The sequence below is a fragment of the Ichthyophthirius multifiliis genome, assembly GCF_000220395.1.
Source record: "Ichthyophthirius multifiliis unplaced genomic scaffold scaff_1120509251250, whole genome shotgun sequence".
NCBI classification, from domain to species: domain Eukaryota; phylum Ciliophora; class Oligohymenophorea; order Hymenostomatida; genus Ichthyophthirius; species Ichthyophthirius multifiliis.
Genome location: NW_004086057.1, coordinates 81,194 through 153,282, shown reverse-complemented (window position 1 = coordinate 153,282; position 72,089 = coordinate 81,194). Strand labels below are relative to the sequence as shown.

At 15.2% G+C, this 72,089-nt stretch overlaps 5 protein-coding genes across 5 annotated transcripts, besides 76 other annotated features; 2 read left to right on the top strand and 3 right to left on the bottom strand. All coding sequences in view use genetic code 6, as the record gives it.

Annotated features, from left to right (window-relative positions):
• Window positions 1–262: 262 nt before the first annotated feature.
• Window positions 263–296: a microsatellite.
• Window positions 265–295: a microsatellite.
• Window positions 297–2,829: 2,533 nt separating the features above from the next.
• Window positions 2,830–2,888: a microsatellite.
• Window positions 2,889–3,970: 1,082 nt separating this feature from the next.
• Window positions 3,971–4,013: a microsatellite.
• A 271-nt stretch (window positions 4,014–4,284) lies between these two features.
• Window positions 4,285–4,316: a microsatellite.
• A 683-nt stretch (window positions 4,317–4,999) lies between these two features.
• Window positions 5,000–5,045: a microsatellite.
• A 3,352-nt stretch (window positions 5,046–8,397) lies between these two features.
• Window positions 8,398–8,438: a microsatellite.
• A 2,314-nt stretch (window positions 8,439–10,752) lies between these two features.
• Window positions 10,753–10,789: a microsatellite.
• Window positions 10,790–11,226: 437 nt separating this feature from the next.
• Window positions 11,227–11,285: a microsatellite.
• Window positions 11,286–11,669: 384 nt separating this feature from the next.
• Window positions 11,670–11,702: a microsatellite.
• Window positions 11,703–13,623: 1,921 nt separating this feature from the next.
• Window positions 13,624–13,653: a microsatellite.
• Window positions 13,654–14,026: 373 nt separating this feature from the next.
• Window positions 14,027–14,092: a microsatellite.
• Window positions 14,093–16,151: 2,059 nt separating this feature from the next.
• Window positions 16,152–16,203: a microsatellite.
• Window positions 16,204–16,322: 119 nt separating this feature from the next.
• IMG5_169140 (hypothetical protein) lies at window positions 16,323–16,940 on the bottom strand (the record flags this gene model as incomplete). Its single annotated transcript, XM_004029966.1, has 3 exons — window positions 16,323–16,467; window positions 16,519–16,596; window positions 16,744–16,940. Coding segments are annotated over 3 exons (420 nt in total), but the record flags the coding sequence as incomplete, so codon positions are not given.
• A 3,098-nt stretch (window positions 16,941–20,038) lies between these two features.
• Window positions 20,039–20,187: a microsatellite.
• Window positions 20,068–20,131: a microsatellite.
• Window positions 20,188–21,490: 1,303 nt separating the features above from the next.
• Window positions 21,491–21,530: a microsatellite.
• Window positions 21,531–23,681: 2,151 nt separating this feature from the next.
• Window positions 23,682–23,732: a microsatellite.
• Window positions 23,733–23,791: 59 nt separating this feature from the next.
• Window positions 23,792–23,879: a microsatellite.
• A 1,247-nt stretch (window positions 23,880–25,126) lies between these two features.
• Window positions 25,127–25,169: a microsatellite.
• Window positions 25,170–25,298: 129 nt separating this feature from the next.
• Window positions 25,299–25,332: a microsatellite.
• A 105-nt stretch (window positions 25,333–25,437) lies between these two features.
• Window positions 25,438–25,482: a microsatellite.
• Window positions 25,483–26,159: 677 nt separating this feature from the next.
• Window positions 26,160–26,212: a microsatellite.
• A 677-nt stretch (window positions 26,213–26,889) lies between these two features.
• IMG5_169130 (hypothetical protein) lies at window positions 26,890–27,324 on the top strand (the record flags this gene model as incomplete). Its single annotated transcript, XM_004029965.1, has 2 exons — window positions 26,890–27,062; window positions 27,111–27,324. 2 exons carry the CDS (start codon window positions 26,890–26,892, stop codon window positions 27,322–27,324), a joined length of 387 nt encoding a protein of 128 aa, XP_004030013.1.
• A 739-nt stretch (window positions 27,325–28,063) lies between these two features.
• Window positions 28,064–28,113: a microsatellite.
• Window positions 28,070–28,123: a microsatellite.
• A 142-nt stretch (window positions 28,124–28,265) lies between these two features.
• Window positions 28,266–28,302: a microsatellite.
• Window positions 28,303–31,260: 2,958 nt separating this feature from the next.
• Window positions 31,261–31,326: a microsatellite.
• A 136-nt stretch (window positions 31,327–31,462) lies between these two features.
• Window positions 31,463–31,519: a microsatellite.
• Window positions 31,509–31,558: a microsatellite.
• Window positions 31,513–31,559: a microsatellite.
• Window positions 31,560–32,224: 665 nt separating this feature from the next.
• Window positions 32,225–32,274: a microsatellite.
• Window positions 32,275–32,311: 37 nt separating this feature from the next.
• Window positions 32,312–32,386: a microsatellite.
• Window positions 32,387–32,401: 15 nt separating this feature from the next.
• Window positions 32,402–32,439: a microsatellite.
• Window positions 32,440–32,767: 328 nt separating this feature from the next.
• Window positions 32,768–32,806: a microsatellite.
• An 868-nt stretch (window positions 32,807–33,674) lies between these two features.
• Window positions 33,675–33,808: a microsatellite.
• Window positions 33,809–34,169: 361 nt separating this feature from the next.
• Window positions 34,170–34,271: a microsatellite.
• Window positions 34,272–38,060: 3,789 nt separating this feature from the next.
• Window positions 38,061–41,400, bottom strand: IMG5_169120 (permease family protein, putative; the record flags this gene model as incomplete). The annotated part of the gene is made up of 2 exons (XM_004029964.1): window positions 38,061–40,943; window positions 41,365–41,400. 2 exons carry the CDS (start codon window positions 41,398–41,400, stop codon window positions 38,061–38,063), a joined length of 2,919 nt encoding a protein of 972 aa, XP_004030012.1.
• Window positions 41,401–42,002: 602 nt separating this feature from the next.
• Window positions 42,003–42,097: a microsatellite.
• Window positions 42,016–42,070: a microsatellite.
• Window positions 42,083–42,175: a microsatellite.
• Window positions 42,176–42,342: 167 nt separating this feature from the next.
• Window positions 42,343–42,386: a microsatellite.
• A 1,035-nt stretch (window positions 42,387–43,421) lies between these two features.
• Window positions 43,422–43,467: a microsatellite.
• Window positions 43,468–43,590: 123 nt separating this feature from the next.
• Window positions 43,591–43,661: a microsatellite.
• A 197-nt stretch (window positions 43,662–43,858) lies between these two features.
• Window positions 43,859–43,896: a microsatellite.
• A 934-nt stretch (window positions 43,897–44,830) lies between these two features.
• Window positions 44,831–44,871: a microsatellite.
• An 881-nt stretch (window positions 44,872–45,752) lies between these two features.
• Window positions 45,753–45,799: a microsatellite.
• A 34-nt stretch (window positions 45,800–45,833) lies between these two features.
• Window positions 45,834–45,903: a microsatellite.
• A 146-nt stretch (window positions 45,904–46,049) lies between these two features.
• Window positions 46,050–46,085: a microsatellite.
• A 1,265-nt stretch (window positions 46,086–47,350) lies between these two features.
• Window positions 47,351–47,380: a microsatellite.
• Window positions 47,381–49,214: 1,834 nt separating this feature from the next.
• Window positions 49,215–49,244: a microsatellite.
• A 498-nt stretch (window positions 49,245–49,742) lies between these two features.
• Window positions 49,743–49,773: a microsatellite.
• Window positions 49,774–51,195: 1,422 nt separating this feature from the next.
• Window positions 51,196–51,262: a microsatellite.
• Window positions 51,263–52,085: 823 nt separating this feature from the next.
• Window positions 52,086–52,126: a microsatellite.
• Window positions 52,127–52,143: 17 nt separating this feature from the next.
• Window positions 52,144–52,179: a microsatellite.
• A 630-nt stretch (window positions 52,180–52,809) lies between these two features.
• Window positions 52,810–53,334, top strand: IMG5_169110 (hypothetical protein; the record flags this gene model as incomplete). Its single annotated transcript, XM_004029963.1, has 1 exon — window positions 52,810–53,334. One exon carries the CDS (start codon window positions 52,810–52,812, stop codon window positions 53,332–53,334), a length of 525 nt encoding a protein of 174 aa, XP_004030011.1.
• Window positions 53,335–53,346: 12 nt separating this feature from the next.
• Window positions 53,347–53,404: a microsatellite.
• Window positions 53,405–53,488: 84 nt separating this feature from the next.
• Window positions 53,489–53,542: a microsatellite.
• Window positions 53,495–53,535: a microsatellite.
• Window positions 53,496–53,542: a microsatellite.
• A 3,929-nt stretch (window positions 53,543–57,471) lies between these two features.
• Window positions 57,472–57,538: a microsatellite.
• A 1,432-nt stretch (window positions 57,539–58,970) lies between these two features.
• Window positions 58,971–59,012: a microsatellite.
• Window positions 59,013–59,725: 713 nt separating this feature from the next.
• Window positions 59,726–59,773: a microsatellite.
• Window positions 59,774–63,122: 3,349 nt separating this feature from the next.
• Window positions 63,123–63,171: a microsatellite.
• Window positions 63,126–63,167: a microsatellite.
• A 38-nt stretch (window positions 63,172–63,209) lies between the features above and the next one.
• Window positions 63,210–63,242: a microsatellite.
• A 755-nt stretch (window positions 63,243–63,997) lies between these two features.
• Window positions 63,998–64,025: a microsatellite.
• Window positions 64,026–64,557: 532 nt separating this feature from the next.
• Window positions 64,558–64,596: a microsatellite.
• A 1,383-nt stretch (window positions 64,597–65,979) lies between these two features.
• Window positions 65,980–66,048: a microsatellite.
• A 94-nt stretch (window positions 66,049–66,142) lies between these two features.
• Window positions 66,143–66,209: a microsatellite.
• A 411-nt stretch (window positions 66,210–66,620) lies between these two features.
• Window positions 66,621–66,651: a microsatellite.
• A 358-nt stretch (window positions 66,652–67,009) lies between these two features.
• Window positions 67,010–67,040: a microsatellite.
• A 539-nt stretch (window positions 67,041–67,579) lies between these two features.
• Window positions 67,580–67,625: a microsatellite.
• Window positions 67,626–67,720: 95 nt separating this feature from the next.
• Window positions 67,721–67,765: a microsatellite.
• A 1,152-nt stretch (window positions 67,766–68,917) lies between these two features.
• Window positions 68,918–68,971: a microsatellite.
• Window positions 68,972–69,308: 337 nt separating this feature from the next.
• Window positions 69,309–69,357: a microsatellite.
• Window positions 69,358–69,825: 468 nt separating this feature from the next.
• On the bottom strand, window positions 69,826–70,942 carry IMG5_169100 (hypothetical protein; the record flags this gene model as incomplete). Its single annotated transcript, XM_004029962.1, has 4 exons — window positions 70,567–70,942; window positions 70,338–70,422; window positions 70,198–70,262; window positions 69,826–70,121 (listed from the first exon to the last, which is right to left on the bottom strand). Exons 1-4 carry the CDS (start codon window positions 70,901–70,903, stop codon window positions 69,826–69,828), a joined length of 783 nt encoding a protein of 260 aa, XP_004030010.1. The 5' UTR covers window positions 70,904–70,942.
• Window positions 70,288–70,330: a microsatellite.
• Window positions 70,424–70,484: a microsatellite.
• An 87-nt stretch (window positions 70,943–71,029) lies between the features above and the next one.
• Window positions 71,030–71,075: a microsatellite.
• A 661-nt stretch (window positions 71,076–71,736) lies between these two features.
• Window positions 71,737–71,782: a microsatellite.
• Between the last annotated feature and the right edge of the window lie 307 nt (window positions 71,783–72,089).

Here is a 72,089-nt window from a genome sequence, read left to right as displayed (position 1 = left end):
CTATTTATAATCTATTCACTAGAGGCATGAAGATTGGCTAATTAAAGAACAAAATTAAGGGATTAAAATACTTTAAATAGATGGAAATTTTGATTTTGAATAAAACCAAGAAGTATAGAAAGAAATTATTTAAAAAATTAAAAATTTTTTGATATGATTAGTTTATAACAGGTATATTTAGAAAAATAAATTTTCAAAATATAAAAATATAATTTTTTATTAGAATTCATTTTTATATATATTATTTGTTTTTTTTTTTAAATATATTTTATTTATTTTATTTATATTTATTTATAAGTCTATATTTAAATCTATTAAATATTTGTATTTTTAAAATTTTTTTAATTCAAAACCTTAAATTTTATGTTGAATAATTTACATTTATTATTTTGTCTTTTGCTTAATCAAATTTAATTTTATTTTTTGATTTAAATAAAAAAAATTAAAATAAAAAATCAAAAAAAAATTATTATTTAAAAAAATTTAAAATGAAATAAGTTAAAGTATTTAAATATAATTTCTAAAAAAATAAGTATTATTCTCCAAAAGTTTGTCGAATAAAATAAAATGATTCATAAATTTAAAATTAAACTGAATAAACAGAGCAAACAAAAACTATAAAAAACAATTAAAATTAATAATAAATTAATTACTTAGATGAATTTAATCTATTATATAATAAGTATGATTCAAACGGAATAATAAAATTACTCATAAAATGTGTGAGAAAAAAAATAAAAAAATATATATATAACATAATTAAAAAAAAGTTAAATAAAAGCATCCTTTTGAAATAAAAAAACACATACATTTTTTAATAAAATACTCCATACTTTGAAAAATAGTGCAAACCAAGCTCAATATCATTATATTTAAATTGAAATAATAGAATTTATTTTAAGTACAATTATTATACCTTAAAATAGATTTATAAATTAAAAAATAATTTTTTCATATGAGAATTTTCCTCATATAATAATTTAATTTTACATCTAATTTGGATTTATTTTTAAAAAAATGAAATTATATGAAATGGCTTTAAAAAAATATGAAAAAGCTCTTACACTAATAACAAGTTTCAATTTAACATAATATAAACCAATAGCATTTTTTAATTTGAGTACTTTATATATAGATATGAAATAGTAATATTTTTTTTCATTAAAATACTTTTTATTATATTATAACAAGATATTAGATTTCTTTTCAAAACAGCTTATATTGTATTAATTATTGTTTAAATTAAAGTAGGCAAAATTAAGATAAAAATCATGAAATATTTAAGATAATGGCTTTAAGTTACCATAATATGGGCTTTTTATAAGAATACTTATAAAACTTCTAATTATCTTTAACTTATTTTCAAAATTCATATTTAGTTCTTGAATAAATAAATTAATTTTACCCTTATCTTTATTTTAAGTTAAAAAATAAATATAACCAAAAGCAGAAATAATATTTTTTAAATATATAATAAAATGATATAAACAAAAACTAATGTAATTTTTTTTACTTCTTATTTGCTTTCGTTTTTAATAAAAAATTAAAATAGAACGTTAATCATATTAAACGAAAAAGGAAGAAAAAGTTAAAAAAATTAAATTTTAAAGAAAATAAGATTCATCCCAGAAAACAGTTTCTTGTGAATACTATGATGAATTTGACTTTTTAGAAACTTAATCAAATATAAAAACTGTTAATTATAAAAGTCCATTAAGAAATCGTTCACTTAAATCTTAAAATGGCACAAATAATAATATTTTAAATAATATATTAACAAAAGATGATATAGGTGCATTATGTATAAATTTAAATTGGAAAAGTGAAGAAAGCGAAGAAAGCAAAAAAAGCACACATGAATTCCAAGAAATTTAAAATGATATTATAGAATAAAAATAATATTTAAATAATGATAACTAAACTCAAAGAATGAAGTTATTACTAAAAATGAATAACTATGTTTGCAAGTAAGACTTAGATCTATAAAAAATATAGATAAAAACAATCATAAATGAAGTAAATTAAAAAAAGAAGAATTAAAAGAATTAGAAAAAAAAGTATAAAGCACCGAAAACTAACGAATTTTAGAAGAAATAAATCTGGTTAGAAAAAACTAAATTTAGTAAATTAAAACTAAAGAATATTTTGTAGAAGAAAATTAACAATTAAAAAATGAATTATGTTTTTTAAAATAAGAAAAAAATAAAATTTAATATAAAAAAGGATTAAAAGGTTTTAAAAAAATAATAATTTCTATATAATAAAAATACTTAAAATTTAGTATATATAAACTTTAATAAATAAATAATATTAATAAACTTAAATACATCAATCATAAATTAAATATAGTTTTTCTATAAAAATTTTTAAGATAAAATCTTAAAAAAAAAAAAAAGAATTTTGTAAAATATGCTAATTTACTAATCTTGTATTACTAAAAATTAAAGAACAAAATATTAATATGCTTAAAAATAAGAATTTTATAAAAATATTATAATAAATAGGAGTAGAGATTATTCAAAAACACTTTAGAAGATATCTTTCTAAAAAAATATATAATTTACGTAAATAATATTATAATTCCAATAAAAAGTTAGTGAGAAAATAATATGTTAAAGTAATTATAAATTAGGAATATTACTAAAGAAAAATATATTTTATTGGGGTAAACTAAGAACTAATTAAAATTTCTTATTAAAATAAAAATAAAATGATTGAAAAAATTGTAAAAAAAAGGAAATTTTACATAAATTAAATATTGTATCTTAAATTAATAATTTTCACTATATTTTATGAATAAAGTGATTAATTTAATGTAAAATTTAAAAATAAATATATAATATTTAATAAATAATAAAATATATTATAATTTATAAATTATTAAATATCTCTTTTTGTTAATTTTATTATAAAGTTAATTAGATAAGTAAAATATATAAATACATTGGCATAAATATTAATTTAATCTTTTATAATTCTTTTTATTAATTAATTAATAATCATTAGAACATTTTATATATTTAAGTTCTCAGAATACTAATTTACCAAAAACATAGAAAGAATATATAATTAATAAAATATAAATATGCTATTATTGCATTTTAAAAATACAAAGATTTTTTAAAAATAAATCAATTTTGAATAAAATAAATGATAAATATAAAAAGTTCATTTTACAAAAATAAATATTTAAGTAAGTTTATTTTTGAAATTGATTTATTTATAATATATAATATTAAAAAGGGATTACAAAGATGAATATTTATAATTTGTACTTATTTTTTAACAAAATTAATATTTTATAAAATGTTAAAATTTAAATAGAAAAGTATATTTTTTTTATATTCATGAATTTTTAAAATTTTAAGTATTTTTATAAAGACTTATAAATACCATTTAGCTTTCTAAATTTAATTAAGATTCATTAAAATTTTAAATTATTTTAATTATTTGATATAGATTATAATTTAAATGAAATTATTATTAATAATTTAACATTATAGTAAATATAAAGTGAATAAAAATAGTCTAAAAAATTTTGTTATTTAAGAAAAATAGTATAAATTTAAAAAATAATAAGGGGTTATAATGCTAGATAAATTACAAGTAAATATTATATTATATATAAATTTAATTATTTAAATATTTAAATAGAAATTTATAATATTAATAAAAGTAAAGATTACAACAATATAGTTATAATAAAAAAAACTATATTTATAATAATAAATTAATTTAATGTGTAAAACTAAATTTTAATTAAAAAGTAATTTAAATTAAAATTTATTATTTCAAAAAAGAGTTTAGTTTTGACTAAAAAATAATTTTACAATTAAATTATAATTAAGTAATATTTTATATCAAGCAATTTATAAATTAAATTAATATTGTAAAATATTCATCTTAAATTAAAATTTAAATTTGTAACTTTAATAAATTTGTATTATAAAATTTAAAAGTAATTTAATCGTAAATAATATAATTTTAGATAAATAAATAATTTAATAAATAATTAGTAAAAAATTATTTATAGCGATAATCATTATAAAATTCTATAGAAAGTAATAAAATTAATGACAAAAATTCATAATAATTTAAAAATTTTAAATAAAATAATATTTATTTTTATTCAGTTTTAATTTTATAATAGTTTTTTAGAAAACACATTTTCTTAAAAAAGTAAATTTTATAAAAAATATTCAATATATATATATATTTTTTTTTCATAAGATTTAATTTAAGAATATTGAGAAAAAAATAAAAACATAAAAATAAAATATTTTCTGAATTTGAAATAATGAATTTAAAAATGAATTACTTTTGCTCATTTTTTTCTTAAATTTAAAATTCTTATTAATTTAATTTATTACATATATATTTAAATGAATAATATATAAATTTAATAATATAAAAAAATTGTAAACTCAATAAATTAGTAGAAATAAAAAAAATAACCTATAATGATATATGCACTAATTTTCAATCTTTTAATTAGAAAAGTTTAAATTAAAAGAAACAGTTTTTAATAAATTCATTATAATAAAATTTTATGTTAGATTATAGAAATAAACTCTGCTTGATTTCACACAAAAATTAACAAAAAATCAATAATTCTAATGTTTTATAAATAAAATCTATTATTAATAATTCCCTAAATAAATTATTATATTAAAAATCATATTAAATTAATAAAATTACTATTACATTAAGTATTTTGCTGAATAATACAATTAATGATATATACTTTTGTGTTTAAAGTTAGAATATTATGTTTGAAGATAATTTCGAGTGTATTAATAATTAGTATTTGAATTTAAGCATTACTTAATCTTAATATATGTAAGATTTTTCTCAATATAGAGATATTATTTAGAAAATATTAAGAAATTGTTAAATTAAAAAAATATAATAACAAAAATATACACTACAGTTAAATCAAAAATTTTATTCGCAACTAAAATTAGATAAATTTGCTATTATTATAAAATCAATTAATTAATTAAAAAAATATAAATAGTTAAAATAATTATAATTGCTTAAAAAAAGTAATCTAATCAAAAAGCTTAACCATATTAATTAAAAGCATATTTATATTGGAAATGCATTTTTTGATTAAAATAAACGTAATTTCTTATATAAATTAAATTATTTATATTATATTAAAAAAATAAAATTAGATACTATAAATATAAAAGGAATCAAATTTATAAGGCATTTTAATTAATAAGAGTGTATCTAATTTTAAATTAATATCGATTAAAATATTTAATATTTAAAAGATAAATAAATTTATTTGAAATTATTAGATAAAGAATGGAAATTATTTGTTTAAAATGAAAATAATAAATAATGAAAATAAAATTTTAATTTATTAATATATTTTTATACATTTTTTTCAATTTATTTACATAAATAAATTTTAAAAATTTTCATTTTTTAGATTAATATATTAAGTTTTTAGTATTTTATAATGCTTATGACTTGTGCAAAATAGTACATTATTTAGATTTATATAACTAATATTATTTTAATTTTATAGTAGGTTAATCATTTTTCGTTGCTTCCAATTCTTCTTTAACAGATAAACATTTTATTAATAAAGTTTCGTTTAAAATTTGATTATAATAATAGTTTATATTTTAATTTTAGAACATTTCAAAATAAAGAATCATGTTATAACATAGATTTTAATCATTTTCAATTTTTTATTTTTTATTTTCAGTAAAATATTATTTATTCTAATTTATACTTATTTACTTATAAGTAAATAGTTTTATAGAAACGATTATTAAAAATAAATAAAAATAGATTTAATATTATGTATGTATGTTAAAATATTATTATAAACCTAATTTAAAGGGAGAAGAAGATTTTAAGCATAAGTATCTTTTTTAAGAAGAAAATAATAAAGTTGTTTAATAAAATTATTAAATTAAGATACTGTATTTGCAAGTTTTTATGATATAAAATTATAATTCTCTTAATTTTATTATTCAATATTTTTTCTCTCAATATTTAATTAATTAAAACCTTTAATTAAAATTCTATTTATTTTGATTAAAAAATAATATTCAACATTGAGTTTTTTTAATTAACTAAATTTTAATTTTCCTTTTTACTAATTTTTTCTTAAAATTTTAGAATTTAATGATCTAAGTTTTCTATTATTTAAATAAATTTTATTTTAAATTAATCTAAGCTTTTGTTAAAATCTATTTCTTTTGGTAAAAACTTAAATTTTATACTTTTTTCCAGAATCGAAATAATATTTTTCCTTATTTTAAAGAATACCATTTTAAAATAAATAGTTTTCATCTAAATTTTCTTCCTAACTATTTTCTTCCGAAAGTTCATCAGAATTAAATTAACTTTCTTTAGTTTTTATAATAATACTATCTTAATCATTATTAAATATTTTAATGTAAGGTGCGGTTAGGAAATTAATATATTTATTAATATTCTTTTTTTTAATATTAGATTAAATTTGAAATTTAAAATTTTATTATTTATTTTTCTCAAAAGAATTATTTTTATTTTAATTAAAAAAAATATTATAAAAAAATTAACAAAATTTCTCATTTTCTTTTTTTTTTATCATCTTACAGATTACCAAATGTTTTTATGCTAAAATACAAGCAGTTTTATCCCAAAAGTTCCTTGTGAAAATATCACATACATCATTTTCTAATAAAAACTTAACTATTTTAACATAAGAACGTTGACAAGAAATGTGTAAAATATTCATTTTTTTTTAAAATCCGCATTTTTTCTCTATATCAATAATATTTTTTTAGTCAAGGCAATATTTTACAGCTTCTAAATTACCCATTTAAACTCCTATGTGAAGAAAGCTATTTTTTTCATAATTGAGTGCTTTTAAATTTGCTTATTTTTGTATTAAAAGATTAGCAATTTTTATACTTTATTGAGGATTTTTATCAAAAACAGTAAATAAAATATGCAAGCAGCTATTTTATTATATATCTGTCATATTTATCAAATCAGAGTAATTTTCTTAATCTAAAAAACATTTAACTATCTCAAATTAGAGTTTTCTTATCGCTAATAGAAAACATTCTTTTTATATATCGGAAAATAAGAAATATAAATTTTTATTATCAACGATTTTCTATAATATAATTTAAGCACAACTGAAATTCTCTTGCTTTAAAGCAAAATATAAAGAACTTTGGTTTGTTTTTTTATCAATAAAACAATCATTTTTTAAAGAAAAATTTGCATTTAATAGCATTTATAAAACATTTTAATCCCCATTTTTTATTGAATCCCATATTTATTTTTAAACATATTCAATTTTTTCAAAATAGCTATCCTTATTATATAATTGCGAAAATAAATTTACAAACACTTCAAATGATATCCCTTCCTTATATTTACAACAGTTCTATTTAATAAAAGCAAATAAATTAGTTATTATTTATTTTCCTTATCTAATATTCATTGGTGGGTTTGTATATCTAAACCATTCTAAATTTAATTCATCTAAATTTTAAAATTCTATAATTTGATTAGGTATATGGGTAAGTCTATTAATAGAAATGTCTAGATGTGTTATTTTACTGCCAGATTTACAAAAACTTTCAGGCATGTACTATATATAATTTCGTTAAAAAATCATATTTGTTAAATTCTATGGAATAACTTAAGGCAATATGTGTAAAAAGTTATTTTAAATCGAAAAAATTTCAAGATTTTTTAAAGAAAGTGCAAATTAAGATGGAGGAATTTCTCGAATGAAATTAGAGTCTAATTTTAATATTTTTAGTTAGCTCATTTTTAAAATTTAGTAAGGAATTTCAGTTAAATTATTCATTGAAAAATCACATATTTATATTTTTTCAAATTATATAAATTAAGATATATAATTTATAATTTTTATGCTTTGTTTATAAGCTACAATTTATATTTCATCTTGAAATATAAATTGATTTAACGTTTTTTTTTTTTTAAAAAAAAAAACTGTATTTATAGAATTTTAAAATACTATATTTTTTAATTAAAAGATTTGACTTTTTAATATTTTATTCTATAGTTTTAAAGTTTGACTTAAATCTTATTTTTTATTATGGGCAGACTTAGATATATCTTAGTTTTTCAATACTTTTATTTGAGAATCATTTTTTTGTATATCTTGAGAATTCAAAGATTCTCTTAATTAGTCATAATAGTTTTTATTCATAATATTTAACTAATATTTTTTTTTAAAAAAATTTATTTAAATAATAATTTTTTTTATAAACAAACTTTAAATATACATATATATATACTTTTTATTTTTTTTATTCTTATATTTAAAAAATCAAATGCATTTATAAAAATATTTAAATAAAACTAAAAAATTATATTTATTAATTATTAGAATAAAATTAAAATAATTTATATAATTTTAATATTTTAAATTTAATTATATTAATTTTTTAAAAATTAAATTACATTCAAATATTTTTAGATGTCTTTTTTTAGTAAACCTAGCATTTAATCAAACGATAAAAAACTTTAGAACAATTTTATGTTAACAAAATGTTTATTTCCTTAGTTAGAAAAACCTATAAGTGAAATAGAAATGAAGAATATAAAATAAATTTAAAGTAAATACATAAAAATATCTAATTATATCAAAAATATATAAAGAAAGATTACCAAAGGTAATTTTGAATTAATTTTAATAGGATGAAGGCAGTAGTAATCTATTTATAACTTCTCTACTTATGGATTAAAAGAAAAAAGAAAATCAAAAAACTTAAAAAGAAATAGATATAAGTAAAACGAGTTAAACAAAACAGCCATAAAAATAGCTTTAATAAATAATTAATGATGTTAATTAAATTATATATAGTATAAATAAAAAAAAATACATAATATTTTTTTTTAAAATAATGTATCAATTAATAATATAGGTATAAAAAGCAATAGATAAATTAAACAATTTAAAATAAACAAAAGATAATTATGAAAGGTTAAAAAGCAATGGAAACGAAAGTTCAATTGATGATAAACAAGATACATAAAATGTAAATTTTTTGAATCAATTTAAAATTATGAAATCAAAATATGCAGACAGTTCTTATAATGTCAATTAATCAAATGGTTTTTCTATTTATTTGTTTATTTATTTATAATAAATTTATAAAAGTTATTAATGGAAGTAAAAATTAGCAAACTATTAGAGAAAACCAAATAAGCTAAATGTAGTAAAATTTAAATGATGGGCTTAACAGATATAATAAAATATTAGAATAAATTAATAATAGAGAAAAAAAATTACATGAATAAAAATAACTTTTACAAAATTTATTATACGAAGAGAAAACAATCGAAACTTTAAATGGTTAAGGTTCAGGAAATGCAGGATAACTTTAAAAGAAATTGATACCTATGAATTATTGATATAAGAAAATTATATGGAAAAAAATTAACTTAATTATATGAAAAATATTAGAAAAACAGATTTGGAAATATTATAAACTCCATATTACAATGATAAAGAAATTTTATAACGTATAAATTAATGTTTAGTAAAAGAGGGATAGCTTTTAGTTGAAGATGCAAAACAGATTGATTTTATAAGAGTATTTTACTTTGCCTTTATTTTTTTTATACATTAATTTTTATATAGAATTCAATATAAGATTATTAATAATAGAAAAAAAAAATTAATCAGAGCTCGTTATTTTTATAAAAGGACTAAAATATAATTAAATAAAACGAGGAAAATATTGTAAAGTAATATTAGAAAGAATAAGAGTTATTGGTTTAATAAGAAAAAATTAAATTATAAAAATAAATTGAAAAGGAATAATATTTATTAAAAATAAATTAATAAGAGTAAAAAGAGATTTAATAATACAAATAAAAAAAGAAAAATTATAAAATATTTATTAAGGAATAGCATCAAAAAAATAATAATTTTAAAATCCAATAGATATATTATATTATTTTATTGAAACAAAGTATGGTTATTAAAATTTGAATTTACTAATATAAAAATTTTATATAAAAAAATTAATTTATTTATAGATATACAAATATTTTTCTAAAAGAAAAAAAGAAAAAACTATTTAACTAATAAAAGACATTAGAGAAATAATTTAAGATTTATAAAGCTTAGTAAAAGAATAGAAAAATAATTCATGTAATGTTTAAGAAAACGATTAATTACAAGTATAAATGGAATAACTAGGCATTGATATTCTTAAGTAATAAATTGAAGATGAAAATTTTTAATTGTTTAAGTCTAAATAAAATGTAAATATTAAAAATAAATTTAAAATAAGAATTTATTTCATCATTTATAAATATATTCATTCAATAAAGTTTTAGAGATAAAAGTAATTGTATATTGGATGTTAAAAATGTTTAAGTTGGTTAAATGATAATTACAACCATAAATTAGTTAAAAGTCTATAAATTAATAATAATGTATTTTTTTTCTTTATTATTACTTTTATATATATTATAAAATTAATAGAATTAGTAAAAAGAATCATCTAAAAGCTTATTAGAAATACTTTAATATATTTAATAATATTAAAAAAAATTAGTTGAAGAAATAAATTAATTTGGACTTTCTAAGGAAGATATTGAAAAATCAATAATAAACAAAAATTTAGAAAAAAATTATAGGAATTAAATAGAATGGAAAGAAATAATATCTTCAGATAAAGAATAATGCTTTACGGATTCATTATGAAAATGCAACATTATATATTAATAATTATTGCATTGTAAAATTTATAATAAAACATTTATTATTATAATACATTTATTAAATAATTTGTAACTTTTTTTTGTTATTAATTAATTTTTAAAAATAATATTTTAAATTAAATTTAAATTTTTAATATTAATTATTTTCTAAAATATAAATACAAATAAAACATAATTTTTACTAATTTTTTTATATTAATTTTATAAATAATAAATTGATTTTCATAAATTTTAGAAAATAATCTTTAAATCCTATTATTAAATATAATTATTTATATCAATAAAATTTAAAATTTATTATTTTTTAATTTCTTTTTCTTCGTTTATGTTTATAAGATTAATTTTTGCTTATTATTAATAAATATTTTTATTTTAAGAATTTAGGTATTAAATTGTATCCTTATTAAAACTTAAATTTTTATTTGTAGTTTAATTTCTACTAACATTTTTTACACTATAATAGTCAAGATCATTTGCTGATTTTAATTTTGCTAAAAATATTAAAATAATAATAATTTATTTTAAAAAAATAAAATAATATTTTTTATTAAAATAATTATTTACATAATTATGGGTCTGTTTTTTATTTCATTTAATGTAATAAAGGATTAGGAGATAGCATTCTTATATAATTTTCTTAATTTCTGATTTTTTTATCAGCTTGAAAATAGTTACCAAATGACTATTTAAATAAATAAAAATTATTTTTATTTAAAAAGATAATATAAAAGTAAACTTAATTATCATTAAATTGACTTCCTCTTTCTTAATTTACAGGCGATAAAAATCTTTATGTATAATTTTTTTATCCTAAAAAAGGTTTAAAATTAGATACCCTATTAATTATATTTTATTATTAATAATTTTATTATTATAATTATTCTTATAATCTTTATTAATTATTAATAGAAGCAAATTCTTACTTTTATGGAGTATTAAAGTTAATAGAGTTTTTTTAATTTAGAGTTTTTTTATTTTCTTCTTATTTTTATATAGAATAAAATTTGTTTTCTTAAATTTTAACTGTTAGTGTATTTTATTATTAATTTTCAATATTTTTTGGTGTTTTTAGATTGTTTTCGATATATCTTTTAGAAAATAAATTTTAGTCTAATAAATTTTTGAATTTTGTTTGTTTATGTTAAAAATATTGATATATTTAATTTATTTATTAATCGTTAAATTATATTTCTTTTAATAGATAAGCAATATCATCTTTATCATATGTATTGTTATTGCTAATTGTTTATACTTAAAATATATATATTTTTTAAATAAATATTAATTTTTATATTTATTTTTACAATAATCGTTTAGTAAATTGACTTAAATATTTTCAAAATTATATTTATTTTAAGCAGATTTAATTAGAATCGAAATATCAATTGGATTTAATTAATCGAGATGCTTGCTTTGATGCAATTTTTCAATAATATATGCAGAATAATTAAGAATTGTAGAATAAATAATATCGTATTATAAATAAACAATAAACTCAATTTTATCAGATTAAGAATCATATTTATTTATTTCTTAAATTGACATATTTTTTAATAAAAATTAATCTTATACTTCTAAAATAAAATGATTTAAAGAAAATTCAGATTTTAATTTCTTTCCATTTATTTCTATTTAATAATAAAACGTATAAATTTAAAATTTTGCTATATTTTCAACATTGTTTAATTTTATAAATATATCTAAAGTTCCGTCAAATATTTTTTTTACTATCAATTAAAGATTAAATTATTTAAAATTAAATAATGGTGTTTCTTTGTTAATTATTTGATTAAATTTTACTAATTTCCATGATATATTTGGATGATTTTATTCTTTTTTATAAAAATAAAATAAAATAAAATATAAACAATTTTTTTTACAGCTGCAAATCTTCTAAGAAATTTATTTTTTCCGTAATTATATTAATTCAATATGATCTTTTTTATTTTTAAATATTAATAATATTTATATAAGTGAATAATAATCATGTTTATCAGCTATTTTTTACTTTAAAAATCGTTCTAAAATTTCATCAATAATTTTATCGTTTAATTTAGAAAAATTATATTGCTTTTCAATAAATTTTTCAATATTATTTGCAATAAAATGCATACAAAAATTAAGAAGACTATAATATATATCTATATTTTTTTTCTTTTCCTTTAATTTTTAATATGCATATAAAATAAAGTCTATACAATTAGAAATTGTTATAAACATAAAAATCAAGCGATTTACAACATTTTACAAATATATTTCACATTTTAATTTTTCGCTAAATTCTAAATGATTAATGACATTGTTTTAAGATAATTATGATACTATAGTTTGATCAAAATTTCCATTTTTTATAAAATTTTCAAAAAGTATAATTTATATAGGATCTGTATTAAAATTTAAAATAATTTCCTTTTTTTATTTTTTATTTTAATTATTTTAAGGTTTTTTTTCGTACAAAAAGTTTAAAATACTTTTTCTGGATTGTTTTCGCATATTTAAGTGTATAATTAAATGTTAGAAAATAACTTCTAATTAAAAATATATTTTTTATCATTTAAGATAATAAAGAATGTCATTTATTTATAAAAATTATTGATTTTTAAAAGTTAATAATTTAAAATCGAAATCAAATATATTATTTAATATGTCAAAAAAAAAATAAAAAAATATAGTATTTAATGTTTAAATTAATAAAATAATAAAAATATTATATAGAGAGAATTCATATGAATTTTTTTTAATTATTAAATAGAAAATAAAATTTAATACATTAAAAATTATATATAAAAATTTTATAGTTTCTTAAATATTTATACTTTTGATATATTTTTTTAGCCAATTTTTTTTAAAAAAAATATTTTATATATAAATAAATTCACATTAAAAATATTAATATTAAAAAATATATATTTAAATAATATATATATTACATATTTAATTTAATTAAATATAAAATTTTTATTTTATTTATTTTAATTTAACATATAAGATAAAAAAAATTATATTATATTATTATTTTAAAAATATTTAATGATTAAGATAATTTTTTTATTAGATTATATATATATATATTTATAAGTATAAAAAAAATATCTAAATTAATTAAATATAATAAATTGCTTTATTATATAAAATAAAAAAATATAAATAAATATTAATTAAATAAAAAAAAGAAGTATTATGTATTATTAGAAAAGAATAAAAAAAAAATTAATTAAATTATTAAAACAAAAAAAATTTGAACTATATACCGTACAAAAGAAATTTGTAAATATAAATTTTTATAATTTTTTTTTTTTATATATATATATATATATATATATATATATATTATATATATAATTTAATATATATATATATATATTAAAAAATAATTAATTATTTATTAATTTTCGATTTTTCAATTTATTTATTAAATAAAATGGTTTTTTTTTGTTGTCTTGGAGAAAGAAATTCAACAATTGAAGTTAATTAATAATATCATCGATCTAATAAAATAATAGCACTAGTAATAGGTGATTCTTAGGTAGGAAAAGATTGCTTAATTAGTGCTTTATGTACTAAAGGACATAGTGAAATTCCTTCTACCGATTAAAAAGAAAGATAAATAAAATTTGAAAATAAAATTATAGTATTTTAGCGATTACACAAAAGCAATCCTGATTTTTTTAAGCTAAATTTTGAAATTTATTTAAATACGGCTGATTTAGTATTGTTATGTGTAGACGTTTCAAACTTCTAAACAATTTAAAGTTTTTCTGATAATTATTTTGAAAACATTTTACAATATATTAAAAGCAAGCCTTCAAAACAGCTTCGCTGCATTTTAGTTTTATGTAAATGTGATAAGTAGTTTAGAAATAAAAATGAAGAAGATGATCTAGTATAAAAATGCAAATAATTAAATATAGAATGCATCCAAGTATCTGCAATAAAAAATATTTAAATAGATCTTCTGTTTAGCCTTCTAATTGATTATAAAAAAATAAATATAAACTAATAAACAGTATGTAACTAAATACAATCTTTATAAAATTCAAAATATATGGATGCTGTGAGTTCTTTAAGGGACGACTCAAAAATGCTAACAAATACATTAAATTTTACTGGAAAAGCAGCTGCAGGTATATCAAATTAATATTTTAAGTAAAATAATTTATCCTAAAATATAAATGAGTTAGAAGAAAGCAAAAGCAGTTTACAAGTTCTTAATAATAATAATAATAGCTTATTATATTAAAAAAAAGATATTTAATAATACATTCGTATTATTCCTCATGAAAAAATGTTTTTAAAATCCCGGTAATTAATTGATAAAGGAAATTTTGGGACAGTTTTTAAAATTTAATATGAAAATGAAATGTGTGCATTGAAAATTTGTAAAATTGAAATGAATGATGAAAGTGCAATGAGTAGATTTTAAATAATTTTTGCAGAAGCAGAAAATATGTAAAAATTTATGCTCAATAAAAGTATGAGAATTATGCCTCTTAAAGGTATATCTTTCCTTGTTGATATAGAAAAAAAAATATTTTAATTGGATATTGGATGCCCTTGTGTAAATATAGTTTGAAACATTTGATTAAGACTTAATTTAGTTCTATTACTGTAGCCTAAAAAATTAAATATTGTCTTCAAATTATTGAATGTCTTGAAATTTTCGAAAGAGAACAAATATAACATATGGATCTTAAACCTTAAAATATACTTTTAGACTAAAATGATGATATTATAGTTGCTGATCTATCTATGTCTAAAGTTTTTGAATAAAAATAAACTTAAGCTTTTAATATGCTTGGGGCTACTGCTAAATATGCGCATCCAGCGGCTATTATTAATTAAAGCTTATCACCGAGATTTGATATTTATAGTTTTGGAGTTATTGTACTTGAATTATATACTGGAAAAGCACCTTGGGAAAATCTTAAAAGAGAAGATTTAAAAGGGATATATGAATAAATTCTGAAAGATCCAATAAAAATGAATCCTATTAGATATCATTAGGAAAATTATCCATAGGAGACTAAAAATATTGAAGGAAAGTTTAGTGATATTTATGAAATTATCTATATGTGTTGTGTATAAATTTTTATCTAGGATTAAAAAAATAATATTTAATTGAAATTTATTAAAGAAAAACTTTAAAGTCTTAAAGAATAGCTAAGCATTGAATGAAATATATAATAATTTTATTAATTAAAAATAGAATAGAAAAAAAAAATCATATATTTAAAAATAATTATATTTTGTTTTTAATTTTAAAATTTAATTAATTTTCTATTTTTTTGTCCTATTTTAAGTTATTCGTATATTTTTATTATTATTATAAAAAATTTTATATTAATAAAGTACTAAATAATAAAAAAATAATTGATTACATACATTATTTAAAAATAATATAGTAACACTGGCATAATAATAATATAATATATTTTTAAAGTATTAATTATTTTTTTAATAGTTAATAATAATTTTAAAATATACATTTTAATATACTTTTTACTTGAATTTACTAAATAGTTTTATTAAATATTTTAAAATTCTCATATATATTTTTTTTTTCATTTTTAAAAAAATTATTTGAAAAATCCAACCGCTCCACTTGCTGCATTATTTACTTAGGCTGCATTTGAACTCTAAATAGTTTACTTTAATACACCTTGTGATTATAATAATTCATCACAGTCAACCATATTGAATCTTGCAATTATAGTATTTGGTTCAATATTGACAACAATACTAATTTAAAGATATTATTAAAAAACAATATATAGATATTAAAAATAATACCCTTGATTTATTATTTCATCAATAATTAAAATTAAACTTTCAAAATTTTCTAAAATTAATTCCTTGTTTACTTATTTTCTAAAAATAATAAAAAAAAATTATAAATTCAAATTTTTATATCTAAATAATAAATATTTTATTTAAAAATGTTAATATTTTATTATTTTTTGACATTAAATATTATATTTTATAAATTATATAAAAATATTTTTTTATAAAAAATACTTTGAAAAAGTATTCAAACATTCTAATATACATTACAATACTTAAGATAATAAAACTTCATTTTCTTCGAATTCTGCTAACGCATATAAATATACATCGTTTAATGTTTTAAATGCGATATTAAATCTACTATAAGAAAATATTTCAGCTATTTTTAAAAATATAAATATTTTTTTTTTTAGTATATTAACTATCATATGATTTCATTGATTTAGTATTTATAAGTTTAGTGCTTTTTTAAAAAATGTTTTTTCAAGTTATTCATAATAATTGTTAAAATTATTCTCTTTGTTATTTTACTAATCATTATTTTCAAGGTTTATATTTTAATAATATTTTGAATAAATTCTTGAACCATCGTTTCTAAGAACCAAAATTGCAAATACTTTTGATACAGATGATGATAACTATATTTTATTTAATTTATAAATTTTAGTTTAAATATATTTTACCGATAAATCTTATTATAATTTAGACATTTTATTAATTATTATTTTTTATTTTTGTTCTATAATTTTAAACTGAATATTTATACAAATAATAAAAACTTAAAATATATCTCTATTATTAAATACGTGTTTAAAAATTTTATAAGATATATTATAAATTAATTTAGAAAATAAAATAATTTCAATTAAACATTTATTTTTTTATACATATAACAATAATATTAGAAATAGGTAAAATTAAAAATAATTTTTTTCGTTCGTAATAAATATAAATAATGAACCCATAAATTTATATCCAAAATATTTTGTTAAAAATACATATTATAACAAATATATTTATAAGAAAAATGTAAATAATATTTTCAAATTAAATATTTTTTTAAGCTTAAAATAAATAGATATATGATTAAAAAAATATTATTATAAAAATTCATATAATTATAATAATAATAATTATATAAAATTTTTTTTGTTTTATTTTTTCAATACTTGGAAAAATTATTTTGCCATATTAATTTTTAATTAAATTTAGAATTTTTTTAATTATAATTAATAATAGTAATCAGATTATTAATAAATTATAATTGATTTAAAAATCTTCATAACATTAAGTTTTTATTTTTATCCAAAAGAATTATAATTTAGATTTTAAAAAATTATTATATATAATTTCATTATTTAACATAATACTATGTAATTATTTTATTTATAGTAGACGAATTTTATTGCATAAAATAAGATAAAAATATATTTATGAATAAGAAATAAAGAAAAATTTAAAAACTTAAAATTATTTACTTATTGACTAACCAATATTATTTTTACTTTTAAATTATTCTTAATGGTATATTATTATAAGTTTATTTTAAGAACATGCATATTAAAATATTAGTTTTATTTGCCTATAATTAAAAGTATTTATTATATATTTTAATCAAAATATAAATTAAATTATTTATGATAAGAAATTACTAATATTTAACATTAATATAAAACAATATTTTAATAAGTATTTTTATTTTTTATATCACAATTTTATTTTAATTTTTAATTAATTTATTTATTCTTATTGAAGATAATTAAAATTTTGCTAATTTTTAATATTTTTAGGAAAATAAAAATAATATAAATTAAAAAATAAATAAATATTTCAATTTTGTCAACAAATATTAAAATTATTTTTAAATAATTATTATATATATATATATAATATTTTTTTCCTCCTTAATATTTTAATTTTATTTTTTTCCCTTCTTTTTAAATAACTCTTAAACAATACTAACTAAAAATTAATTATTATGTCACTTATTTTAAAAAGGCCAAGATAATTAGATTATCAAAGATTAGCTACAAGAATAAATAATTTAGAAGAATTTATAAATTTTGAAATAGATAATGCATGTAATATAAGTAATAATTAAAATTAACAAAATGAAACCTAATAAAATTAAGCAGAAACGCAAAAAAAATAAGAAATACCAATTATAGCAATTACTAAAATTGAAGTAAACTCTTAATAAGGATATGATTAAAATTAAAAAAAAAAAATAATACCCAATCAAATTATATAAGAATTAAATAAGATTAATATTGCCAAATTTAAAATAAGTATGAGTGTACTGATGGCGATTTAATATTTATTAATGATTTTAATCAATAATATTAATAAAATTTAAAATAATAAGAATTCGAATAATTAATAGTAGAGTTTGAAATAAATTCCGGAAAAGATTAGATTTTGCTTTGGATTGACATGAAGTTGCTAATAAGTAAAGAAATGAAAGATCGTTTTTCTTATTAAAATATAGAATATATTTATAATTACTGGAAATCTGAACGAGAATAAATAAAAAAACCCTTAATAAGGTATATAAATTTATAATATAATTTATTTAATAATTTTTAGAGTTAATTGGAAACCTAATTTTAATGATAAAGATCCTCATGTTGCTTTTAGACCTAGAGTTGCAGAGAAAATGAAATTGAGAAAATAATAAAAATAAAATAATGAAGAGTAATTTATTAGATTTATATAATTAAAAGAAGAAATGCAAAAATACAAAGCTTTAGTATAATTTATGAATCTTAGGGAATAGTTTAAATATAATATTTTTAAATAAAGTTGCTTTGAATTTTTTATAGAATCGAATAAAATTGAAAAAAACATTTGTTTATCTTTTAATAATTTTTTTTTTGATAATATAAAAGAATTTGAAAAATAAAATAAAGTTTTAGATGAAGAATCAAACCAACTAATTATGTAAATAGACTAATTACAGAATGAATTCAATATCTATGTCTAAAACAAAGAGCAAAAAGTAAAAAAAAGCAATAGGCCAGATAGTAATAAAAAAATATATAAAAAATATTTATTTTAAATTTTTTAATTTAAAGAACTTAATATAAGAAGCTTTAGAAGAACATTTCATTAAAAAATTTAATAAAATTATTAATTATAAAATGATTAATAATACAGTAATATTAGTAAAATTTATAATTAAAAAGACTAGTCAGAAATTTTAAAAACTAATGAATCTCCTACAAAAGATAAACTAAAGAAACTACATTAAAAATAAAAGATAAAAGAAAAGAAAATAGAAGAAAAAATGCAATATAAAAATACCTCAATAGAAATCGGATAAAATGAAAGCATTATATTAAAGTTATAACCTAGCATAATATAGAAAATTAAACCAATAAAAAAATAAAAATATAGTAAGATAAATAACGTGAAGATATTAACGAATTTAAAGAAATTAGTTAAAGACAAACATTAAAATAAGAATAATTATAGATTGCAGAAAAAGAAAGACAAGAATAACTTAAATATTAATAGAAACAAAATCAATAATAAATAAAATAATAATAAGTTTAGTAATAAACGTAATAGTAATAATTATAATAATAGTAAATCAAATAATAATAAACATAATAATAATTATAACAATAATTACAATAACAATAGTAATTATTTTAATAATAACAATAATAATAAACTTATAGCACAGATAATTCAGAATTAACTTCCTTTATAGTAAACTTATTTATAGATGTTAATCAAACTTAAATTAAGATGGAGAATGTTTTTAATTTAGATACAAATTTTCTTACAAGTAATACTTCCTATAATAAAATAGTTTCTAATCAAAAAAATGAACTAGCATAATAATTATTAAAAAAACAATAATTCAGTTAAGAATAATTTTCAAATTTTAAAAATTAAACTGTAAAAAATAATAATTAAATACAACCTCCTTAAATAAATAATAATATTGAATTTAGTAATTAATTAAATTTAAATCAACTTGTTAAATAAAAAATGCCTCTTAATAATATAATTGCATTTAAGGTTAGAATAAGAAAAGGAAGATCTTAATTAGATTTTATTGATAGACTTTTTGATGATAATGAAATAAACAGATATGAAGATAAAGTTAATTAGGAAGCAAATTATAATATAAATAAAATTATAGATAAAAAAATATAAATAGAGAAAGTTCAAAAAGAAATGGATGATAATAGAATTAAAAAATAAAAAATTTATTCATATAACTAATTAGATAAAAATGTTTATTAGAAAAATTATTTCTAATCAAAAAATGAAAAGTATAAAAAATATGCTAAAAGTTTTGATGATTATGAAGACTTAAGTAATACTGTTGTTATATGTAATTCTAGTAATAATTTTTAAAATTAATCAGATGATTATTCATAAAACAATATTTTAGAATAAGAAATAAAATCCTTGAAAAGAAATATTGGAACTGCATTTAAAGATTATGTGAAAAAAAAAAATCATGTTTAGTGATATTTCTTTTTTTAAATTAATTTATATAATGAATATAAAATATATTTAATAAAATTTGTTAAAAAATTATTATGAACTAGAAATAATACAATTTTATTAAATAATAATCCAATATACTAAGTATCAAATAGATTACGCTAAATTTTTTTAAGAAATCTATATTTTATAATTTTTAAATAAAATATTACTTTGTTTATACTTTTTTTTTTAATCTATTTTGTATTTTAATTATATATCTATTATATTGAGTATTTTAATTCTATTTAGAGTCATGTTTATTAATTAATTTTTTATTTTAGGGGCGATTTCTTTATTTTTATAAATAAAATTAAGCAGATAAAGTCTAATTTTTATAATTTATTTTTATTTCAGTTTGAATATTTATTTAGCAATAAAGATTAAAAATATATAATAAAATTAATTTGAAGTTATAAAAAATATTTAAGATACAAATAATTGAATTTTATTTAATTTTTTAGATTTATATTAAATAATTAATAATTATTTTTTATAATTATAAATTCATTTTTAATATTTGGTATATTTAATTTTAAATTAATTTTTTATCAAGAAAAATATTTTTTATTACAAATTAAAAAAAATGTATAATTAATATATAAGAACAAGAAAAGATCATGTTTTAAATTAAGAACCCTAAAAATTAAAAAGGACATTTTGTGAAATTTGTAAAAGATATTTTAAATATTTAAAACTCCCACATAATTGCAAAAGATGCTTTAGAACTATATGCGAAGATTGTGGGCCATAAAACATTATTGTATTTGTTATTATATAAAAATATAAATTTTATTTTATTTTAAGATATAAGGATATTTTTATGAACCTGATAAACCGCATAGAGTTTGCAATATATGTATGAATGAAAGATAGTCGTTATCATTAATAATTGTTAAAGTATGCTTTTACTTTTTTTAATTAAATAAATTAATTTGTTTTTATAAAAGTTTAACTTATAATGGTGTTAACAAAGTGAAATTTCTAAAAATTGGATGAGGCTTTTATTTTAATAGTATTTAAATTTAATTCATATATTTTTATTTAAATATAAAACTAAACTAAAGAAATATAAAGGAACTTGAAACAGAATACAGATAGTTAAAAATAGATATAGAACTAAATTAGTTTTTTTAAGTTAATCGATAGAAGTTTAATAACTTTTAAAAGATTTATAAGAAAACCATGGAAACATTGTTAGATATAATTATTCCTTTTATGATATGGTTGGATCTTTGTAATAAAATTTTGATTAATAATAAGTTAGTAAACAAATTTATAATATCTTAGTTAGATTTATATACAGAAATTAAGATATTGGCTATTAAAAGGAGTATATAAAGATTGTTTTATTTTTACTTTGCTTTTGTAATGAATACGAAGCTTTTAATATATTCCAGTATATTCAAAAAAAAATAATTCCAACTCCTTTACATCCTAATCAATTAAAAATATCATCTAAAAGTCTTTAAGATGAAATATAATTCCTCTTAACTGATTTTTAAAAATAAGTTTCTAATGAATAGCATATTCTTAAAGTAAAGTAATTTTTAGAGTTTAATTTTTTTAATTATTATATGAACTTATTTGTCAATTAATTAAATTTTGTAGTATGTTAATATATATTAAATGAATTAATATAAGAAAATGACGTAAAATATAAATATAAATTTTATTTTTTTAATAAAAAATAAAATTAAAGTTCAAAGTTATAGAAAAATATATTCTAACAATATGTTTACTCAATATAAATAATATGACAAAATACGGAATTAATGATTAATTAAATGAAGTTATTTTAAGAGAAACATATTCCTATGACTTATTAAAAAAATTCAATGAAAAGAATTTTAAAAACTATTAATATTCAGTAAATTATTTATCAAAGTAAATTATTTTTTTATGATTTAAAATGAAAATATATTTTCATATCATAAAGTTCAAATGCATCGTAAATAGTTTAAGAAACAAATGAAAATTAATTTTAAACTGCACTATAATTAAGCTTAGAAGAAGAAAATAATAGACTATTGTAAGAAATACAAGTAATGCAAAGTGAAATTTAAAAATTTTAAAATGAGCATGAAATGAATACTCTATAAATTCAAATTCTTAAATCAGATTTAGAAAAAGCGAACTAATTTTAGAAATAAAATGAAGAATTAATGTCAAAGTTATAATTCTCTGAAAATTAAATAGGCTAATTTTAATTTGTAATACAATAAAAAGAAATAGAGTTTAACTAAAAAAAGTAAGAATTAGAAAAATTATAAATCTAAATTTAAGAAAATTCAAGACTCTATTATTAAAATGAATAAAAATTGAAAAACCAAGCAAATCTTAGTATTTAAAATCTTAAAAAAGAAATTCAAGAATATAAATAAAAATACGACTCTTTGTTAAATGCTTCACAAATATAATAAAAAAAACAATAAATTCCTCAAAATAATAGACAATAAATAGCTGAATTTACTTCCACAATTACTGCAAATTAATAAGAAATAAAAGAAGCAATTACACTAGAAAATTCAAAAGGAAATGTTTAGGTTAATGAATTTGAGTCTTTTTATTCTTAATCATAGAAATACTTAAATATAGGGAACAATTAGAGTACTGTAGAATAGCTAAGATAAAAAATAAACTAATTGGAAAATGAAATAAAAGATTTAAAAAATTAAAATAATTAAAATATTTAATAATAAAAAAATTAAAGTAATATAGAAAAAGCAAAATAAATAATCTCATAATAAAATAAATAAATTTTATAGTTAGAAAAAAATGATAATGAATTAAGATTATAATTAAAATAAAAAGAAGAAATTATAAAAAAATAAGAAGATAAATTTAAAGAAGATAAGAATAAAAAATAATAACTTAATGACTAAGAGTTTTAATAATAATTAGATATAATAAATGATAAGGAAAAAAAATTTAAAAAAGAGAAAATGATATTTAAGAATAAATAAAAAACTTTAATATTAAGATTAATGAATATTAAAATTAAAAAATATAATATATGGAAATCGAAGAAAAATTTAAAAAGGAAAAAGAATTTTTTGAAAATAAAATACAAAACTAAGATTCGTAATTAAAAAGCTTAAATATAAAAATAGAAGAATCAAAATAAAATAAGCAAAAAGCTTAAGCTGAATTAGAAATAGAAAAAATAAAAACTATAAAACTAGAAATTTTAATTTCCGAAAAAGAAGATTTAATTGCTCAAAATTAATAATAAATAATAGTTTTGACATAAGAAAATAATTCAAAAGAAGTGGAGATTCAAAATTTGAAAAAAAAAATATACGAAAATGAATAATAAAACATTTTAGTTTTAAAATAATACTTATAAGATTTTGAAAATAAATAACTTAATAATTAAAATATAGAATAATAATAATAATTTATTGAAACAAAGTAACAAATCTAAGATTTAAATCGTTTAAAGGAGGAAATTTTAGCCAAAGAAAATTATATTAAAAACAGAGAAGAAATTTTATTTAAAAAAGAATAATAATTGTAATAATAAGAATCTTTTTTGGCCTTAAAAGAAAAGGAAAATAATCAAAAGATGATTGAGTTTGAAACTAATTCAAAAAAATATTAGAATAATAATAAGAATTTTAAAATTAAAATAAAAAAAGTAATAATAAATAGAATTTTAGGAATAAAATTTGATTTCCAGAATATAATAAAGAGAAGATGATTTAATAAAATTAGAAGAATAATTAAAAAACCAAAAGTTTATATTTGAATAAGAAATGATAAAAGAAAAAGCTTAAGCGCAATAAAATGTGATAAATATATAATAGCTTTAATAGGAAATCGAAACAGAAAAAGAAGAATTAAAAAAGCAATACTAAACTTTAAGTTTAGAAACAGATGATTTTTTTTAAAAAAATAGCTTTTTTTATAAGAAAATATAGAATAAAAAAACAAATACTTTTAGAAAGAGAAAAAGAATAAAAAGAAACATAATAAAAAAACGAAAAATTAAAATAATAAAAAGCTTTTCAAGAAGATGAATTTAAAAAAAAGGAAGCATAACTAAATGAACTTTAATAAATTATTAAATAATAATAAGAAAAAATTAATTTAGATTTTGGAAATCTAGAAAAAATAAAAGAAGGGTTAAAAAAATAAAAGGAGGAGTTAAACACATAAATTTAAAAATTGTCTTTTTAAGAATAAACTAATTAAATTTAAGCTTAAGAATTAAACAAAAAAAATTAAATTTTGTTATAAAAATCTGCAGATTTAGAATAAAAAGAAAAAATTTTAAATGAAAAAAAAGAAAAATATAAAAAAATAAAAAAATAATAATAATTGAAATAATAAGAAATCGAATTTTCAGAAGCTAAAATTTAATAATAAAATTAAGAACTTTGCCAGAAAATTTAATAAATTTAAAATGAAAAAGAAATTTTCTAATAAGAAAAAAATTCTTAAAAAAAAATAATTCAATAAGAACAAGAAAATGCACAAAACTAATTAAAAATAATGCTTAATTAATAAATTTAGGAAATTCAATAAAATAATGAATAAAAAAGTCAATAGGATAGTAACATTAATATAGATAATTAATATTACGATTATTATAATAAATTAGGAAAGTCATTTATTTAAATGAAAAATGAAAATGATTAAAACTTTGTTCTAATTAAATAAGCTTTGGAATTATTGAAAGATTGATGTCTTTTTATTAAAAAGAAATATATAAAATTAAGATAATAAATAATTTATTTTAAAAAAATAATTAATATTTCTAATATTTAATTTTTATTTATTTTTAAACAAAAAATATTATTTTTAAAATTATTTTGTTTTTAATATATTATAAAAACATATCTTTATAGAATAAATATAAAAATAAAAATATGTAAATATTAAAATTAATTAAATAAATTATACTTTTTTAATCTTAAATTATATAATATTTTTAATTTTGTGCTTTTTTAGGAAAATTTTTTTTTCGTTTATTTCTTTTTTAATAAGCATTATATTAATAGGAATGAATGTTTCATTTTAAGAGTTAAATAATAAGCTTTTATCAAACTTAATAATTTTCATTTAATCATATAATATTTTTTTTATAATATCATCTTAAATAATATTATTTTTATAATTTTTTAACTAAAAATATTGAATTTATTTATTTTATTAATTATTTTTTTATATTTTATACTAAATATTTTATTATTCAAGTATATTTATGCCAATGTTAGAAAAAATACTACTTTAAATAATAGATAATACATATTTACTTTATTATTAGAAAAATATCTACTTTTAGCATAATTAGTATTATAATAATTAACATTTTATTTAATTTTGTTTTTAATATTTTTATTATGACTTTATTATCATTAAAGTATAGTTTTATTATTATTAAATTATTTATTTTGTTATAAAATATAATTAAATTTATTTACTGTTATAGTTTATTTCTTTTATTTAATATTTTTTTTTTATTTATGATAAATTTGAATTTATTACACTTAATACTATCTTCATAAAAGTTATTTGATTATTATACATTTATTATATATACATATTTAATTTTTAATAAACTCTTTATATTTGGTTTTTAATAGTAATTTAGATTATAAAATATAAAATTAATTATTTATTGACACTTTTTAACAAATTATTTGTGAATAAAATAATCCTTTATTATTTAATAACTAAAGTGAAAAAAAAATGTTACTTTATTTTATTTGTATTTTTTAAATTATTTTTAATTTATGCATACGTTTTTTATATTTCAAGAAATATTAATTTAATATTATTATTTAATTTTAATTTATTTTTTTGGTATTTATTATAAAAAAATACAAAAATATTTTTATTATATCAAAATTAACTAAGAATATATTAATGAAAGGCATATATGGTATAGGAACAGACATTGTAAAAAATATCAGAATTTAAAGAATAATATAAGCATCTATTAAATAGAGATTTTTAAATAAAGTACTGCATTAAATTGAAATAGATGAATTTAATAATAAAACAGATATTTAGATGTAAGTAAGATATCTAGCCTCAAGGTATTTAGTTTATTAAAAATGTTAATATTATTTTAAACTAAAATATAGATGGGCATATAAAGAATCTTTAGTAAAAGCAAGTGGAAGAAAAGATTTAATATTTAACCATATATATCTAGAAAAAGATAATGAAAGGCCAATTGTTAAATTAATTGATACAAATTATAAAATTATATACCAAGAAATGTAAATTAAAGATATTTAAGTTTCAATATCTCATGAAGAAGATTATTCAATAGCTTTTGTAGTTTTAACTTATTGAATTAAAAAAAATATATGACTATTTTAATATATTTAATTTGAATGTATTTCTTAATAGACAAGCCTTATATAATATTTTTATTAATGTTAAAATTTATCAAGAATTTTATTAATTTATTTATATTCAAAATACTTAGTTATGCTTTATATGTAAATATGTAAATAATAAGAAAAATAAACTATTTAAAAAAATTAAACAGGGAATAATTGATTTTATAAATATATATAAAAAACTCATAATTGAAGTTTCTTAATCACTGTTTACAATTTTTTTAAAACATAACAAAATCGCATTTGTACCACTTCTATATTATTAATTTATATTATTACTACTTTACATATCTATAATCGATTTCAGTTTTAACTTTTTCAATATTTTTATAGATATCTATTTTTAAAATATTTGCTATATTAGAAAATTGCTAGTTTTTTTTTATTTTTATAAATTCATTACATTAAAAGTGATTTGTTATATAAAAATATTTATTCTTTAATTCATTTTAGATGTGCTAATCTTTATATTAATAAATATATAATATAATTAAACTATATGGATTATATTTAAATACTTTTTATATCACATAACTTACTAAATATTAATTATTTAATTACCCTAATTACAGGAACAAATTTTATTTTGTGTTTTTTTGCAATTTATATTTAATTATTTTTTATTTAGTCATTATAATTTAAATAAATTCTATATAATAATCTAATTTTATAAGACTAAAATAAATACTATAACTTTAAAATAATAGTTTTATAATAAAATTAAAATATATTTTTAATAGTAAATTAAATATCAAAAATTTATAAATAAATTTATTCTTATTTTAAAGTAAATATATAAAGTTAAATTCTAGATCAAATACAAAATTTTAAATAAAAAAAAAATTAATTTATACTATTATCAACATTACATAGGAAATATTGATAAGTTACATATTATATTATATTATATTATATTATTATATTATATAAGATAATTCAATGTAAAGTCTAAGGTTAAAATAAATCAAAAGTAATATTCTTTAAATCACTAGAAACAACTTTGATATTCTTTCCTTAAAATAAAAATTAAACATTAAATTATAAACCTTCTGTAAAATCTACTTATTTTTTAAGTTAAATTAACTAATCAATGCATAATTTTTCATCATTAGAAATATTTTTTTCATCTCCCAATTGATTAATTTTCTCAACAAAATTTTATAATATATATTTATTGTTTAAATTTGAAACATCATTTTGAAGCTCTGAAATTGAATGAACATATTTTTTTTAAAATTCTCCTTCGAAAAATCCCGAAGAATTTTTATTTTATTTTCCCATTACATATTCTTCGCTTGAAATTTCCTAAAAATTTTCACAAGAAAAGGCAACCATAATATTTAAAAAGAAATAATTCGCAATAAAAATAAACCCAATAAATATTATTGGAGTCCAATATTTATTCTCTTCAAGTAAAGTTTTAATTATTTTGTTACACCAATCATCCAAAGTTAAAATTTAAACAAATGTATATAAGCTATTACTTAGATTTGTCCAATAATCATGAATGTCTCTCAAATTACTTAAAGCCCACATAGATATTACACAAATTATACTCACCAATCCTAAAAAAGCAGGGAAAAGTATAGGAAATACCACAATTGCACCCATAATGGTATTTCTAGTTATTGTAAATATTTTAAAAAGTTTCATAATTCCACCTATTCCTATACTTCCATTAATTGAGAGTGTTATGATGTCAAAAAGAAGAGATACTGGACCACTTATTATATGTATAAATATCATCCAATAATGCTTTTTTTCTAATTAAAACAGATGACTTTCAAAATAATAAATAGAACCAGTATGAATCGTATAAATTAGGCTTATTAAAATGTGTACTACAATTCCAAAAACAGAATTTATAGATGATACTTAATTATTTAATATAGAAATTAAAATAATAAAAAAATAAGAAACAGTTAATATTCTTTAATAATAAAACCCAAAGCATAAGTTGTCGTAAATAAGTTTATTTTCTTAATTGCTGTTATCTTTATTATCTAATTATTATTAATTATTTAAATGTATTTATATTTATTAATCATTCTTATCAAAATCATTTTAAATATTATTATTTTCGTATAAATTAATTTATTATTATTATTAGTTATTATTTTAATTTTATTAAATTTACTATTAATTAAACTATTCTATATTTTCTTATTGATTATTCTAATATGCATCTTCTTATTAATTATCGCATTATTAGTAAATTTATATCTTGCTATTTTAATTGATGTCTTCTTCTTTTTATTTATTGCAATTATTAATTTATTAATTCAATTGGTTATCATTTGTTTCCTCTATTTTTCTTAAAACTTCTAATATATTACCAATAATAATATTCATGAAGAAATAAGACATTATAAAAACATAAAAAATTAAATAAAAAGCAGCGAAAACATTCATTTCTTTTAAAATTTCTCTTCCTATCTATCCCCAACCATCAAGGGTAAGAATTTAAAGCATTGTAAGGAAACTAAATCCAATATTATTAAAATAAAGCTTATCTTAAAAAAGGTCTCCGTATAAATAATTACTAACATAAGTGAAGAAATAAAAAAGGCAAAATAAACACATAAACATATCCTTTACTTATGGAATAATAATTTTTAATTTCGCAAATAAGTTTCTAGATTCTAATAAGCTCAAACATTTTAATGTCCTAAATATTACACTAAAAATATTTAGTTTTTAATATATAATAAGGCTTGATATATCAAGTAAAAAAGATAAAGGGCCACAAATAAAATCAAGGCCAAAATATATGAAAGAATATAATGGAACTTTATTCTTATAGTGAAAATATAAATCATGTGTAAATATTAAAGAAATCGTTAATTCCATAAAAACTCCAAAAATATAAAATATTATTTAACTTTCTTAAGATATTTAAAGAGTTACATGCAAAGAATTCCATTATATTATTATTAGAATAAACCAAGTTAAAAGCATTAATTAGTTATTATTTTATAAATAAAAATTTTTAAATTTAGTTTAATTAAATATACTAAATAATTATATTTTTTCTTGATTTTCCTCAATCATTTTTTTTAATGAATAGTTTAATTTATATGTAATATTTATTATTTTTATTTTAAAATAAAATATAAGAAAAAAAAATTATTAATAAAATTAAAATGACAAAATTTAATTATAAAAATAAATAAATAATAAAGTAATTAATTATTCAAGTATAAATTCTACTTATATTTTATGAAAAAAAATTAATATTTACATTATATCAATTTTTCTTTTCTTTTTGATGTTTATACTCTACTTTATTTTTATGATTTAATTTAAAAATAAAAACTAAAAAAAGTGTTTTTATAAAATCTTACAAGATTAATATTAGAAATTAATCAAGAGGTAAACAATAAAATTATATTATTTAAATAATTAATGAAATTTGTAAAAAATACACAATAGTAAGTAATCTTTTTCGTTAGTCATATCTTATTTTTACTTTAATCTCAAATTTTTAAAATTTATAATTTTATATTATTATTTAATAAATGCAGTTATAATAGGTTTAAAATAATTATTTTCTTGATTTTGTTTCTTATAATTAAAAATATAAAATTATTAATTATTTTAAGAGTTAATATAAAAAGAAAAAAAATGTTTAAATAAATAAATAAATATTTAACCTTTTTATTTATTTTTTTTACAACAAAGATTAAAGTTCTTGAGTTAATAGTTAGTATTAATAAAAATTATAAATGTTATTTTTAGCAATATGCATTTAAATTATATATTTAATAGATGCAATTAATATAAAAAGAAAACTATATAATAAAATATTTCATAATAAAAAATCAATTTAATAAAAGACTAAAAATTAATAACTCAATTTATAAAATGAATCAAAATAAAATTTTAATTATAAAATAAAATAATTTATAAATTAAAAATTTTTGTTAAAATATAATATAATTAATAAAATAAATATTGTATTGATAATTTTTTTATTTTATAAATAAATAATTTTATATTAAAAAATATAATTAAAATATTTATATTTATTTTAAATTAAATAAAAAAATAATAGATTTTATTTAAAATGTTTTAAATTACAAAAATGAAAATAAATATAAAGATATAATTACAATAATAATAAAATTATATATAAATAAATATAATAAATATTTTTTTTTAATATAATATATAATATTTTTTTTATATGGAAAATTTGTAATATTGAATATCATTGTTTTCTTATTTCTTTTCCTAAATTAATTCCTATTTATTAATATATTTTGTTAACAAAAATTAATTTTTACCATTTATTTAAGTATTAATTTCTTGAAAAATTAAATCTTCTTCATCATCTTCATTTAATATTCTTTTTAAAGTTTTCTTTTCTTATTCATTTAGTTACGTAATTTAGTTTATTGATTATAAATTTAAATTATTAACTTTATCTTCTGAATATCCTAAGTTTTATAATATATTTAAAATTTATTTTTAATTTTAAAATTAAAGTTATTAAAATAAAAAAGGTTTATTAAAGTTTTTTTTTAAAAATTATCTTAAATTATATTTAAATTATTGAAATATTTGTCATTAAAATTTATATATTATTAATTTGGTTATTCATAATTAAAATATTTTAAAGGTAATTATTAATCCTTGTTATATAAATAACATTAACTACTATTTTAACATAATTATAAATTATTTTAAATATCGAAATTATTAAATAGTTATTATTAAAAAAAATTGTTGTTTTTAAAATACTGATTAGAAAGATAATCTTTATTTCCATTTATTGTTAAAAATTATCCATTTTGATAATAATTATTATTTAGTATTCCAGAAAAATTAGAATAATTATCATTTAAATCTATAATATATATATATATATATATATATATATAAATATATAAATATTATAAAATTTTATTTTTACTTTATTAGTTAATATAATAATAATTATTATTATCATTAGTTTGGTTATTATGATTATTATTATTATTATTATTATTATTATTATTATTATTATTATTTACAATATTTTAATTTTTTATTATATTATCTTTATTTTTTATATGACTTTATTCATCATAAATTATTTAATTGTAATAATTGTTATTTAAATATTAGTTATCATTTATTATAACAACTAGTTTATTTTATTATTCTATAAAATTATCATTTTAAATATTTATATTATTATTATTTTTATTTTCAATCATTTTGATATTATTGTAATTATCTATTAGTTTTAATTCTATTTCATTATAAAATACATTAATAGGACATCCTAGTTATTAAATATTATATTATATATCTTTTAAGTTTTAACTAATTTAATTAAATTAAATATTTTTATAAATTTATTTTTTTATATACTTAGAAATTTTCATCAAGCTTTATAATGCTTATTTCAATTCTTATTCTAACAATTCTTATGTAACAATTCTTATAATTAAATTAAAAAAATAAATAAAAATTTGAACCTTTTATCTAATTCAGAATGATACATATTACAATTGCTTTATTATTAGCAGTTTTCCTTTGTGCATTATTTGGTTTTATAAATTTTAGGATGATAATCATATTCTTTCCATCCATGGCAATTTTTACAGTTATTTAAAGTTGGACATTTGCCTTCATGATATTTCTAAATGGTATCTTTTGTCCAAAACTAACACTATTAAGATTCTAAAAAATTATAATATTTAGGATCTCTTCTATAATCTTGTACATTATGCATATATATACATTAGCTTCTGTCATGACTTAATGAGATAAATATAAAAAAATAAAAAATATGAAAATTACTTAGAAATATTTGGACACCAAACAGTTTTATAAAAATACATATAAAATGTTTTATCTCTTTAAAGTTTATGAATTAAAGGAATAACTATTTCTTCATCAAAATGAGCAAAAGAACAAAAATTTCCATAATTACATTTGCTTTCGTTTGAATGACTATTTTATTATTTGCAAAACTTTGTTTTGTATCGAAGAGGATGATATAATTATTCTACTTTATTGTGTATTTGAGGACAATTATATAAATTAATACATTATTTTTTTCGTTTTCTTATAAATATTGACAATTATTTATAGAGTATTAGTATTTTTATGGACATCTACGTTTATCTTCGTATTCAGAATGATAGAATTAGCATTTATTTTTTAAATGTTTCTCCTTTATTTGACAAAATAGTGTTTTAAAATTTGCTATTATATCAATTTAAGGAGAGTTTAAATATTATAAATAAAATTCAGAATTGTTTTATTATTCATTCTAATTAATTATAATACTTTTTTCTATATAAAAGCATTATTATTATAATTAAAAATATAATTATTATTATGACTATTATTATTATGATTATTATTATGATTATTATTACTATTATGATTATTATTATTATTATTATTATTATTATTAATATTATTACTATAATTATTATACATTTTAATTTTAATATTTTTTTGTCGATTTTTAGTTTGTTTGTTTTTTATTTACATTTTTTACTTGAATTTTTTCTTTTTTACATTTAAAATATTTACATTTTGTTATTCTTTATTAAAGAATATTTATTTTTTATTATCTTCTTAAATATCTTAACTGTTTTATTAATAGTCTATCATATTTTATTTATTCATTATTTAAATTTTCTTTATTTTATTTCTTTATTTCTTTTTTTGAAAACTTATTTAAGCAATCGAATTTATATTATTTTGTTTACTAGTTAAATATTTATTTGCAAATGAATTGATTTATAATAAAATGATAATAATATTAATAAAAGTTATTTATTTTAAAACTATTTTAATTTTTATTATTTATTTTTTATATTAACTTTTTTTTCTTTATTTTTTTTCCTTTCAGTCTTTTATTTTTTTATTTTTATTATATAATATTTTATTATTATAAAATTGCTTTTATTTTTAAGTTTTATTATTTATCAAATGTATAGTATTTAATTCTAAATATTTAATAATTTTTTTTTTATTATTAATTCATTAATACTATAAAAGTTATTTTCTAAAGAATTATCAAATTATTTATTTTACAAGATAATTTCCTAAATCTTTTTTAAATAATTATTTATATAAAATGAGATATATAATCTAAATTTCTTTCTAAAATAATTAAAATCAATTATATATAGCCAATTAAAAATATAAAAATATTATTATTAATTTATATTTATTTTTATTAGAAATTAAATAAATATTCAAATAATGAATACATAAGATTTTAAAGAATTAATTAAAAAATATAAAAATAATGATTAAATAATGAACATATTAAAATCAATACAAAAACACATAAAATATTTTTACTTTGAGCATGCTGTATTACTATATGAAGCTATAGATAAAAATTGTTTAGTATAGATGTGCAATATATAAAGTATTTATCTAAACAAACAATCTCCATATTATAATTTTATAATACGTTAGTATTATCAATATAATTCTATTTCAAAATCTTTTAGTGAAAATAACCATATTTTATTAGAATTATTTGGAGATGACAAAATCATAGAATAATTAAAATGCTAGAATGATATAGAATATTTTTATAAATTCTAAAAGGCTTTTGATAATTATCTGAAAATGTAGGCAGAAGGTAAAAGAGTTTCTTAAAAAATAATATAATTTATTAAAGAATGTGACAATATATATGATATTATAACTTAGAATTTAAGTAAGTTTATAGACTATTAAAGTATTGTTATAAATGAAAATCTTATTTTTTAGAATCTTAAATATTGCTTTATTAAAGCATATTCTAATAATATTTATTTAATAAAAGATATTTAAAGAAATGCCATATAAAATATTTTTAATTAAAATAATGAAGAAATAATATTTAATACGTAAGACAAATTCTTTATATAATTAAAAAATAACCAATTATTTCTTTCTAGTGATAAAAACTTTTAAGAAAATTATGAAGACAAAGATTTTCCTATTTTAATTGAAATTAAATAATAAGATTTATAAAATAGTGAATTATTTACTTCAGAATAAAATTGCATTTTAGAAAACTTTTTTTTTACATATGTTGGAGAAGTCATTTTAAATAAAAAATTGGATTAAACTTTAATTTAATAAATAGAAAATTTTCTTTACTAAGATTTATTGTATATTTGTTAAAATAATGAGTCTTTTAAAATAATAGAAACAAAAAATAAATAAAGCATTATTAAATAAATATAGGCCTTAATGCATGCAAAAAAATAAATAAAAGAAAGTAAAATTGTTGATAAATATAATAAACTATTAACTATAATTTCAATAGAAGAAGAATAAAAAATATTAATTCCACATGAATATTTTGATAAAGAATACAAGTTTAAATGTATTTATAATGATGGCTTAGAATTATAAAAATGGCTTCTTCCTAATGAATATGATACAGTTATTGTATTTAATTTTCCTGAAAATAAAACCTAAATTGATTTAATTTCATATTTTAATTTTAATTTAGATGCTGTAATGAGTATATATAAGGATAAGGAAAGTAACAAGTATTTTATTGTAACTAAAAATAAAGAGCATGCTAAGTTTTTTTTTAACTATCTTTAAGATAAACTTTTAGTTCTAGATAATTCGAAAAGAATTGTTGTAAAACCTTCGATTCATGATAATATATGTACGACTAAAACGAATTATATTTTAAAAATTAAGATTTCTTAAGAATGTGTTAAATATGATTAAAAATATGTTTAAGAATAAGTTATTAATACATTTGATCAATTAGTTCCTAATGAATATAGTTTACCAAAAAATAATGTTATATGTTAGGATATAAACCAAAATAATTAAGTTTTACACAACAAATTTTTTATTTATGATGTTTAATTAGCCTTTGATTCCGAAGAAAGAGCTTAATTTATTATTGATTAGTAAAAAAACAAACATGTAACTATTTTATTTTTATTAAAAAAAGATTAAAGGGTCATAAAATAAATTAATTAACTTATTTTAAAATGGATATAGAAAAAAAGAAATAAGGAAAAATATAATTAAATAGAAGTGTATTTTTATATTATAAATTTTTTTTTAATTATTTAGAAAATCAAGCACGCGAATATAAATTAATAATTCATAAAAACGATAATTAAAAAATAATAAATTTATTTGAAGAAGTAAAAGAAACTAAGAATTCAATAATAAATATAATTTTAGAAGGCTAAAAAGATGAAGATATAATGAAAGGAATTTTAGAAATATAAAAATATACAAACCCAAAGCATACGATATAACTAAAAGATTTAAATGAAAAATATATTTTTACTTAAAAAAATGGCTAGGAATATCTTAAAAACTTAAGTTTAAGTTTTCAAAATACATTTGTAAGATATAACTTTGATTCGAACGCATTAGAAATATACACTAAAACTTCTTTTAAAAACGCATAGCCTATTATAAAAGAAATAGAAATTTACTTAAAAACATTTATGGAATAGCTACCTATCCCATTAACATTCAAAATATTTTAAAAAAATAGTGAAAAGCTTATCAAATATTTAAATTAAAAATAAATATAGTACAAATGGATTCAAGACGACCAAATATAACTCTAAATAAAATACAAGTCATACCATGAATAAAATAATTATATAAAAGAATAATTTTTTATCCATGAAAATAATAATTTAGTGAATAATTGTTTAATATGTTTTGATTCTGTAGATTTGATTTCTTTATAATTATGTTCATGCAATTTTACTTGCAAATAATGTGTGCAAAAACATATTAAAAATTCTATTTTATCTTCATTTTCATAATTTCAAAAACAAATAAAATGTCCTTCATGCGACAAAGTACCGATTTCTTTAAATGATATAAGTTCTTTATTTTAAACTTTTGAAGTAAAAGATATTTTAAGAAAAAGAACTAAATCCTGTATTGAAATGCTTACAAACGAATATGATTAAAAAACATTTATTTCTTGCATTTTTCCTGATTGTAAAGGTAGATTCGAAATATCTTAAATCGCCTTAGAAAAAAAGATAGAAATTACTTGTCTTTTTTGTTCAAATAAATATTGTACTTAGCACATACTTAAAGAAAACTTCAATATTCCACTTCATCCAGTACATGAATCATAAATACCTTGCGAAACTTCTATAAAAGATAAAGGAATCAATGATTTAATATATTTAGGTTTCGTAAAATAATGTCCAAAATGCTTTGCTAAATTTTCTCATGAAGAAGGATGTAATCATTTAACTTGTACTGTTTGTAAATCTCATTTTTGTTCTATTTGTAATAAATTATTTCAAGATCCAAAATAAACCTATAATCATATTAATTTAGAACATCCTAAGAAGTTGTTCACAGTAAAAGAAAATTTACATATAGGGAAATTAAACTAAAATAAAACTTAAGTTTAGGCATAATAATAAGGATAGTATGATTAAGAAGAACATTTTTATTTTTATGGAAAAAAAAATGTCGTTCCTAATAAATTATTTTAAAATCTATTCTTTGGGGAAGTCTAGATTGATGCAGAATTATAAGAAGCTATTATGTATGAAAGCGATTGATTTTTTATTTATGTAAGCATTTTATTAATTTTAATTATTATATATTTATAAAAAAAATATTTTTTATTTATAAAATTATTATATTATTGCTTTTTAAAAAATATTTATTCATATGTAAAAAAAAAATTATGGAAAAAAATACATAAAAAAATAATCAAATTAATCCTTTTACAATTGTAGAAATAGGTTTATCTTTAAATTCTGTCAAAGCAAAATAAGAACCGAAAACAGCAATAAGAAATCCAGATAAAAAAGTAGTAAAAAACATTTTATAAGGGAAAACAAAAACAAAAGGTAATTCAGTAAACATTAAAAATTACAAAGTTAAAGTGACTGCTACAGTAATGCCAATAACAGTTCCTATAAATCCACTTGAAAGTACCAAAACACAAGATTCAATCATATAAACTCTTGTAATTTATCTTTTATTTAATCCGATTGCTCTCAAAACCCCAAACTCCCAACTATTTTCTTTAATATTAGACACAAATGACACTAGAATTAAGAAAAAAGAGAGAATAATTGAAATACCAGCAACAACAAGTGAGAAAAGATCAATAAAAAATAAAGTTTACTCAATACTTTCCACTATTTAAGGCACATCAAATAATTATGTGAAATCGTTTTTGAAATAATTTCTTAGTCCATTAGCCAAATCTTCCCTTTCAAATTTAGACAAATTTTTTTTAAATTTAATTAATAAAGATTATTTTGGTATTCCGTAAGAACTTCCTGGTTGAACTTTTTCAAAGAAATATTTAACTTCTGGATTACTTGCATGGCCAGAATAATAATAATAAGAATCAATTATATATTTAAACTATTCTATTCCTGTCAAAGATTCTCCATAGAATTAAATTTATCTATAAGAACTAAATTTAAATCCCGAAAATTTATTAGCCATACATCTAATTTTAGTTCTATATCTTATGCCTGAGAACTCAAGTAAAGCAGGAGTATTTACATCCAAACTTATTGCATATTTAAGTCCTGAAGGTAATATTACATTAATTTCTTCATCCTTATATTTAGAAGAAGTAAAACGTTTTTCAGATTACCCTTTATTAATAATTTTTTTATTAGTATTTGAATTATAATCTACTTAGAAATCAGGAATAGGATTTATTTGGTCTTATTTTCTATATTAAGCATTTGAAATAATTTTAAAGACATCAGTACTTTTCTAAATATTCAGGTTTCCTTCTTAAGAAAAAAGACTTTCTACACAATCATTTACATCATTCCCGTTATTAGATATTGTTTTAAACTTATAATTAGGATCAAACTACGTAGGATAATAAAAATCCAAATAACTGCTTTATAAATAGTTTTTCTCCACTCCTTTAATATCTAAATTCTTAAGGCTTGGGAATTAACTTAAAGAACTTAGTTTAGAGTTTTTAAATTTTGGGAATTCCTTCATAGAAAAAGTTATAAATGAATACCCATTTATATGTGTAGGGTTTCTTTTTATGTATTCTTCCATATATTCTCTCATTCCCCTTTCATCAAGTCCTGTTTTATCGTTAATTAACTAAACCTTAAAATCAGTTCCTAGAGAACTTTTAAGATTATCTTGGATTTATTTACTTTATAAAGAAAAACCTGCTCCAGTAAAAATAAGGAAAGCCAAAGCTATTGTATACATGATAGCTGTTTTGCTGTTTCTTCTTCTATGCCCATTCATATTTTTGACAATTACGATTTCTAAGTGCTTTTCTTTTCTAAAAATACACAAAAAGAGTTTTACGAAAACTCTTTCTACATATTTTTGTGATAAATTCAATAATAGGGTAAATCCAATAATCATCATAATCAAAACAATATTAATAATAGCCAAAAAAAGATCCAACTTTTTAAATACAAAAGCTGCTGGGGCTATATAATAGCAAACGATTCCCATCAAAATAAGAGTAAATGCATTTACAGATTAAGAAAAGGAAATTCCCAATTTTTCCAATTTCTAAACACTCACAGAAATTTAATTGACAACTCTATGATATAAGTCAAGACTATCTCTTAATGTTTTTGACATCGCTCTTTAAATAGGCAAATACACAGAAATTAAAGGAATAAAAATACCCAAGAAAATTGCTAAAGCAATAGCCGACCAATGTAAATCATAAGTAGTTGTCATAACAGCTTTATCAAAAATAATGAACGCAATTATTGAATTTAATAAATAAGCCATCAAAAGTCCTAAGCAAAGTCCTGGAATAGCAAATATTAAACCTTAAATTATCAAAAGATACACCAAACTATTTTTCTAAAAACCAAGAGCCCTTAACATACCGAATTCATATGTTTTTTCTTCCACATCGGATATCATAAGGGAATAAATAAGCAATACTGCAAGCATAAAAAGTAAAAAAATGCTTGTTGCAATCATATTATCAAGGAAAAGTTTCAAAATAAGTAATCCTATAACTATAGTAGAAAGTGGAACAGTACTCTACATTGCTTTCTTTTATCCGTAATTCTTATAAAATTTATTGGAAATGGAAATAATATTCTTCTTAATCACATCCTCGCTATTATAAATTCCCATTCTATTATTAAAAACCATATTGGATAAAACTGCATATTCTTAAATATTAATGCTTCTAATAAATTATTTCAAAGAATTCTACAAACCTGAATTTAGTAAAATATTTACCAAATTAATAGTTTAAGTATTTCCTATATTTTATTGTTATTATTACTATGCTCTTTTCAATTCTTTTTCGAAACCTTCCCAAATATATACTAAAACATCTAACTGATCTACAACAATTACATTTCCTAAATTTTCAGCCCATTTACCATTTGGAGACTCTATTGCTTTTTAAATGGTATAATTTTATGTAAAATTTAATGCCCTCATTACTACTGGAGTAATTTAATCTGCCAAAACTGTAGAATTCAATACAAAATCATCTGGAAGCTTTTAAGCTTCCTCTTTTAATGACTCTGACGTTTCCTTTAAATTTCCATCTCCTATAACCGGTTCTAAAAGCTATTTAGAATTTGCTTTAATACCTTAAGAGTCTAGATAAATCTAGAAAAGATTATAAATATTGTCTTAATCAACTTAACTTATATTTGATAGCAAAATTAAAGTATCAACAAAAGAAATAATTTGATTTTTACTAAATTAAGGGCTTTAAGCAAGTTAATTATTTATTTATTATTCTATAAAATCACGAATTTTGGATTATATTTAATCATATGGAGATAAGTTATTCGTATTATTTAATTAGTTTATATTAAAGAAATTTCCATTTATTAAAATTGCATTTATTAAATCTATGTTTAGACCAACTTATTCTTATTCGTTTAATTTTAAACCACGCATTGTTGTTGCAGTTAAATAGCATTCATTTCCTTTTAAAACATCTACTTTTAATCTTCTTCCTAATCCTATATTTCTTTCTTTATTTATATTGTCATTTTTAATAAAAATAAATAATTTTATTTACCTTTAATTGAATTTAAAGCAATAAAATATGAACCATAAGTATTAGAAGAAACTCCTTTTGGATCAAATAATTTACCTATAAACATCCATCTAGACGAACATCCAGATACATGGTCAGAAAAAGAATTACAAGTTGCCTCTATATCTGAAGAATTTAAAAAACGAATACTAGATAGAATGTTTTATGAATCGCTTTAAGTATTAATGCTTGTATTATTTTCAAATTAAATAGGAGTTAATAAAATGTCAGAGTCACCAACTTAATCTTCAGCTATAGAAAGGAAAATTACAGGGCTTAATTAAAAAGCACTTTAAATAGCAGCTAAAAAACCTATAACTAAAAAGATTGAAAATATTCCAATTTTAAATGACCTTGGCTTTTTTTTAATATCTTATATTATGTATTGAAAAATTATATTAAATGTTCCTAAAAATGATTAACCTTTTACTTTTTATTAATTATATATAAAATTATGTAATTAATTCATTTAATTATAATTTTTTTTTTTTAAGCAATAAATAATTTTTAAAATATTATATTATATATTATTTAAAAAATTTTATTGTTCATAAAATATAATATTTCATTAATAATTAATTTTTAATATAAAATTTATAGAAAAAAAAATTATTATTTTTAATATATAAAAGAAAAAAAAATTATAATAAATAAATAAATTTAAATATAAAAAAAATACAAATATAAATTAAAAAAAAAAATATATATATATAAATATATAAATATATATATATTTTAGTTAAAATATATAAATATATAAATATTTTAATATTATATCTATATATATATATATTTTAGTTTTATTTTTTTTCTAATATCTCTATAATTTTTAATAACTTTAGTTTTTTTTTATTTTATATTATTTTAACTTTTTAATATATATAAATATTTTTACTTTAATACTAACTATCATTTTTTTTTTCTATTTTTCTTTTTATTATTTATTTTTTATTATACTATTTTTATTTTATATTTCTATAATTTTATATTATTTTTTAATTTTAATAATTAATTTATATATACTTTATTGCAATTTTTTTTTTTAATTCAATCATAGACTAAATTTGTAGTATATTTTTATTTGAATAATTTATTTTTTACAATATTTTCAATAAAATAATATATTTTAATAAATTTATCTTAAACTAATTATTATTTTTATTAATATTTAAAATTTTATCTCTATTATTTTATGAAGATTAAAAATAAAATATTAAATGAAAATAAATACTTTTCTTTAATTATTAGCTTTTAAAATATCTTTGGTTTATGAGTTAAAAAATAAATATCTTATATGACTGGATATATTTAAATATTGTGTTATATAAAATATTAATGAAAAGAAAAATAATGATATAATGATTATTAATTAATACAATTTTTAAGTATTTTATTATTTATTTTAGCAATTAATAAATATTTTATTGTCAATATAAAATTATTTATTTAAAAGAATTTGAAAATAATAATAACTCTTTTAAACCTTATTTTTTAAATAAATAAAAAGAAAGAAAAATATATATAACTTATATAGTATAATAATATTTGAATTCTGTAACATTTTATTGTAATAATTTATAAATATAATTAATTTCTAATTTTTGATTAAATAATTAAAAAATAGATAAATTAATACTTCTTAACAATACAAAAATATTTCTTCCCTTAATTAAGTAATTATTAGATTTAGTTCTTAATTCAAGAATATTATCATAATTTTAGTAAATAAAATTTACTATATATTGTTGATAAATATTAATATTAAAATACATCAAGTAAAATTACATGTAGAGATATCTTTTTTAGAAAGAGATATAAATTTTATTAATACATAAAACCTTAATATGAATTCAAAATTTAATTATTATTCTATTTTTAAAATTAAATGATATTTAATAGTTTATTCAATGTCTTATTCAAATTTTAATTTCAATAAAAATTAATTTAGAAATTTATAAAAAAGGATTTTTTCTTAAAATTTAATATTATAATATTAAATAAATATAATAAGTTTTTTAACAAATTGAAAAATAAATAAATTATAAATTTAAATATATAATGTTTATAAAATAATAAATATATAATAAATTTTACTAAAAAATATTCAAAAATTATATTATTAATATTTATTTTTATAAATAAACTTTATTCAAATACATTTTTTTTTTTATAATTCTTAATAAATAAGACCTTATATTTAATTTTTTTTATTATATTCAATATAAATGTTTTTTATTTAATATTATATTTATAAAATATATTTTTGTTTTAATATTATAAAAAGCAATAAATCATATTTAATATAAATATAAATGCTTTTTTAATGTAATTATTATTTAAATAAATTTTATTAAATTAATATATATTAAATATAAATTTTAATATTTAATAATATATATTCATTTAAATTTTAATTATAGCAATATTATAAATTGATTTTTTTATATTTAATATTTAAATTTTATTAATATTATTCTATATTTTATTAAATAAATTATATTTTAATAATTAAATATTTATTTAATATAAAAAAAAAACATTTTATATATTAATAATTTATAATTTATTTTAACTCTACTTCCTCTATATATATCATTAATTTAAAAATTTAATAATAAATCTTTTTTTAACGACTTTAAAAAATAAAAATAATAAAAAAAGATCAAATAATTATATTTATTTTATATAAAAAACTATCATTTATATATTTATTTAATTTTAAAAAAAAGAAAATTATAAAAATAAATATTAATAATAAAACTATTATCTTCAATAAAAAGAACAATGGATATTAATTAATAAAATGATGATAAAAATATTCAATAAATGGTACCCTAAACATTTATTGCTTCTGATGCTTTAATAAAAGAGTTTTGTAAAAATGAGATGATAAAACTGTAAAAAGAATGTGAATAAGAATCTTTTTAATAATAAAATGTAGAACAAGAAAAGAACTCTTTTTCTCAGTTAAATCTGAAAAACTAGTTATTATTTTTAAACTCAAATAGCAATAGCAACTAAGGAAGATGGAAAAAAGAAGAACATTTACGTTTTGTAGAAGGATTAAGCTTACATGGAAAAAATTGGAAAAAAGTAGAAGAACATGTGGGGACTAGAACTGGTGCTTAAATCAGATCTCATTCATAGAAATTTTTTAATAAAATAGAAAAAGCTTATAATAGAAAACTTTATAATTTAGTTTAATACTAAAGTAATTAAAAAGGAAATTAAGATTAAGGATTGATTTTATAAGAGCTATTTAAAAATAATAATGATTAAGAAAATAATTAAATTTATGAATAATAAAATTACAATAATCCTTTTTCGAATTCAAATTATATTTAATTTAAATAAAATTTATTTTCAAAAAAAAGTTAAGATGACATTAATAAAGGTTTAATTATATATATTTATTAAAAAAATTAAAATATGTATAAATTAAATTTAATATAAATTCTTTATTTTTTTATAAATAATCTTATTTTTTTAAAAGAAATATAAATAATAAAACCCTTCAATATTTAAAATGAGTAAATACATTCATCTGTAACAGAATAAAGTAAAATTATTATTTTATAATAAAGCATTATTTAATATATAAATTTAGATGTATAAAACTTATGCGATCTAATATAATAACTAAATACATTGAAGCCTATTATTAAAAATAATATTTAAAAGAAAGAATAAACTATTTTGTAATAAAAGAATAATATAAATTAATAATTTTATGAGTTAGATGAAACATAAAAATAAAATATATTTAATGCTTTTGAAGAGATAAGCAATAAATAAGTATTATAATAAATTTAATAAGATAACCTTTAAAACTATTAAAGCTTTTATAATTTCTTGGAAAAAAGATATGGAGATTTTTCAAATAAAATGGCTTTTAAATAAAATACTGAAAATATTTAAAATTTAAAAATTTAAAACGAGAACAGAAATAGTGATGAATAAATATATTAACAAAGATAAAGAAAAAGCTCTTTTTAAATTTATTCTAGTTTAAATTGTGATAAATTATAAAAATTAGCTTAATTAAGAAAAAAGTTCTGTTCTAATAAATAAGATAGTGCAAATGAAAATCAAGAAAATAAATTTTAGGATGATTAAATGGAAAAAACTTAAGTTTAGATTCTAAATAAATAAAATTTTAATTAATATTAAACTTGTATAGAAAATATAAATGACAAATATTAATAAAATAATAATCAAAACATTATAAATAGTTAATTTAATGAAAACTAATAAAAGAAATTATAAATAATTTAATTGACATGCTAAAAAGAAAAAATATCAGAAAATAGTAATACTTTTAAATAATGAAAAACTTTAATGAGCAATTTATTCAATTAAAATTCTCATAATATTGATAAGATAAATTTTTATTAATAATATAAATTATTTATTGATATATTATTTTATATATAAATCATATTTTCAGTTTTTATATATATATATATATATATATATATATATATATATATATATATATATTATATTTATATTTAGTATATAAAAAATACGTTATATGTTTTTTTTTTTTTATTTTTTGTATTTATTATAAATAAAAATATTTATTTTATTTTATGATTTTTAAAAAATAAATAAATACAAATATTATATTAAAAATTATTTTTTAAAATAAAAAATTAAAAAAAATAATATATATATATATATATATATATATATATGTATATCAATCAAATAATTTAAAAAAAAAAATTAAAATTCAAAATTAAATAAATGATTAATAATTATTTCCCATAACGATAAATTCCAGTCCCTATATAATAAGTTGATCCTTTTATGCTGCCATAATAATTACCTTAAAGATTTATTCCTTAATCTGTGCCTTTAGGATATATGCCCTAAGCAGTTAATTAAGGCTTTGTATCATAAACACCTTTGATGCCTTAAAGAAATTCCTAATATATAAATTCAGCTGAAATTTAGCAAGGTTAATTAATTCATAATCCACCACCACCACTTCCTCATTTTGGTTAATAAGTTCCTTAATCTATTCCCTAACCATAAATTATTGCAAATTAACAATTTCAATAAAAATTATACTTATAACCTCCTCCTTAAAATAATTAATAATAAATTTAATAATAAACATTAAATCCGATAGCTGGACCTCAAATTTATACATAATAAAAACCTTTGTATCCATAGTAAAATCAAATTTAAGAAATTTAATAACCATATTAATAAGAAAACACTTTAAAACAATAAGTATTAACTTAGATGCCATAATAATAGGAATATGTAATAATAAATCATTAATTATATATATTATTTTTAATAAAAAGCGACCTATTTAAAAACCTATAGTTATTTTAAATAGCGATACAGCATAAAATATGAAACAAAAAATTTTCGAACAACCACAAATTTAAGATAATACGGATAATTATTTATTAGAAAGTTTAAATTATAAGATTAATAGGTTAGGATTATTTGAATAAGTATTAAGCAATCAAATTGCTTAAAAAACAACTTAAATTAATGCAAAAGATATATAAAATTAATAATTAAATTTTTAAATACAAAATATAGATGAAATTATGAGTAAATATTTTTTATTTGAAAAGTATTATATATATATATAATATTTTTTATCAAGAAACATAAATAGCAAGAATTGATGAATTAAAAAATCAATTAAAAAGAGGAAAAAATGATTTAGATTAATTAGTAGCAATATAAATAGAAACAGATAAAGAAATAAATAATCTAAACTAACTTTTATAATAGAAAATAAGCATTATATAATAATGGTAATAACGAGGATTATCATTTGATAAACTATAAAATGATTTTAATATTTTATAATAGTAGCTAAATTAAGTTTAGTAATAAAATTAAATTTTAAGAAATAACATTAAGTTAGATCCTGCTTATAATTATCTTATTATATGAGTTAAAAAAGAAAAAAATATAATATATATAAAATAAAAATTATATAATATATATATATATATATATATATTTTTAAATCATCTAAACTATATTATTTTAATTTAAGATATATTTTTTTTAATAAAAAAATAATTATATACAAAAAAATCATAAACGAAAACTTATTTTTTTTTTCAGGACAAAATAGCATAATTTATTTTCTTTTTAAATTGTAACTTTTATTTTAAATTTAACTACATAAATATTTGTTTTTATGAAATAGAAACAATGAGTAAAAATTAAAAATTCAAATAAATTATATACTATAATTTCATTTTCATAAAAAAATATAAAGCAAATATTTTTATTAATTAAAAATAATACATAATTATGTTTTATTAAAATAATTTTAATATTAATGAAAATATACTTGAACTAAAACTATAATTTATATTTTAAAATATTATATAAAATTTTATCTTTTTAAAAGTTGATTAAATTGAAATGGTTATAATATAAACTTTTTTAAAAATCAGTTATATTTTACTTTTACTTAAATTTATATTCTAAATAAGGTTTTATTTTTATAATTAATTATTTAGATTGTATTAAGTGTATTTACTTTGATGATATTTTTATTAATTCTAATTAATTTATTTAAAAGTATTTATATTAAAGGAAATTAATTTATTTTTAATTATTTATTTAATCCCAAAAATTATTTTAAGAATAGCAAATTTCTTCAGTTATATATTTAAAGAATCTTTTTTATTATATTAAAATAGTCATTATATTTTGATCTTGATAATGTTTTTTTTTAGTTACTATGTAATATGTAAAATTTTTAATTCATTTAAAATACTTTTATTAATTAGATATATAATAATTATTAAAAAAATAATCATTCAATATATTTTAAAAGTTATTGAAAATTACATATTATTTATCATATTAATTTAATTTATAAAGTATATACTATTAATTTAACTGATATATATGACTGCAATATTAAATAGCACAAATTATTTTGGAAAATAAAAATATAAATTATTAATTTATAAAAATTTTCTTAGTAATTAAATTAAAATAAATATTAATAGTAATTGCTAAAGTAACAAAAAAGATTCAAATATCATATATTAGAATTAAAAAAATATTAATTATTTATATTAACATTGTAATAAATTATTATAGTGCCTAAAATTTATAATAAATATATATTTTATTTAATTACAAAATACATTAAAATAAATATTTATAAAAAAATATAAAAAAAGTATTATTAAATTATATTTAATCTTTGATAAAATTTAGATTATGTTTAATTATTTGATATTTTAGTATTAAAATATATAAATTTAAATTATTAATCTATTTTGATTTATATAAAAAGAAATTATATATAAAATTTATCATTAAAAAAATATATTATTTATAATTATGTAATAAAAAGTAAATGAATATGTAAATCAATAAACTGTATATATTTTTTTTAATTAAAAAAAAAAACTAAATATATAATATCAAAAGACTAATACATAGCAAACTTAAGCATTTTTCTAAGTTATAAAGTTTATTATGTTCTTATATTATTTTTTTATAACTAATTTTTATACATTATATAATTTTTTTTTTAAATCAATGCTTTTATGCAATTTTAATTTTAGTTATCATATTTCTAATTATCTCCCAAACTTTTGGATATGCTTAATACATTTTCCTATCTAACATAACTACTGCTTTATAAGGAGTTGAAATTTAATCAAATTTTAAAAGCTCTTTCATTTCTTCAATAACTTCATTTGATTTTAGTTAATTTGCTTATTCATCACTATCATCTTTAAATAATAATTATTAATCAATCTAAAAAATTAAAAAAAATTATAATTTCGATAATAAAATTAATTACATTTAAAATAATGACAAAAAATTTATTATTAAAATATTTATTATTAGCTAATAAATGTATTTATTATCTTGATTATCCTATTTCTTGTATTTTATTTAATTATAATTAATAATCTTGATATTTTGGCCTAACCATATAAATAATTCCTGTAAAAGGAATCGTTTTTATAAATACATCATGTAAGCAGACAAACTTTTTTATTATTTTTTACCATATATTTATTTTACTTCAGGATGATTTGATATATCCCAAACTCCATATTTTTCTTCATTTTCTTAAAATATAATTTCATAATTATAACCTAAAGAAGATTTTATTTATTCCATATTTTCTTCCCATTCTTTTGGTTTTAATTCATTTTTAATTTTAAAATATGTTTATTTTATTTTACATACTTCCTTATAATAAATTTTCATATAAAAATGTTGTTTTTCCTGAACCTTATTATCCAAATAATAACATCTTTATAATTTAATTATTTTTATTTAAAAAAATAAAAAAATACATGATGATTTACAGATTATCTAGGACCCATAAGTAGTGCTTTATAAATAAAAAATTTATTAAATAAAAAAAAATATTTAAAAAGTAAAAGTATATTAAATGATAAAAAAAAATATTTTTAATATAAATTTAAAAAAATAGATATAAATAATTAATAATTATATATTTAAGAGAAAAAAGTTAAAAATTAATAAAAGTTATTTTATTAAAATAAAATTAAATTGAAAATGTCATTTGTTTTTTTAATAAAATAATATATAGTTATATATAAAACATTTTTTAATTTAACGATTATTTATTTTTTTATAAAATTTAATATAAATAAAAAATAATTATAATTTTTTTAAACTCTTAGTCTTTTAATTAATTCTAAAATTAAAAAATTCATTAAAGTTAATACTATTCATAAACAAATTAACCCGTCATTTAGTCTTTTAACGACAGAGAAATATCAAAATGAATAGTAATTATTATTAATTAACCCATTAAAAGACAAAAAAAATAATTTTAAAAGATTTTGATTAAAATTAAATAAAATTATTATCAAAAAAGTATAACTTTTTTAAGAAATAAATTAAAACGAAATGGCCTTAATATTAAAATAAATGAATGAATAAAACAGAATTAAAAAAAAAATGAAAAACAAAGTATTTAAAATATAATATGGATTGAGAAAATAATAAAACAAAAAATTACAAAAATTAATATGCGTATATTATTATTTATCTATAAAGTTTTTATAATTTAAAAATAATTTTATTTTATAGTTTTCTAAATAAATCAATAACAACATAATCCTCGTTAAATTTATTATGTATATATAATTAAAAAATTATGAAATTTAATTCGAAATTCATTAAAACTTTAATAATAATATTGTAATAAAACTATATTAAAATTAAATATTTTATAATATTTATAATAATTTAATAAATATAATGAATTAAATTAAGAACTTTAAAAATTAATATATTTTAAAAAAAAAAAAAAAAATTAAATTAAATTTAATTTTTATAATTATTAGGCAAAATATATATAAATTTTACATAAAAAAATATAATATTTTTTTATCATTTATTTATATTTCTACTTATATTTTATTTTTGATATTCGTTTTTTAAATTTTATATAATACTTTTTTATTGTTTTCTTATTCGGACAGATTTTTCAAATTAAATTTGTAATTTTTTATAATCATCTAATAAATTCTTATTTTTTCTTGCAATTTAATTTTTTTTTATAATTTTAATTTTTATTGTAAAAGCAAAATATTTTTTTATTTGATTTAATTAAAATCTTAGTTTTAATTGCAAATATTTAAATTCTGTTTAAAATTATTTATTGTAGATTTTTGTTTTTTTAAAGAACAGTTTTTCTTGCTTTTATTAGAATTAATACTCAAAGAATTTTTAGAACTAACTTTATTTTGTTTTAATGAACTATTTTTTATATCATTTTAAGATTTAAAATTATTTAAAACCTTTTTTTTTTATTTATTATTATTATTATTATTATTATTATTATTATTATTATTATTATTATTATTATTATCATTATTATCTTCTAATAATTTTATTTTATTCATTGTATTTTATATTTAATCCTACTATATTTTTTTTTAATATTAAAATTATTGTTTTTTTTTTCATGCTATCATTTTCTGAACTAACTAAAGAATCTGTTATATTATAACTTTTAATCTCTTTTTCTAATTTTTTTATTGTCTAAATATTTTTATCAAACTTTTTTTTTATAAAATTATAAAATAAAAATATTATATTTTTTTTTACTTAATAATTTAAAGAATTATTATTTTCTTTATTTGATTGTTTGTTTGTTTTATTTATATTTTTGATTTTATTTTCCAAATTTAATATTTTGTTTTATAATTCTTAAAGTTCTGTATTTAATTTTAAATCTTTTAATTCTAGTTTTTCGCAATCTATATCATTTCTTTAATTTAATGTTTCATTTGTAATTTCTTTTTTATTATTTTTAGGTTGCTTTCTTATTTTAAATTTTAATCCTAATTATTTAATTATTTGTCTAATAATTAATGTAAATATAAATGTTTATCATATTATTTTAAAAGCTTCATATTTTTTTAATTATTATAATTTAATAACCAATTTTTTTTTTTTAAAAAAAATATTAAATTGTTTAAATTATTTATTTAAATAAAAAATTTAAATTTAGAAAATATTATATAAAAATAATTAATAACTTTAATATTAATAATATAAAAATATATTAAATATAAGAACTTGAATTATTATTTAAAATATAAATAATATTAAAACTATAACAAAATATATATAAAAATTTATTATTTAATGACATATTTTATATAAATGAAAAAAACTAATTTAGACTAAAAAAAACGAAAAATAAAAATAAAAATAAAAATTAAATATTAAAATAAAACAAAGATAATATGTTTTTATTAAATTAAAATATATATTAAATTTAAAAAATATCGAAAATATAAATTATTAATTGTTTTAAGATTATTACAAATAAAATATGTTTTTTAATATTTACGAATTTTTATTTTAGTATTTATTTATTTTATGTTTTTCTATTAAAAATATAATATTTATTCGTCATTTTTTTAAATTTTTAAAGAATAAGTAAATTTAAAATAGTAATTAAATTTATAATTATTATTTTAATTTTAAAAATATATATATATATATAAAAAGAAAATGGAATAAATAACTGAAGAACCTCCTTTTTCATATTTTGAAATATTTATATTATATCCTTTTTATTTGATTTTTTTAACAATGTTTGTATTTCTAGTAATGTTAAACTAAAAAGAATAAAAAAGCTTTACAAAATAGATAGTATAATATCTTTTATAGTTATATATTTAGGTAACTTCTTTACTTGCTACACTAACTTTACGCCAATAAATATATACATAAGAGTTGGTATTCCAATAGCAATAATATTCCTTGTCATGAATATAGCAAATAAGATATCCATTATAGGAATAACAGGTTAAAAATAAAATTAGATTAAATAAAATTAAATAATTAATAAAAAAAGGTGGAAAAGCATGCGGAAAATCTTCAGCATGTGATTATTTTAAGAAAAACCTAAGAATGTCAGTATTAACATATGAAGAATGTTAACAAAAAGCTTTCAAAAATGGAAATCCCGGTACAAATAAGCTCAAAGAAAAATACGGAAGCCAAATCCTTCTCGAAAACGGTGATTTGGATTTAAAAAATGTAAATAAAATTGTCACTTCTGAATTCGAAAGAACTTAATTATAAAGTTTTATTTCATATTATACTAACATTTAGATTTTAAAAGAAATTTACAGAATCGCCTTTAAATAAAATGAAAACCTATTCGTTTTAAATGCTCCAAATATATTTGATTCATATTTATTAAAGTATATGTGCTTTCCTATTATTTCTGTTTATGTTTCTTCTGAGTAAACATAAATCCAAAGACTTATGGAAAAAGATGGAATTTTATATGAATAAGCTTCTGATTTAGTAAAAAGAGAAAGCTCTTTAGTATAAAAATGTGAAAAAGCTACGATATTATTATGTAATGATGGTACTAAACCTTAATTATATAATAGTATTTCAAGAAAAATACCAGAATTAGTATTATGAAAAAAATAAAAAATATATATATATATATATATATATATATATATATATATATATATATATATATATATATTTTATACAATTTTTATTTAAATTATTTCTTTTTTTTTAAAAGATTTTAATCTTTTAGTATTTTTAAATTTAAAAGAAAATAATTATATCTATATATTTCACTAAAAAAATCATATATTTTACTAAAAAAATATTATATCTCCAATTAAAAAGAAAAAAAAATGGAATAAAAAAAAATAATTTTAAAACAACCTTAATATACAAAAATACAATTAAACACAAGTTTTTAAAATATATAAGTTGGCCCTTGTATTTTTCAAAGTCTAAATCTAAATCAATAAGACTAATTAATAAATATTTATTTAAATACTGAAGAAGGCTACCTTCGAATAAAAGAGATACAAAAAGACTAAAAAGAATAACAAAAGTAACAAGCTAAGGAACAAAAAGTAAAAAAAAGAGTAATTTTTTAACATTCTGATAATTGTTCTGGTAAAAAATTCATTTAATATGCCCATTTTTTCGATTTTTCATAATGTTAAAAGCCTCCTAGTGCTTAAGTTGAAATATTTGCTTTGATTTTTGATAATGAGAACAATCTCCTTATAACAAAAAAAGCCCATAATTAGTTTAATTTTCCTTGTGCATGGCTTTTTGTAGGAGGAACTTTTTAAAAAGGAGAAAGTATAAATTAAGGTTTATTAAGGCTTATACATGAAACAATAGGACTATAGATAATTTTGTTAGAAAACGAAGATAAAAATGTTTTCGAAGAAGAAGAGGAAAAAATAGAAGATAATAAAGATTAATAAAGAAAAACAAGAAATAATACAAAAAGAACTTTAAATAAGAAAAAAAAATTCCTTTTTTAAAATTAATTAATTATCAATTAAAAAAATGTACTTCATTCAGTTTAAGATTTTTTACTTTTTTATACTTACGAAAGTATTTTTCCTAATGATTTTTTTATTAATTTACCTTAGCAAAGTTCTGTTTAATTGTTTTATTATTTAAAAGTAAGAGAAAATTATAAAAATATAGAATTATCTCAAAATAAAAATTTACTTGATTACTCAGCATGGATTAATTAAGATTTCCTTTTTAAAATTGTCAATAATAATCATTTCTATGATTCTGGCTTTCTCGATAGTGAACTTTAGGGAGGTATTAGTATTAATCATAATGAATTTAAGCTTGGTATTAGATCACTGGTTGGAGTTTATCCTAATTTTTTAGGTGAAGGTATTTGTGAAGGACATTTTAAGGCTATTTAACAATATTTCAAATTTATTTCTAATAATTAAACCTGAAGTATTTAAATTTTTATCTTATATTATATTTTTTTGTTAAAAAAAATATTATTTGTTTTATTTTTTTAATTTTTTTTTTAAAAAACTAATATTATTTTTGTTTAATTATCTATGAGTAAATTTGAAAATAATTTTAGCAATTTACTTAAATTGAAACAAGAAGTAATTGATTTGTATTTTTCGAACTAAAATGTTTTTTTTTTTATAAAAGTAATTTAAATACAAAAAATATATAGTTTGTGATTAAAAATAAATATGATAAATAAATAAAGCAATAATAAAATGAAATTAAAGATAATAATTTAGAAATTGAATAGATAAAAGAATAAATAGATATAAGTAATCAAAAATATGTATAAATTATAAAGGAATTAAAAAATTATAATGAAATGCTTAAATAAGAAAATTAAAATATTAAAAAGCAGGTATTTTTAAATAATAATTAGTCCGAAAATTTAAAAGAGGAAATGTAAAATTATTTTGAAATTAAAAAGAAAATATAAATATATTTTTTTTAATTAAAAGTAATATAATTAATAATGAATATTAAGGAAAACTCAAAGATAAAGATATGGAAATTAATAAATATAAAAGAGAATTAGAAAATATGAAATTAATGCATTAATAAGAAATATATATATTAAAAAAAAGTAATAAAATATGAAATAAAAACAAAAGAAGAATTATTATATATTTAAAATAAATAGAGTTATATATATATATAAATATTTATTTTAATATAAAATTAAAAATATTCATTTATTTTAATTTATAATTTTATTATATTCTTCCAAAAATATACTTTCTTTATTGATATATTGTCCATTTTTATCTAAACATTATAAACTTCCAATATAAATAGTTTAAATTCCCATTTTTAGTAAATATGTTTATTTAAATTAGGAATTTAAGTTAAAATAAAACTCTCCTGATTATAAATCTGTTACATAATGTTAATTTCCTTAAATTTCTATAGCTATTTTTTCTTTTTCTAAATAAAAATCTATACTAATTAGATCGTTAACTTTTTGTTTATATATTTTATATTAATATAAAAAAATAATTACTTGCATATTCTTTAGTAAACTTTTTTCCAAATTTAATTAAAGTTGCATTAAATCTAGTTTCGAATAAAGATTATTCAGATTAAGTATTTTTTAATCTATTCTAAATAACATATATATCATAATTCTTATGGTTTACTAATTTCTTATTTAATATTTCCATTTTATCTAATAATTAATTATTATTAACTTCCTATTTAAAGCAAGTTATAGCTGTAGAAATAAGATTCGCATTATAAAAATTATTTTGATTTTTGAGAATATTATCATTATTTTCCAATATTTATAAATATAAATCCCAAAATCTTTGATCAAAAATTCTTGCTTTAAAAAAATAATTACAAGTTTTCAAAATAAAATCTATTTTTTCATCTTTACTAAAATATTAACAATCTTTTAATAACGCATAGATTAGTTAGATATCAATATCCTTAGTTGATAAAATCATTTTATATAATCCTGTAGTATACACTACAGCTAAATATTATAAAAAACATTTATCGTTTTTATTCTAATCTAAATATTATTCTGAAAGCATTTTTTTATATAAAAGACGTGTATTTTTGTATATTTTAGTACTCATTTTATTAAGTGAAAAAAAAATGCTTTTTTTAGCAAAAATAGATAGCTAATCAAATTAATCAATAAGTAAATTTTCGACTTTTTAAATTAAAAAATCCAAATCTTTTTCTATTGAAAGTGAATATAAATTTATATTTGAAAGTATGAAAAGATAATAGTTTAAATGTTTTATTACTAATATAGATTCATTATTTATAAAATTTTAAACTTAAAATCGAATAAAATCTGCTTAATAATTTCTTAATTTTCCATATATTTATTTATTTAGATTTTTTATTTATACAATTATTTTTAACTAATTTAAACTTTTTTTTTTTTAAATAAATAAATAAATTATATATATGTAATAGAATTATTTCTTATACTTAAATTAAAAAGATTCTTTTTAATATTAATTCAATTAGTAAAGATGAGTAATAGAAGTATAAAAATAAGTTAAAGTAGAAACTTAAGATGAAGTAGCTAAATTTTCACATAGTCCATAATAAACTAAATCAAATAAAGTATATATACATTTAAGTTTAATTTTCTCATCTTCAATTTAATTAATATGTACATTAAATTAATTTTATATTGAAATATCAATAAGATATTTTTATGCTTATTATATTTATATTCCTTTTAAAAATTCAGAAGTTTTTTAATTTTTCTATTCACATAATGAAATCTTAATAAATTCATTTAATAAAGTTGCAAAAATGATGACTTTTTGAAATTATTCTTCTATATTTAAGAGCATATTTAGAATTTTTCTTATATATTAATTTTATTTTTACTATAAAGGAAATTAAACAAAAGAAAAAAGTAAAATAAACTAAATATCTTATATTGTTTAATTTAATGATTTATTTTTATTAAATTATTAATTGAAAATTTCACATATTTTTTATTAAAAATCAAGTTTTAATTTAAATTCTTAAAGGTTATCTGTAAAAAAATCAATGGTTTTTTAATTTGAATCATTAGCTAAAAGTATTTGATTTTATAAATTTTAAATGATTTCTTAAGTTTAAATTTCAATTGGTGTTTTGTCATTGATTTATTTGTAATTTTTAAAAGGCATTTTTACATTAAGCCTTAAATATTAAACTTATTTAATATTTTTAATTAATTTTTTCATTTATTTTTTATCTTATTTTAATAAAAATATATGTATTTTAAGTATAATTTTATATTTTTTTATTTTTTTTTCAAAATATATATTTTTTATATTTTTTTTTCAAAAAATTTATTTTTTATTTCTATTCGAAATACTTATAGAACTGTCTTCATTTTTTTCTTCAATATTTTGTAAATATATCGGCTATTAATCGTTTTTAAATAATTCTTCAATTTATTAATTTTAAAGTTCATTATTATTGTTATTATTATTATGATAATTATAATCATTAAAAGTATGATTATAATAATTAATTTCATTTTCTGTTCTTTCTACTTACATATCAACTTATTAATTCTTTTAATTATTACTATCTTCTGGCATAAGAATACTTTTATATGTGCTGCAAGTAGTATTAAAATATTATTATTTATTTTAAATTTATTAAATTTTTTTATTTAAAGGTACATTATCATTCCAATAATTTCTTCCTGAACCACTTTAAACAAATTTAGAAACCCAAGTATTCAAATAATATTTAAGAATTCTTTATTAATAACAATATTATATATTTTTTCCTATTTTATTTCGTCTTTTAAATAAAAAAATATAAAAAATATTAATAATAAAAAAAAAATTACATTGCATATTTCTTTAATAAAAAAAGGGATTTAAGAGATAATTTTTTAGCATATTAAATGAAAGAATTTCTTTTCAAAACTTTAAATTGTTTGTATTTTATTAAAGAAAAGAACGTTTTAACCTTAATATTAAATAAAATAGCATTAAAAATTAAATTTAGGATACTAATAACTTTCTTTTCTTTATTTTTTATTTAAATAAACATTTTTTTCCATTCAAAAAAGTTTTTCTTATATTTTTTATATTATTAACGTGCTATAAAGAAATTCAACTTTTTATAAAAATAAGACTTTAATTTTAATAAATATATAAACTTTTCAAATTAATTAATTTTAATTATTTTTTAAAGTAAAAAAATGCTTTTTTAAATTTAATAAGATTTCTTTAATTTTAACCAAAAAACTCTCTTTAAAAAAGAATTCAAAATTTAATCTAAAAAGGGAAAAACTAATTCTTTATTTTATTTAAAATTTAATTTTTTATTCCATTTTTAGAAAAAAACTTTTTTAAGACAAATCTAATTATTTATTTTCACGTAATTTACTTTAAAACAATATTAAACATATTTTTATAAAGATTAAAAAGATCTTTTTTTAAGCCAAATTTGCCTTTTTTAAATTATCTTTTCATTTTTTTTAAATTCCAAAAACCAATTTTACAAATGTATTCTTTTCTTTAAAAAATCATTTTTAGTTTTAATCTTCTTATATAATAAACTTAAATTTTTTAGATTTTATATACCCTCTTTTAATCCTTAGAAATATTTTTTTTTTAATAAATTCATATTGAAAGTTAATGAAAGGATTTTTTTGGCACTATTAAGTATATTAATTCTTAATTTTTGGAAATATTTCATCAAAAAATATTTAAAAAGTTTATTTTTTCTAAGTTTATTTGCTTTTTCTTCTTTTAAAAATAGTTTAAAAGCCTAAAATATTTTTCTTTTTAAAAGAAAATCTTTTTTTTTCAAAAACTTTTTCCTTTTTTGATAATATTCAATATTTTCTTCGTAAAAATTTTTCAAAAAAATGAAATAAAAACGTATTTTTATTTTTTAATTTTTTTTTTAAAATTTCAATATCTTTTATTTTTGGAAAAAACCATTTTTTAAAATTAAACTAAAACTTTTAAAAACTTTCTTTTTCAACTTTTTTTCTAAAAAACCATTTATTTTAGATATTTCTTTCATATTTTAACAAAAGTTTCTTATTTTTTTAAAAAAAAATTTTCCTTAAATTATTAATAAGGCTTTTTTTTCAATTTGTTTTTAGTTTTTTAATTCTTTTAGTTTTCTAAAAGCTTTTTCAAGTTTCTTTTTTACAAAAAAGTTAACTGAAAGCATATCATTAATTCCTTTTTTTCTTTCTGTTTCCAAAAATTAATCTTTCTTTCTCCAAAATATCCCAAATGCAATTTTTTTATATAAATAATTAACTTTTTATTCGTTTTTCTTCTAAAACTAAATATCCTCATATTTCTCAAACCATTAAAAAAGTGCATTTTATTTAATTTTTAGTTATCTTTTATCCAAAGCCTAATATATTTTAAAATTTAAAGTTTTTTATTTTATTATAAAGGCTTTCCATTTAATAAAGTATTTAAAAAAGACACAAAAAGTCAAAGTTTTTTATTCTTAAAAAAGACTTTTCCACTAAATAAAATGCTTTTAGATTTTCAAAAAATTGTTTTTTTATAAAATAAAGTTTTTTTTTTTTTCAAAAAATAAAATTTTTAAGCTTTTTTAAAATATTTCAAAAGAAGTTTATTTTAAAACATATTTTTCAAATTAATTTTTCTAATTTTTTTCCAAGCTTTTTACTTCATTTTTATAAAGAAATTTTGTAAATGAAAAAATTTAATTGACTCAATTTTCATTTTTTCTGATTTTTTTAAAAATAAATATTTTTTCCATTTTTAAAATCTTTAAAATAAAACAAATTCTTTAATTAATTTATTTTAAACTATTGATTTTTCTTTATTTTCTCTTTATAATATAACATATTTTTTAAATAAATTTAGATATTTTTATTATATCAAAATTTCCTTTCTTTTATTTTAAGTATTCTTTAGTTATTTATATTTACGATTTTATTCAGTTAAAAATTTCAAGTAATAAAACATTTGATAATGCTTTTTTATATATATGTTTATTATATTCATATTTATTTTCTCTTCTTGATTTTTTAAATAATTCCATATAAAAAAGCTACTTTATAAAACATTAATTTTTTTTTGTCCTTTATTATATCAAATTTTTTTTTGATAAATATTTCTTTTTTAAAATTCGAAAACTTCTCTTTTATTTCATCATTTTATGAAAATTTTAAGCCAATTTTTTTAAATGTCTTTTCAAACTATTTTTATAAGATATTTTTTTCCAATTATCAAAAAAATATTGTTTTATCTCATTTTATTTTGTCCTTATAATTTAAGAATTATATTTTTTACTCAATATTGCTATCTTAAATCCTTCAAATAATTTCATTAATTAATTTTATTAATATATTTATAATATTTTATCATTTCTATATTTATTCTAAATATATATTTAATATATAATCCCCAATAATTTTTTTTTTAGTTATATTATTTAATAGCTCCGAGTTTATATTGAAGAAAATTTAAATTTCTTATAAAAAAATAGAATTATATTTTTATTTTTTTAAAATAAAAAAAAGAAATTACTTTTTTTAATATATCGATTATTTAAAAGCTTTAAAATATAAGGTTCCTCTTTTTTTTAGAAATGCTATTTTGCTAGCATTTTATTAAGAAAATTTTATTGTTTTAATTCCAAATAAAAATTCCATTATAAAAAATATTTATCATATAATTTTCTAAAATAGAATTTTAAGCAAATAAATTTGTTATTTTCTCTCTACTTTTTTTTAAGAATATCTCTTTATAAAATCCAAAAACAATTCCTTTTTAATTAGCCTAATTTTTTTTCCTTATAAATTTCTAATTTTCTTCTATATACTCTTTTTTTATGCGTATATTAAAACCATTCAACAATAACACTTTGTTTTAAATCTCTGTATTTTTATTCATTTATTTAATTTAATATAATTCTATTTTTACTATGTTTTAAAAACCTTTAAAATAAAGAATATAAATAAAAAAAATAGGAATGAGTATATAAATACCAAAATTTATATATATTAAAAGATTTTTTCAAAATATAATTTTCATTTTAGCATCTAGCAGTACTAAGTTAAATTCCTTATTAAAGAAACACACAAAAGTATTTTTTTTTAATTTCTAATTATTTTTACAAATATAATTTATCAAATGCAAACCTACATTGTTTTCTTCTGTTTTTCAATCTTTTCCATAAATCGAAAAATGCTTTTTATAAAAAATATCTTCTAGATTCTAAAGCACTCGATTTTAAATAAATAGTTTATTTTGAAACATTAGTAAAGAAAGCTAAAAATCTAAAATATTTTTTCAATATGAATTTAAGTCTTATTTAATAACATTTTTATTCTAATTTTTAAAACTATTATTCACTAAGAATGCTTATTTATTATATTTTTTCAAAATATTTCTTTAATAAGCAAATACCTTTTTTTTAGCTAATTTTTTATTCAATTTTTTGCAAATAACAACCCTTTTTTAATTTCTCGAAATTTCTTTAAAGCGTAAGTTTTTTTTTTAAAAAAAGAAGCTTTTTCCATTTATGAATTACTTTTTTTGCTAAAAAAATAATGCGTAAAGTTTCAATATCTCTTTAATGTTTTTCTTAAAGAAAATTCTTCCATTAAAAAAAGTGTCTTTTAATTTACTAATGCTCGTTATTTTCTGTTGCTTTTATAATTTTTAATAATTATTTTTTACTGCTTTTAAAATAAGATATCCATTCTTTAAATATTCTCTTTTTTAATTATAAATCAGAAAAATCGTTAATTTTATTATAAAGATTATTTATTATTTCTTAAAAATTCATTTTTTTTATTGGAAAAAAATAAATTTTTTTTAATATTTAAAAATAATATTAAAAAAATATATAAATATTTTTTTATTTTTAAATTCAATAAAATATATGTATATATTTTATAAATTTTTTATAATATAAAATATATTCATAGAAATTATTTCTAAACTGTTTCTTTGAAATTAGGATCTATTTATTATATAGCTTCATACATATCTTGGTCATTATTGCTTGTATTTTTTTCATTAAATTCTTCTTAATTTTTTTCCTCATTTTCCATTTTTTATTAATCAGAATTGGTTTTAGTCTTTTTATTTTGCATATTCACAATTTTTTATTTTTTATTACTCTTTAAAACAGCATTAATTAAATAATAACAAGTTTCATATGAAATTTTATTATTTTCTGAAATATCTTTATAAGTAAGTCCTTCTTTATATTAATTAAAGAGCATTTATTTGAATTCCTCACTATATTTCTGCTAATTCGGTTCTTCGAAATTTCTAATTTTAAATTATTTTTTTATTTTTATTGATTATTTTCTTATTGAACTATTATTATGTTTACTATTTTTTTCGTTTTAGCTAAAAGAGCTATTGTTATTAGAATATTCACTATCAATAGTATAGTTTTTTTTATTTGAATGGCCCTTTGCTTCTAATTCCGAATTATTTTTTGCCTCTAATTCTGAATTGTTTCTAATGGTCATTTAACTTATACTATTATTATTATTATTATTATTTCTAATTTCTGAATTTTCTTAGTTTCTAAAATTCTATTTATAATATTTTAAATCATTATCTATATCTTTTAATATTTTATTTATGTATCTTTGCTCGATTTATATAAAATTTTAGCTTTATTATGTTTCGAAATCATTTATTAATAAATATTACATTTTTTGCAAACTTAATGTTATTTAAGTTGCACGAGTTTCGTATTTTGAAATAAGCCTTTGTTTTTCTTTATACATTATTTTTATTTCAATTATTTTTATTTTTTAATTAGATTGAATATATATAAATATATTTTGTTTGTATTTTTGTTTTATTATATATTTATTTTATTAATATACAATTTTATATATATTCATTATTTATTTTTAAATATTATTGAATTATAAAAAAGTACTAATTCGATTTAATTATATTAAATAATAAATATAAAAATTAAATACATAAAATAAAAATATATTTATAATCATTTTTATAAATATTTTTCTAATTAATATCTATTTTTTTATTTATTTAATTTATTTTATTTATACAAAACATATTAAAAGAACGAATTGAAATAAAAATTATTTTAAAGATATTAAAAAAATATAAAAACAAAATTTAAAAATTTAAAATAAGAATTTTTAAACAAATAAAATTAAATAGTAAGAAATTAGTATTTTTTTTATTGATTTGATTAAATTACAAAAAAAATATATTAAAAATTAATTACTTTATTTATAAATTTAAATATATTAATTATCTTTTTTTATCATAAAAAATACAAATTTATATTTTATAATTTTTTTTATGTATAGTTAAAATTATTAAAAAAAAATTAAAATATTTTTTATAATTAAGTATTTTTATTTAAATTTGTTTTTCCTAATGTAATTTATTTAACTAAGTTAAGATGATTAATATAAATTATATAATTTTAAATATTAGAATATTTTTTATGATAAAGTCTTTTAAAAATTATAAAATCATTTTTTACTAAAAAAATATATAAATAATTATGTTTTAAAGCATTATAAAAGTAAAATATATATTTTTCTTTTTTATTGTTTATTTATTTGACTATTTGATTTTTTTTTATTTATTAATTTAGGATTTATAAGTATAAGGATATTTTTATTTAAATTAATTTAAATATAAAAATTAAAGATATATAAAAGTAAAAATATTGACATACAAAATTACAAATAGCAAAATTAAAAAAAAAAATTATAAAAAAGTTCTAATATATAATTTAATAGATTAAATATTACAATTATTTTAAGATTTTTTAAATTTAAAAAAAAATATATATATATATATATATATATATATTAAAATGGATTATATTTTTTCTGGTAAAACTACTATTTCAAGTAATTTTATTACAATTATATTAAATAAACTATTATTTGAATTTCAATATTTTAAAAATAATAGATTAATAATATTAATAAAGAAAAGAAATATAAATATAAAAGAATAAACTAATAAATTTAAGGAGTAAATCTTTTTTCTTAACTTGCTAAATATCTTATAAGGAATATAATTAATAAAATAATTTAGAATCTTTTTAAAAGGAATACATATTAAATTTCAGTAATTCAAAAATATAAATAAAGAAAAAAATTTGTAAATACAAACACATTATTGATAACAAATAATAAAGTAATTACAATTTATTAAAGCAAATAACTTTAATAAATACTCTTTAAAATGATATAATAAAAGTTCTTAGTTTTATTCAAAATTATCCATTTCAATAAATAATGTTATTAGAATATTATTAAAATCCTTTTATAACATTTCTAAATTAATTATATTAAAATAAATAAAATTAATATTAATTTACATAAATGTTGAATGAAAATAATTTCTAAATAAATGAATTTCTAAAATAAAAATTAATAAAAAAATTCTATTTATATTTAACAGGAAATTATAAATTACTTAAATTTTACGAATTGGAAAATTCAAATAAATAATCTCTATATTAAGATGAGGTAATAATTAATTTATTCAAAAAAGAACTTATATCAAATGAGAATAATGACAAATTTTAATCTTACAATATGTCAAAATATTTAATGCATTTAATTTTGGAGCTATTATAAATTAGTCATTTAGATAGCTTAAAAATACCAGATCCTTTTAATTATTAAATTTATTAAATATAATAACGTATAAAGTAATAAGGAAGAAAGAATTCACTTAGTTAAACATATTATTATAATCATAATCATTATAATTGTTTATTTCTTAGTATCAATTAAGATAATTAAATACTTATTAAAAAAAATTAATAGCTATATAAAATTACTAAAAATGTTTTTTAAGTCGACGATACAGATAATAATATGAATATTTTAAAAATTAATATTTATAAAGCTTTCATTAGTAAAATAGTTCTTTTTTAATTAAATTAAATTTTAGGATTTTTCAATCATAACATTTTAGAAAACCCTGAAAATAAGCAAAATAATACTGAATTATAAGTAAAAATTTAATATATTAAATTGGCAATCAAAGGTATAGAAAAACTTTCTAAAGCAATTTATGTTTAAAGATTTTGAAATAATTGATATAATTTTTTGAAATAATTTTATAGAAATAAAATAATTATTTTAAAATATTAAAATATAATAATTTTTATTTAAACAAAATATATTTATTTAAATTTAAATAAATCACTTTTTAAAAAATAATTTATAATATTATATTTAGAAATTAAAAAATAAATGAACAATTAATTTTTTTAATTTAAATTATTTATTTGTAAGGCTTCATTTTTTTTTATACTAGTTTAAATTAATTTTTATTTAAGTTGGCTCATATTCTTCTTCTTCTTCTTAAGAGCTTTCTCTAATTTCTCTAATTTCATTATTTTCTTAAAAATTCAAATCTTCAAATGCGTTTAAATCAAATTCCTACTAAAGATCATTATCTTATTATTAATTTTAAATTTTTTAGTATTCATCATCACTTTCTGTTTAAACCATTATAGGATTAGTATTTTTTTTTTCTGGTTTAATATCAAACTCATTGCTATTTTATCCAGCTTCATTTTAATTATTCTCATTAAAAAAAAAACATTTAAATTATTAACTATTTTCGCTTAATACAGAAGATTTATTGGATTCATTTTACTAAATGCCTTTATCATTTTTAACACTTGTTACTGTTTGGAACATTTCTAATGGATTTAAATTTAAGGATTCGTTTAAAATAGCTTAATTTTTAGTTTAAATTAAATTATTTTTTATTTAATTAGCATTAGAAGTTGTTTTAATAATTTTATTACTCTAGACATTAATTAATATATTATTCAAATTATTACTTAAATTATTACTCTAATTATAAATTTAATTATTTTCAATTTAATTAAAAATATTTTAATTACTTTAATATTACATAATATTACTATTTTAATTATAGATATTGTTATTTAAAAAATTATTATTATTAATATTATTATTATTATTATTATTATTATTATTATTATTATTATTATTATTATTAGAAAAATTAATCATATTTTATGATTATTATTACTATATTTCTTTATAATCAATTTAGCTTAAAGTCTTTATTCTATTCATAATTTTTCCTTTTAAATTATTTATATCTTATTAAACACTTTGTATCATATTTTATTCTTCTTCTATTGATTAATTTACTATTTTTTCTTATTATTTATTTTTTTAAAATTTCGAAACATTAATACATACAGGAATCTAATCATAACTTTTAGTTTAGGATGTTGAGCTTTTTTGTTAATTTTATTTTATTTAAATTGGATTTTCTTTAATTATTTCTTTACTTTTTATAATTTTGAAATCTTCATCAGTTTATACACTTGATTATTCAGTCTGTGTTTGATTTTTTTCTGATTATTCTATATCCTCAAACATATCTAATTATATGGCATTATTTTCTTATTTATTTTTTTATTATTTATTTTACTCATTTTATTATATATTAATATTACTATTATTAACAATAATTTCTTTTTTATTTTCAAGTTATTTCTTTTTAAAATGTTCTGACTAATATTATTTTCCATTAATATATTATTTTGTATAGATATCTACTTTTTTCAATTCTTCTTCTTCTTCTTCTTTTTTAGACGTCCTTTTTTTACTATTTTATGTATAACTTTCTTTTAAATATAAAACTTCTTTTTCAGGCTAATTTTTTCTATTATTTAAAGGAGTTTTTTCCTTTTTTTTTTGTATTTTCTTATCTAATAGTTTGCATTCGATTTCCGCTTTTTTAATTTATTCATCTTATAATTTTAATAATTCGGAATTATGCTATTCTTTTTTATTTTCTTCATTTTTTATTTTTTCAATTGAAAGATTTGCTTTAATTTAACTTAATAATTTTTGATTTTTTATGATTTCATTTCCATCGTTTCCATATTAAAACGTTGGAATTATGTATTTTTCCTATTCATCCTATTATTATTTTTCTTGTTCTTTCATAAAAATCTTCTTTTTAAATTGTTCTATATGTTTATCTTATATTTATTATTCAACAAATTTATTCAATATTTCTTATTTCTCAAATTCATGTACGTTCCTTCCTTATTAAATTGAATAAAATGGATAAATTTATTATTAATTGTTATTTTATACAACATTTTCTTATTCATAAAAAGTACTATTCTTTTAAGTTTTATTTATATTAATTACATTTTATACATAACTTTATTAAGAAATTTAACTTTATTATTAACTTTCTTAATATATATTCTATTATTTATTTTATTAATTATCTAATTATATATATTATTAATCTTAAACATTAGTATTTTAATTATTTAATTAAAGTTAATTTCCTTAACTTTAATTCTAACTAAAATCTTATTAATATTCTTAATTTAATTAATTATATTTAAAATTATTATTAATATTATATTTATTATCATTATTATTAACTATTTTATTGTTATATTTTGTTTAAAATTAATCTTTATTTATTTCTGTTATTTAAATCTAATATTTTGTATTTTTTTCATCTTCATTTACATATTATTTATTCTCATTATATATTCTATTTTCTTTATATTTTCTTTCATTATCTATTTATTTGTTACTATTAATAGAAGAAATACTTTCATTTGTATAATATTTTTAATTTTAACTGAAATCAAAAATCTTAAATTAACTTTAATATTAAGATTCAACTTTATTATTTTTATTTCTTTTATTTATTTTAATTTATTCAATTTTTCCTCTATTTTAATTAATAATATTTTCTTCGAAAATATTCATTTACATAATATAATTAAGGAAATCAATTTTATTTTCTTCTTAAAAAATCTATTAATTAAAACTCATAATAGTACTTTAAATTAAACATTCACTATGATCCTTAAGTAAGTTTTCAAAAAACTTTAAATCTGCAACAAACTAAAAAGCTTAACTTAATTCATTTATTTTTTCTGAAAAAATTAAATTGTTATTATTATTTTTTTATTGTATCAAAAATGATTTTTTTTATGTTTTAAATTTTTTATCACTATATTTTTATTTTTAAAATGTACTATTTTCAGTTATTAATATATTTCTCTCTTATTTTAATTCATTTTTTTGCCCTAAATAACTATTTTAATTTATTAAAGTTGTGTTTTATCTTAATAAACTTCTTGTGTAATTTTCATTATTTTATGGATTTTTAATTATTAAAGGACTTTTATTTTCTTACTAATATAATTTTTGACCTAAATAATATTAATAAACAGTTATTTTAGATGGGGTAGAACTTTTATATCTCTTTTTATATCCAATTTAATTATTTCCCATAAATTTTTATAATATATCAATATAGTTTTAATTTTCTATATAAAATTTATGTAATATTTTTTTTAAAAAAAAAACAATTATTATATTATTTTTTTATAAAATTTTATTATTTAGTTTTTTTATCTTTTTTATATATATTTTTAAAACTAAATTTTTGTTATTTTTTAAATAATATTAGTTATAAATATAATTATTCAATTATACTAATAAATCTTTAATTAAAAATAATATTTTTTATTTTTTATTTTAAATTGTTTAAATTTAATATAAAATAAATAAATATTTTTTAAAAAAATTATAATCTTTATTTATATAAAAAAAATATTTTTTTTATTTTTTATTTTTTCAACTTTTCTTATTGATTTTTTTCTCATCCGAAATAGTTAATGAAGGAAAATTTTCTTCAATGTCTAAAAGCTATTAATCTTATTAAAATTATTACTAATTTTGATTGAAATTACTTTAATCTTGATTTTTAAAATTCTATTATTAATTATTATTATTTTATTTTTTAAGTTTTTTTCTTATATTTTTCTATTTAAATTAACTATTATTATCTTTCTTATAAATAGTTCTAATTTTCTTTTTACAAATTTTCTATTTTATTCTTAATTAAATTATTAGATGCAATAATGCTCATTTTTTTTTAAATATCACTTTCTTAATTAGGATCAATGAATTAGTCTTAAAGATCTTAAAGCTATTATTCAATTTAATAAATTTTTTAATCTATTTATTTCAAATCTAATTCATTATTATAATGTTTTTTTACTAAAATATTAAAGTTTTATTTTGCTTATTAATTGCTCATCATTTATATATTATTAGGTTACATTTAAATATTATTAGGCTACATTTAAGCTTGAGAAACATTAGGTGCAAAGTTTAACAAATTAGGTTAAAAAAATTGCATTTAATAATCTGGTAAAGGTTAGTTTATTTAAGTAGGATATTAAAGTAAATAATTATACGGTTATTAACTTTAATTTATTTAAACTTACTATTATATATATTAATATTACTATTATAAATATAATTATTAATTTTAGTTTTATTATTAATTCTATTATTACTATTTTAAAAATAATAATTTTTATTACTATTACAATTATTAATATTATTATTACTATATTTATTTATTTTTTAATTTATTTATGAAATTTTTTCTCGAATATTCATCAGATTCTTGCTCTTCTTTTTGTTTAACTTCGTCTGTATTTGAAGTTTCATTTTCATCTTTTTTACTGCTTTTTTTGCTATTTTGAATAATTTTAATTTACTAATTATTTTAATTGTTTTAGTTATTTTTCTTTTTTTAAATAAGTAATTCATTTTTTTATTATCGTATTATTTTCTTTTTTCTTCTTATTATAATTCTTATTCATTATTATTTTCATTTGATTATATATCTTATTGCCCATTATTATCTATTTTTTATTAAGATTATTATTATTACTGATATTATTCATCATTTTACTCTGGTTATTTTTAGTTATTTTAGTTTTGCTTATTTAATATTTTTATTATTTATTAGGCTTGTTTATGTTTTTTATTATTATTTTATTCATCATTTTGATTATTTTCTTATAATTAAATAAACAAATCTTCCACTTTTATTTTAGGTCTATATTTTAATTTAATTAATTATTTTTTGTTTTTAATTTTTATTTAAATATAAAAAAATATAAATATATATTTACATAGCTGTAATTTCTGTTTTTTATATTTAAATGTTTCCTTTTCCATTTTCTAATTTTTGCACATTCTTTTAATTTTTTATATTTTATATATAATTTATGAAATATATTTATTTAATTTATGAAATATATTTATATTTTACTGGTCTTATTAAACCATATCTTTCACAAATTTTATGAAATATTTTTCTTTCAAATGTGTCTAACTCATAAAATACTCTTTAATTTCTTATTAAAATAATATGAAATTTATAAATAAAGTAAAATATATTAATATATATAAATTTATTTGAGATTATATATATTTTTTCTTTATTTATATTTAATTAAATTTATTATTTTTTTTATATATTTTTCTTTTAATTTATTTACTCTTCTGTTTTTATAAATTCCTCTATTTATTATTCCAAAACTTTAATAAACTCTAATTTTCCTTTTTCACAAGCTTATTAAAGTGTATCATCTAAACTATTTTCATCTACAATAATTGGATTTTATGGATTATTAACTTTTTATTATTATTATTATTTTTATTTGTAATTATGGTTTTATTATTAATTGTTTTAATTCGTATATTATAGATTTTAATAAAGATTATTATTTGTATTATAACCTACAGTTGGATTTATTTATTAAATATTTTAATTTATATTAATACTATTTTGAATAAAACCACCATAAGGAAATTAAACCTAAGGAATAAATCCATTATTATTCATATACTATAAATTCGGAATGATTATTGGTTATTGATGTTAATAAAAAGGAATATTATACTATTGATATTAGTCGCTACTCATTTTTTTTTTTATCAATATAATTTATATATACAACTTTTTATTATTTCAAATTTTTTATTATCAATTTTATATTTAAATTTTTTTTAATAATAATATATTATGTTAAAAGTAAAATTAATAATAAAAATAATATATATATATATTAATTCAAAACAAATATTATATTTATTTTATATTATTTTTTGTATCTTATTAAAAATAAATATAATTAAAAATTTCAACCTTTTTTTAAAAAATTTAATATTTTAATATTTGAATATTATATTTTAATTTTAATTTTTGTTTTTAATATTTAAATAAATTAATATCATTATTTTTTTATATTTTATCTCAAAGTTATAATAATATAAATGAGAGATTTTTCTAATCTAAAAATTTATATATAATTTTTTATAAACAATAATTAAAAATTTTTAAAAAATTGAAATAAAGTAGTGAAAAATATATTTTATATATTTTCATTAATTAAATTAACTTTTTGATTACTTTTAAAAATTAAATTATAAAAGAATTTTTAATATATAAAATATCTTTATAAAAAAATATAGTATTAAATAAATATTACTTTATTATATAATTTTTTTATTTTTCTGTAATTTTTAAAAAACTCAGTTGTTAAAAAAAATGGATATTGCTTTTTTTTTTTTTTTTGATTGAGTTTTTAAAAAAATTTAAGAAAAAATAAAAAAACATATAAAAAGAGCTATATATTAATTATAATATTTTTATTATATAAACAATTTTTTTTTATTTATATATTTTTATTTTTAAATGTTTTTTTATTTAAAAAAAGAAACATAGTTTAAAATTATATATAAATTTTAATTAATTTAATATTATAAAAAATAAAAATATATTAAATTTAATTTTTAAATAAAATAAATTAAAGAATAAACAAATATATTGTATATTATATTATTTATTCAATTAATTAAGTATATATATATAGTTAATTAAATAACTTATATTTATAAGTAATTTGAATTTTTATTTAAAAATTTAATAAATAGTTTCAGTTTATTAATAAATGACACTAAAAAAATAACAATCAAAATTTAGTTCTTAAATTTATTTCATAAATAAAAATTCAGTTTA